Here is a 72,089-nt window from a genome sequence, read left to right on the forward strand (position 1 = left end):
CTGATCTCCAAAATATATAAAGAACTCAAGAAACTAGATGTTAAAATGCTACTTAACCCAATTAAAAAATAGGGTACTGAACTGAACAGAGAATTCTCAACAGAAGAAGTTCAAATGGCCAAAAGACAATTAAGGTCATGCTCAACCTCCTTAGTGATCAGAAAACTGCAAATCAAAACAATTTTGAGATACCATCTTACACCTGTCAGAATGGCTAAAATCAAAAACACCGATAGCCTTTGCTGGTGAGGATGTGTAGTAAAGGGTACACTCATCCATTGCTGGTGGGAATGCAAACTTGTGCAACCACTATGGAAAGCAGTGTGGTGTCTCAGGAAATTTGGGATCAACCTACCCAGCAATAACACTCTTATAAATGGACAAATGAAAACATCAAATATTTATGTTGATCACAAATAATCAACACTGAGCAGGAAACATGTTTCAACAGTAAAGAGTACTCCTGGTCTGACTCAAGGAATTACATGGGGGGATCACAACTATTCATTATTCCAAGTTCAGCGTTTCTAGTTCCATCTTTTAATCAATATAAGGATCAGGCACTTACATGGTACATATCCATGTACAAGTAAATACTCATATTAAAATAAAAATTCAAACCAAACAAAATAGGCAGGAAGAAGAAGGTGATGCACCTGCAATCCAATGGCTCAGAAAGCACAACCAGTATCAATGTCATGAATACATGCCATCCTGGGAAACATAATGATACCCTCTGTCAAATTTTAAAATTCAAGATATGGGTGAAGCTCAGTACAACAGCATATGCTTGATAGGAACAAAAATCATCATAGAACAATATCAAAACAAAAAATCCAGGCCCACTTTTAATCCCAGTACTTGGGAATCAGGTTCAGGGGATCTCTGAGTTTGAAGCCAGCCTGGTATATAGAGCAACTTTCAGGACATCTAGGGCTACACAGACAAATCTTGTATTCAGAAATAAACAAACAAAAATGAAAACTGTAGGCTACCAAACTGTCTTAGCATCAAATAGCAGGTAATTCTACTGAATCTAATGTGATTTAGTGATAGAGTTTATAATGGTAGGGAAGTCATGACAGCAAAAGAAGAAAGCTGACCAATTAGTTTCAACCACAACATAGCAGGCACAAAGAACAGGGAATGGGTTGAGGCTATAGAAACTCATATCACGTGTCCAATGAGGAATTTCATCCAGAAAGGCTCATCCTCCTACTGGATTCACAAGCAATCAAATGAAAGTTGCCAAGAAAAGAGACATGTTCAAATACATCTTCCTATATGGGAGGTTTTTATTCAATCAATTACATCCTGACCTGGGTCACTATAGGCTCATGGTCACCAATGAAGAAAAATGCATTTAGGGTTACAGTTGGGAATCACTTTGCTTACGCCTTCCATAAGTTGAATGCTTATGTGAATGGAGTCTTACCCTTAGAGCACCTTGCTAGGCTTCCATTCCATAGCAAGGTCCTTCTCTATAATGGTGATAAAATCCTTGAAAATCCCAGCCTGTTCCAGTAATTGACTGCCATAAGAAACTGCCTTTTCATTTTCATTTATTTCTGCCCCACTTGTTTTTTTTCCACTATGGTCTTGAATGAATCATCAGTAATAACCATCCACCACATTCAATATTCCATTTAAGAAATTAGCTCATATTTTTAAATTCTGCTTTACTAAATTTCCAGGTCACAGGCAGAAAAAGACATATTTTGGAGCCAAAATATCACACAAATGACCTCTACCTTAATCAATTTCAACTGAAATTCTATGATTTCAATCTCCACTTTCTATCATTTCTCTTAACATTTCCATCTTTCTGATCCTACAAGAAAAGCTAATTAATTCTGTGTACTACTTTCTATTTTTTTGCCACCTAAAGTTTTGATATCTTCTATACTCTTCCAAGGGACATCATTCCCAGGTTCTGCCTAGCAACAATATTACTTCTGGTTTTCCATTTCTTGTTCTAACTTGCATTTATGTTGCTCTGATTAAATCTTTTAATGAAAAGCAGCTCAGGCAATGAGTGGGGGTATTTTGGCTTCATCATTTTGGGAGCCTAGGATAGAAAAGCAAGCTAATAGTTGAAGGCAAAAATACATGGACAAAGATTGTTTCCTGGCTTTCTCTCTTGCCTAGTCAGATTGGTGCCTTTTGTATCCCAAGCCTGCTTTCTTAGAGATATTGCAACCCACAGTGGAGGAGCCATCACACATCAATCATCAATCAACACAATCTCTCTCAGATATAGTAGTTTATGGCTTTTATGAACAAAGCCACCATGAACACAGTTGAGCAAATGTCCTTGTGGTAGGATCTTTTGGGTATATGTTCAAGAGTGGTATACATTGGTCTTGAGGTAGATTGACTCCCAATTTCCTGAGGACTGCATATTAATTTCCACATTGGCTGTACAAGTTTGTACTTGCAACAGCAATGAATCCCCTTGCCAGCATTAGCTGTCACTTGTGTTATGGATCTTAACAGTTCTAAGACTTGTAAGATGAAATCTCAAAGTAGTTTTGATATTCATTTCCCTAATGGCTAAGGATGTTGAACATGTCTTCAGGTGTTTCTCAGTCACTTTAGATTCCTTTACTGAGAATTCTGTTTAGAGGTGTTCCCCATTATAATTGGATTATTTGGTTTGTTGTTGTCTAGTTTCTTGAGTTCTTTAATATCCTAGGTGAGGAAACACAGAATCACATAGATAAACATGGCATGTATTTACTTATGGGTGGATATTACCAGTTAAAGTATAATCACAGTAATCACAGTTAATCACAGTACACTCCATAGACACAGAAAGGCTAAGTAACAAGAACAGCTCTACGGGAGATGAATGCATCTCGTTGGTAAGAAGAAATAAAACAGATTTTATGGGTGCACTGGAGGCAGGTGGGGATGGGAACAGGAAGGATCAGGTGAGTGAAAAAAAGACAGGTGGGGAGAAGACAGGGAGAGATAACTGGAATAGGGGAACTTTTAACAGGGGATGTGGAAACAGTGTAGCGAAAACTTTCTGGAACCTATAAAGGTAACCCTAGTGAGGACTCCTAGTATGCAAGAGGAGGTTGAACTAGCCATCTTCTGTAACCACATAAGGCTACCAGTGGAACTGTGACACCAAGCCAACCACAAAACATTCAACCCACACTTGTACTACCTGCAAGATACGCTGGGGCACTGGTGACTCAGAACTTGCTTAGTGGCCAATAGATGACTGGTCTAACTTGAAGCTCATACTGTGAGAGGAAGTCCATAACTGACACTGCCTACATGGCCAGGAGCTGGAACTTGAATGGCTCAGAGAACAAGGGTAGAACCAAATACAGTTGACCAAGAAAAAATATCAATGAAATGATTCATAACTATTTTCTGCTATTATCATAGATTGCTGTTTAGCTTAATTGTTATTAAAGAGGCTTCTTCCAGGGGCTGATGCAAGCCCATGCAGAGATCCCTACAAACAAAAAGTAGGAAGGAGTATGGAGAGAACTACTACCAAATTCCGAAATATTGTTTATAAACATTTGTTTACATTTAAAGGAGCCATGAAATAGAGATAATACTTTGCATTTGCATAGATTTTGACCTATTGATAAAAATTTAAGGTCAATTTTGTTTATATATATATATATGTTCTTGTTTAAGGTATTATATTTGTGCAGCTCATTTAAAGATGCAATACAAATTAGACCCCCCCCCCAAGCCTGCCCTGTTGTCTGCAAGATCCTTGGCTCAGGAATAGTTTCCTGTTCCTGCACCAAGGCTACCCAACCAGAGGGGTGAGTGCCTGCCTATCAGGCAGGCCTGAAGGTCCCCTGCAAGGGAGCGAGGGCACTTTCACCTTGTGCTGCAGGGTCTCCTGTGTTCTATTCGACCCCGCCCTGCTTCCCACGTTAGCCCTTCTGTCCGTGGGTCTTTAGGCTACCAGGCTTCCCTGTTTCAGTGCTGAGGAGTTCCATCTGGATGGTGCTGAGGACTTCCATACAGACAGGAACAGTTCCTGCTTCTACACTGAGGAGATCCACCCAGAGATTCAGTCACAGCAAAGACTGAACCAAGACACCAGGCCTCTCCTGGCTCCATTTGAAGGAAGTGATGGGCAGGCACCAATGCAAGAATTCCTCCAACAACCTGAAAGGCAACATGACATCACCAGAATCCAGGGATCGCAAAACAAGAAGAACTGAACACCCTACTCCAGAAGAAATAGAAGAAATCGACTTTAAATGGAACTATATGAAAATAATAGAGGACCTTAAACAGGAGGTGAAAAACTGCCCTAAAGAAATAGAGATGACAAACAAAAAGGTAGAGGAAATGAATAAATCTCTCCAAGATACCCAAGAAAAACAAGAGAAACAAGAAAAAGCAATCAAACAGGTAAGGGAAACGGTTCAAGACTTGAAGAATGAAATGGAGGTAATGAAGAAAACCAAACCAAGGAAGGCAGGAGATGGAAAATCTGGGTAAACGAACAGGAACTACTGAGACAAGTATTACCAACAGAATACAAGAGATAGAAGAAAGAATCTCAGACACTGATGATACCACAGAGAAAATAAATGCACTGATCAAGGAAAACAGCAAATACAACAAATTCTCATCACAAAACATTCAGGAAATCTGGGTCACAATAAAATGACCAAATCAAAGAATAATAGGGGTAGAAGAAGGAGAAGTACAGATTAACGGTCCAGAAAATATATTTAATAAAATTATAGAAGAAAACTTTCCCAACCTAAAGAAAGTTATTCCTATGAAGGTTCAAGAACCATAGAGAAATAGACTGGATAAAAAAAAATCTCCATATAAGAATTAAAACTCAAAACATACAGAATAAAGAAAGAATATTAAGAGCTGCAAAGGAAAAAGGTCAAATTACTTAAAAAGGTAAACCTATTAGACTTACACCTGACTTCTCTATGGAAACCATGAAAGCCAGAAGGTCCTAGATAGATGTACTGCAGACACTAAGAGACCATGGATACAAGCCTAGACTATGTTCCTGTGACAAAAGTTCTTCCCAGACACACAGCTCATTGACATAAAAGCCTAGCCCAGGAACAGCTGCAGGCAGTTGAAGTAGTTTTGGGAAGACAGGCTCATCCTGTATTGGATGTAGTGGCATTTCATTTATGTTGTAATATATAAAGCTTGCCTGAAGTTCAAAGAGTAAAACAGCCCCATTGGTCAGTCTTACTGACCAGGCAGTGGTAACACACACCTTTAATCCCAGTAGCCATACTAGCTGCTATAGAAACCAGTCCTAGAAAGGAATATAATATAATATAATATAATATAATATAATATAATATAATATAATATAATATCCCCAATTTCTCCAAGATTTTATTACTCATGTTCCAGTTGGACAGTCACAGCTTGGAAAGCTTAGAGAAAGCACTGCCATCATAAGGGGATGAAGAGGAGGGAGGGGTTCAGGCTCCGGTGGCAGCTGCTGGGGAACAGGAGGTGAGGTGGCAACACTCTGAGAAGCCCTTTCCTCATCATGGACTTAGAGAAGATGATCAGTCTAAGCCTCTACTGATTTAAGGCTTATTCCAGGAAACCCCAAATCTGCCTCTACCTATGCAGCCCACAGGCAGTGATGCATACACACAACAGAAAGGCCAGATGATGCCAGAGTAGGCAAGGGAGGCCAGGCAAGCATAGTGTTTTAATAAATGTGTCTTCTAGAGGCTTTCAACATACTCAGACCTATGGGACACTATGAAAGCAGTGCTAAGAGGAAAGTTCATAGCACTAAATACCCACTTAAAGAAAAGGGAGAGCCGGGCGGTGGTGGCGCACGCCTTTAATCCCAGCACTCGGGAGGCAGAGGCAGGCAGATCTCTGTGAGTTCGAGGCCAGCCTGGTCTACAAGAGCTAGTTCCAGGACAGGAACCAAAAAGCTACGGAGAAACCCTGTCTCAAAAAAGAAAAAAAAAAGAAAAAAAAAGAAAATGGAGAAAGCAAACATTGGAGACTTAACAGCCCACCTGAAAGCTCTAGAAAAAATGAAACAGACTTACCTAGGAGGAGTAGAAGACTGGAAATAATCAAACTGAGGGCTGAAATCAACAAAATAGAAACACAGAAAACAATCCAAAGAATCAATGAAACAAAAAGCTGGTTCTTGGAGAAAAAATCAACAAGATTGATAAATCCCTATCCAAACTAGTTAAACGACAGAGAGAGAACATGCAAATTAAGATCAGAATGAAAAGAGGGACATAAACACAGACACAGAGGAAATTCAGAGAATCATTAGATCTTACTACAAAAGCCTGTATGCCACAAAATTGGAAAATGTAAAAGAAATGGACATTTTTTTAGATAAGTACCATATACCAAAGTTGAACCAGGACCAGGTGAACAATGTAAATAGACCGAGAGTTGTGCAGAATTAGAAGCTGTTATCAAAAACCTCCCTACCAAAAAAAGCCCAGGTTCAGAGGGTTTCAATGCAGAATTCTACCAGAACTTCCAAGAAGACCTAATACCTATACTCCTTAATGTATTTCACAACGTAGAAACAGAAGAGTCATTGCCAAATTCCTTTTATGAAGCTACAGTTACCCTGATACCAAAATGACACAAAGACTCAACCAAGAAAGAGAATTACAGGCTAATCTCACTCATGAACATCGATGCAAAAATTCTCAATAAAACGCTGGCAAGCCGAATCCAAGAACACATTAGAAAAATTATCCATTATGATCAAATAGGCTTCATACCAGGTATGCAGAACTGGTTTGACATATGAAAATCTATCACTGTAATCCGGCATATAAATAAACTGAAAGAAAAAGCCATATGATCATTTCATTAGATGGTGAAAAAGCATTTGACAAAATTCAACATCCGTTTATGATAAAGGTCTTGGAGAGATTAGGGATACAGTGGTCATACCAGTTAGTTCCTTGGGCAACTGAGGAGAGGGAACCTGAAATGGCCCTATCCTATAGCCATACTGATGAATATCTAGCATATAACCATAGAACCTTCATCTGGTGATGGTTGGAGATAGAGACAGAGACTCACATTGGAGCACTGGACTGAGGTCCCAAGGTCAAAATGAGGAGGAGAAGGAGGAAGAACATGAGCAAGGAGTCAGGACTGCAAGGGGTGCACCCACACACTGTGTCAGTGGGGCTGATCTGTTGGGAGCTCACCAAGGCCAGCTGGACTGGGACTGAATAAGCATGGAATAAAACTGGACTCTCTGAACATGGCGGACAATGAGAGCTGATGAGAAGCCAAGGAAAATGGCACTGGGTTTTGATCCTACTGCATGACCTGGCTTTGTGGGAGCCTAGCCTGTGTGAATGCTCACCTTCCTAGACCTGGATGGAGGGGGGGGACCTTGGACTTCCCACAGGGCAGGGAACCCTGACTGCTCTTTGGACTGGAGAGGGGGAGGGGTGTGGGGGTAGGGAGAGAGGAGGGGAAGAAGGGGGAGGAGGTGGGGAGAAGGCAGAATTTTTTTCAATAAAATAAATAAAAAGAAATACAAATTAATAGATTGTCTTTTATAACAGTTAAACTTTTAGTCATGTTAGGCTTTCTAGAAGTACAGAGATATATTTCAGATGGGATAAGTATTCTTTAAATCTTTCAAAGACATACATAATATGGCATTTAAAATGTTTTAAAAACTTAGGACTTTTCATGACAGTGAGCCACATCTGCCTCTGGCAGCACATATTATTTCAGAGAGGTTGATGGGCATTAAAGAATCTCATTATGGAATTTGCCTTCAATGTGACTAGCCATTTGGGCAAGAAACTTCTGCTGCAATTGCTTCATGGTATGTTTTATAAACTGGACACTCAGGACCCACAGAAAAATGACTGCTAAAGTTGCCTAAAGAAGGTGAGAAAGTCATTCAAAGTTCCTGCTCCATGCAAGAGTCTGCCAGACATTCTGCAGGATCCACAAAAAAAGGTGACTAACAAACTGCCAATATAGGCAGAACTGTCTTTGAAATTTCCTGCTTCATGGAAAAGTCTGCCAGACACTATGGGCCTATAGGCTGGAGATGGATGTCCCACTGTTACAGAAGAACTTTGGGTGACTGTCCAGGCAGCAAGATGTCTTTGTCAATTCTAGAGTTTTAGAAGTTGCTTACAACGTACTTCCTGTTTACTTAGGTAGTAGTATATCCTTCTGGATTCTTTGATGGAGTTGAAGAGACAGTTTTATAATTATAAAAAAAATAGATTAGACATAAAACCTTAGACTCAAAAAGATGGAATAGATGATATAGTATTTTTCTTAACTTGCCAAGTGTAAAGGGACTAAATATTGTAACTCTAATTCTTGCTGGATAATGGTTTCATTATATGTAATCTTGTTATGTCAAAATCGAAACCTTCCTTTTTATTTAGACAGAAAATAGGAGGTGATGTGCGATTCCTCCTGTATTCTATGAAGATGTTTTATTACCATTGGTTAATAAAGAAGCTACTTTGGGCTTATGGCTTCACAGAATAAAACAAGTGGAAATTCCAAGCAGAGATAAAGGAGAAAAGAAGACAGAGTCAGGGAGATGCCATGTAGCTGCCGAAGGAGAAAGATGCTGGATGGAACCTTACTGGTAGGCCACAGTCATGTGATGACACAAAGATTAATAGAAATAGGTTAATTTTAGATGTAAGAGTTACTTAATAAAAAGCCTAAGCTATTGGCTAAGCAGTCTTGTAATTAAAATAATTTTTTATAATTATTGCAAGCCTAGGCATCTGTATACACCAGGATATAATAAAATTTGCAAGCTATACAGTGTACACAAGATTAATGTTTAAATTGAATTGTCATGTTAAACTTTCATGATTCCTTGACTACTAAGGGATCATACAAAGAAACACAAATCAGCCTGAACGTTTCACTATCTGAGGGAATTCAACTGGAACTGAAAAACCTATGACACAGGTCTCTCAAGGAAGTTAGGTCAGGCCAACTCCATGGTTCCCTGCAGAGCTTACAACCCACAAAAATTTTATGACTTTGACCTCCACTCTCTGCCATTACTCTCAACATTTCCATCTTCTAGGTCCCAAAGGAACAGCTGATTAGGCTTTTTGTTCAGTTTTATGATATCTGTAGCATTCTTATAACAGTCAACATTCCAAAGTCTTTTGCAGCACTTGAGTCCCATTTTTGTTCCAACTTTCTTCTCTGTTGCTGCTATTACATTATCTAATCAAAAGCAACTCAGGTAATGAGTAAGTTTATTTGGTTGTTAACCCTATTTCACAATTCTTAATTATGGGAGCTTAAAGCGGATACTCAAGCTAAAAATAATAGCTAAAGGCAAAACATGTGGAACAATTATTTTCTGGCTTTCTCTCTTGTTTTGTCAGTGTCTTGTGCTTAGCTAGCTCTTCTATCTATCCCAGAGCTGCTTGCTCAGGGATATTGCCAACACAGTGGAAAAACCTTCCCATATCAATCAAAACCAACACAATCTCTCTCAGACAATTTAATCAGACATTCTGATCTAGGAATACCCTAATTGGTGTTTTCTCAGATCACTCTAAGCTATGTCATGCTGATAGCTGAGGCTAATTAAGAGAAAAAGACAATATTTTACAAAAATATTTTAAAGATCTAAAGGCAATGTACTAATAGCATCAGTCACTTGACCAGCAAAAACACAAACATGAAGATAGATATGCCAGAAAATGGAAAATGGCAAACATATAAGATAAAGAAGAAAAAACTAGTACTGTCTCTCCACAGAAACTTCCCAAACCAATAAAAACTCAAGGAACTAATAACATGAGAAATTTTTTGAATACAAAGTTAGTGAGACCATTATTTTCCAGAAATGAAGAATATTCTTAAATAACAATTAATAAAATCAATAACATAGATGACAAAGACACAAAGACATATTGTGCTCCTTTAAATAAAAACTACAAGATTTTAACCAAAATCAAACTCTAAGAAATCACTGACCAGCACTCATCCTATAGACTTCAGTTCTCTCTCCTTTAACAATAACAAAAAATGGCTTGGGTGAGGAGGGATGTTCCACCAAAATTGGAGAGATTCCCTTGAAACCTTCTCATGTCTTAACTTCGTAGAAAATAGTTTTGACTACTAAAAGGATCTCATTATCTTATAGTAAGGAATAGGATGTCTCCTAGGGTCACTTAGACACCATTTGTATCCCATGATTGATAATTGCCTGTAAGTCTGCAATCAGAGTGAGGAAATGAAAACATTTTTAAACAAAATGCAAGATAACAGATTTTTTAAAGAATCAGTGTACACCTAAAGCAACTTGTTTTACTTTAATTGCTTTATAAGTCAAAAGTACTTTTGAAAACAAGTTTATTGTTATTTTTTGCATATATTTTACATGAGTTAGAATATCTTCCATATGTATGCAGGTGACATACAAAAAAGAAGGGTTCAGATGCTTTGGATCTGAAATGGAAGAGTTATGAGCCTAACAACTTGAGTTAGGTATCTGAACATAGGTCTTCTCCAAAATGAGTATGTGATGAGCCATCTGCCAACATCCCCATAATGGCTTTTATCAAATAAACCAAAAGTCTCTCAGATTAACAAAATAGCAAAAAAACCAAAATAAATAAAGAAGTAAATAAATGACCCTTGGAAACATGATGCATCAAAATTAAGATGATGTGTGTGGTAAATTTGCATGATAAATACATTAAAATGACAATGCAAAACAATTTATAACAGGAAAACTGATTACAAAGTTATATTCATAGTGGAAACACCCAGAGTAATCAGTGGGATTATGAAAAAATAGTACACAAATTGACATAATATGAATTCTTGCTGGGTTGTGGTGATGCACACTTTAATCTCAGCACACGGGAGGCAGAGACACGTGGATCTTTGTGAGTTCAAAGTCAGATGGTCTACAGAGCAAGTTCCAGGACAGGCTCCAAAGCTACAGAGAAACCCTGTCTTGGGGGGAAAAAGCAACAACAATCAAGAATGTGTACAATATTTGAGAAAGAATAAAGGAGATGGAGAGAAAAAGAAGAGAGAATAGGCAGAAAAATATCATTACCTATTAATAAAAAGACCAAAGAAAACTTAGAAGACATGTGATCTTAAAAAATGTTACTCACCTACCTATGATTCTATGTGTAGAGAAATTAAATAAATAAAGACTTCACAATTTTCACAAAACTACCTCAAAATGACCCATAAACTCTTCTTTCTGACCCTACAGCTACTGGTATTTGTTCCAAACAGCGAGGCCCCATGCTCTAGAGACCTCTCCTTCGGTCTTGTTATGTTTTCAGGTAAACCCAGTCTCACTGATGCCCAATACCAAAGCAATATAGTATAATTTCTGCTTCCTGTCACATGGATTATGGCACAAGATATAGATTCTGCCCTATCTACCTGCCCAACACCATACACACCTAAGAAACCTCTGCAGCTCAGAAACTCTTTTTGTCACCTGGAACTAAATATTACTGAATGACATCATTGTGGCTAGTAGTATCAGACAAATTAGAAACATTTTAATCATGTATTGCTAAAAGACAGTCAACATCACCATAGTTCTGCCAGCTTTTAAATTATTTGAAACATTTATAAGACAAACTTGAAAGTAGAATGTAATATTCAGAACTTCTAGAAATAAAACTATAAGTTTTCAAATCTGTCTTCCCACTGCACACCAAAAGCATGACTCTGTGTGTACACTGGACAGTGATATTACAAGTATAATATTCTACCTTGCCGGGGCTGCAGAGTGTCCCTCTTCCCAGGAAATCCATATACAGGGAGGCACAGAGGACAACGACCACTGCCCAGGTCATTACATAGGGCAACAGAACCACAGCCTGGCTCATGGTCCATCCAAATCCCAGCAGAAATGACAGTTCAACAGACCTTCTCTGAACACCCTATACTCACCATGGCATAGCTTGTGGTATTCCTAGGGCTGGAGAGATGGCTCAGTGGTTAAGAGCACTGACTGCTTTTCCAGAGGTCCTGAGTTCAATTCCCAGCAACCACATGGTGGCTCACAACCATCTGTAATGAGATCTGGTGCCCTCTTCTGACATGTGGGCATACATGGAGGCAGATTTTTGTATGCAAAATAAAAATAAATAAATCTTTAAAAAACAAAATAGTATAGTTAAAAAAACTCACTTCAATAAAAGTAGAAAAGAATCCTGAAAAGAACCTGCAAGAAACCTGCCACTATTATACCTGATTGCTAAGACTTTCAAGAATCTCTCCTTGGCTAGGGCCATTCATCTTGGCCTCAGAATATTGTCAGCTCCCCTACTGGGTGATCAAAGATCAAATGACTCAGATAGCACAGTACTTCCTGTTCTGTCCTTCCAGCCCAGTGGTCAGGGCCCTAGATAGAAAGTGAGTAATTTAGTAGATAATCCTCCACTTTCAAAGAGCATATCCTGTTCCTCATCCAAAGCACAGGGTCTTTTGTGTGCACATCCTATTACACACTCAATGTGCACTGCAGCCAACCCATTGCCTCATACCTGGGAAATCTTGCAGCCAAACACAGGTCACATTTACAACTGCTATTAAAGACAAGTGGGCCATGAATTAGAAGACACTGAGGGATTGTGGTAAGTCTTGGGAACAGGCAAGAGAATGTGGATACAATACTGGAAAGAACCTGTAAACTATCTCCTGCTGGTGCTCCTAATTGCCAACCAGAGTCCCTCATTAGCTAGGACCACCCAGCTGGGCTTCCAGACATTGGCAGTTACCCTACTGGGAGAGCAGAAATCAAATGTCTTAGAAAGCAAAAATCCTCCAGGTTTGTCCTTCCACACTATGGTCAGACAAGATACTAATCTGGAAATTTTGTAGTTTAGTAAAATCTTCCATTTTCCCAGAGCACTTCCTGTTCCTCCTCCAAGGCACATGGTCCTATATGTACACTTTCCATTACACACTCAAGGTCCAGAGTAGCCAACCCCTTACTTCATAGCTGGGAGGTCTTGCAAACAAACACAGGTCACAAACAGTAATTGTTATTAAACAAAAAGAAGCCATGAGAATTAGAACACAACAAAGGGTCTATGGGAGGGCATAGAGGCAGGAAAGAGATAGTGGAAATAATGTATTTATAATCCTGAAAAATTCTGTTAAAAAGTTGAAACAGATTTTATGGTCATGTGCCCCAGAGACCAGGGATTTGTATCAGAGCACACGAAGTGCTACTCACATCATTTCTCTCACAGTATACATCTTAAACCTAGAAAATAAATCATGGTAGGCAGGGCCACACCATTTTATCCAGCTCTTCTATTTTACTTGAACTGCTGTAACTACAGTAATTTGGTTTAATGATAAGTTAATTTCTTTATATAGATTCTTGTATGCATGGTCTGTGGACCCATGAAATGGCCAGTCAGCACATTTATGGAACATTTAAAATTGATTACCTCACTACTCACTGCTAATGCCAACTATTGTCACAGTAGGAAAGCTTTTACCTTCCTTCTTTCCCATCCCTTTTTCTGATGTGACGATACTGGCTTTAGAATTGGTCCGTGAACTCAGTTATTACACAGGTCCTACTTCACTTGTAAATTCACAATAAAATCTAAAGAAGTTGGAGTATACTCATTCACTGATCTATTTCTCCTTCACACAGACCAGTCAATGTCCAGCATGGTAGGAGTTGCTGGACTGTTTTTGCAGCACTAGGTAGCAGAGGCAGGATTAGGAGTTCATAGCAATTCTCAGTTACATAGTATGATGCAAGCCCGAGCTACAGGAGACACTGATCTAAACCAGTTTTTCGCAATCTTCCTAGTGCTATGACTCTTTAATACAGTTACTCATGATGTAGTATTCTCCCCACCTATAAAACAATTTTCACTACTACTTCATAACTATATTTTTGCTGTTATGAATCATAATATAAATATCTGTACTTTTTGATGGTCTTAGGCCTGTCCTGTGATAGGTTCATTTGATCTACCAAAATGAGTCATAACCCACCAGGTTGAGAATCACTGCTCTAATCTGAAATAAATAAAAAGATGAATAAATAAACAGCTCTTAAAAATGAAATTCAAAACCTGGGAAACATTAGAAAATACAAGATTATAGCAGTTATGCCTTTGAAGAAAATGAAATCTAAAATATGACAACCATTAATTGATTTCTTAAAATAATAAAAAATAATTGAACACTTAGTTATACTGACTTTGTTTTTCTTTTTTTTTGTTTTTTGTTTTTTGGATTTTCGATAAGTTATAATGACTTTGAAACAGAGTAGGCACTTCCCTGGTAGGGAGAATGCCATTAGTAAGAGAAAGCATGACTTTGTCCCATGTAAAATGTTAGCTTCTGAGTGCTGTAAGCTGACACATGGAGTTACAGCCAATGGCCTGTGTCTCAAACATCTGAGCTGAATTCACGGTGTCAACCAGGATTAAATATACCTGCATGGGAGAGTTCACTAATTGGAAACTAAATATGTAGTTGTTCAAGCTATCCTCCTTAAACTGCACACCCACTGGTGTCTGTCTTCATTCACATGCAAGAAATTAATGTATGATGGGAAATCACACCAAAAGTCACACACTATGTCAATCAGGTCCTTCTTTGTAATGGATACCCCTGAAGCTCACTCCCTTAAACTTCATTCTGTGATCTAGTTATTGTCCAGTTTTTCCCCCTTCCAGTGTACACAGTATACTGTTCCTACACTTTGGGTCTGAAGGGAGAAGTCATGCTCCACACACAAATCCTTTTATTGTTATTGCAATGGACACCACCACGATAAGACTCAAAGTGGTAATTTTAGAACTCTGTGGTGCAGCATACTTTTAATCCAAAAATTTATGGCGGTTAACCAAGAGGATAGCAAGGGTCTGTGGGGCTACAGACAGGATTCAAGTCCACCTCAAACAGTATAGGGGACATTGACTATAAACTGCTTTTTTAAAAACTGAAAAATGCAGCTGTCCTAGAATTATTATACTTTCATGGCACACAGGTTGTGACCCTGTAATGGCCCCTTGGGCAGCATGTTAGAGGTCTTTGATGGGGAAGTGGGTCTTTTGGCTGGTTGTAAATCATGGTTGTCTCATTTATTATAGAAATGTACCTTACTCGCTTATTAATCCTGGTGAACAAACATTTGCATCTCATGATACTAATCTCTAACAGGCATGGCCAGCATACTACTTATCTTTGGGGAATTTGGGATGCAGTACTCCCTCACTTAAATTCTACTTTGTGTGACTTAATGTCTCCTAAGAACTGGCAAATCCTTAAACTATTAATTCTATACTCAATTATGCTCTCCTACTTCACAGTTTAGCAGCGGAGTGCCTCTACACAGGAGAAACCATTTATGAGCTCCACAAAATTAACTACAGATGGATCCTAAACATAAATGTTAAAAGTGCAGAACTTCTGTAGATACTGGAGAGACCAGTAGGCTCTGAGTTTGGAAAATTTGGTGATATCTCTCCACATGCGACAACATAAGCACTACAGGCACCACCATTTGCAGCTCCCAAAGCTCTGCTCTGTGCAGACACAACCCACCCAGGCAGTGAAGTTATTCAGAGTCTGCCACAGGGAGTTGCAAGGATCACTTAGGGCTACTTAGGATGAGGCAGGAACACACTAAACTCTGTGTTTGTCCACTGGCTCCCGCCCAGCCAGGCGAAGATGCATCACATCAGCCACGAGCCTCAGCAGTCCGCTCCACCTAGTTTGGGGACAGCAGCACCAAACCCACCAAGCCCAGCCACTCCTCCACACGTGGGAAGAGCAACCACGTGCACCAAGGCCAGCAACTCCTCCCCACCTGGGGACATTGGCCCCTTGCTCTCCTTGGCTTGCCTCTCCTCCCATTCGGGAGAGCAACCATTCACTCACCATGGTGCAGCTGCCTAGCTGACAAGCTTTAACCCCACAAGGGATCACAAGGCGCAGTGCATGAGAGAGACTGTGATTTCTTCAGGAAGTGCTAAACCGGAAGTCTGGCTCCCGGAAGAACCCTCCCATTTGACTGGTGGAGGCTCTCATTGGCTAGTAAGGTCTGAGTGACAGAAGCAGGTAAGCAGAAGGGACACAGCACAGCATTCCCAGCACTGGCGGCTAATCTACAGAAACAAATCCCAGATTGGTTGGAGATCTAAGTCAAGTTCAACAGCAAGTCTTTTGCTAATGTAAATCAATGGGTTTGGTTTTAAAAGGAAGTATACAAATTCAGAAAGAGGCTAATCAGAAAAAGTTGCACGAGAAGAACATTGGGTAAACCAAGAACATTATAAACAAAGTCCACAGTGGTGTTGGAACTGATAACCACAGCTTTCACCCTTCTGTGTAAAGGTTTGGGTTCTGAGGATCTGAAACAACCCTTTTCCAAAGGCCCTGTCCCCACATCTTTGCCAGCTCTCCCACCCAAGCGTATTCCTGAGATCAGAGACAGAGCTCTGTTGTTGCTCTATACATCATTGCCTTAAGGAAACCTCCCAAAGCCTAGGCGGGTTGCCAAAGTCAGAGAGGCCTAGTTTCAAGTATTTTCTAGAAGTTCTGCACTTAGCACTTGACATTTAGGTGTAAGGTCCATTTGGAGTTAATTTGTGGACGTTGTAAATGGGGTCTCATGTACTGTGTAGTACTCTACTACTCAGTCGCAATGTAGAATTGGTGATATAAAGGATTGACCAATGCTTAGAGAGTAAGCCACACAATATAGAATTTAGCTGAGGGAGGGCTGCCTTTGAAATACACCCAAAGACAAGTAGTATGTTAATCAGAACTATTAGAGATTTGGATGCAAAGATGTAAATGTTTATTTAACTTTTTTGTATACATGTCTGTAGTGAAAAAAGCAAATGAGATACTCACCCATAGAAAGGATAGAGAGTCTGCCTGTGTAACTCTCTAGAGTAAGCTGGAGCATCACAGTTTTAAGAGGGATTTCTTAGTTGTGTTGGACTGGATCAATTCCATGATATTTTGTTATGTGTTTGCTGTTTCTTGGTATCAACTACATACATTAAAACCCAAAAGCATGGTTATAGTGGTGAAATACCTGGTTAAATCCAGACCCTCCCAGCAGGAAGAAAATAGCCAAAAATCTAAGCAAGAAAAGAAGAATCAAGAATCTAGGATTAGCCAGTTCAGTGACTGTGTTTCAAGAACTAGCTGAAGATAAAGTTAGATTGTAATCTTGGAAGTGATCTTGAGAGGCAGGGAGTTGCCCCCTTGTGACCAACACTGGATTTTTGAAATTTTCTATGACACTTTTGGATTACTGGGCTATGGTTTCTTCCCTTAAAAACTCCTTCTCCCAGTCACTCAGGGTCAAACTCTTCCCCTGCATGGGTTATGAGTCTTGGCCCCAGTGTACTGGTTCCCATCTCATTGATTAAAGCCTCCTGTGATTGCAGCAAAGATGGTCCTTTGTGAGTTACTACGGGGGGTGTCGTGTTATCCCAAGACTTGAGTGAGAGTCTCCCAAGAACTGGGGGTCTTTCAGTAGTAATGCCAAGTATCATATGAATAATGTATTGTGTTTTATCTAAGGTTTAGTTGAACAGTTTATACCTAGGAAATACTAATTTATTACATTATCATATACAGTTTCTATTCAGATTTCTTTTGTTGTTACTCAGCACTATCTAAAGACAAACAATTGGTACCTTCCTGTGATCACTTGTGACTGCTTACCAAGGATGACCACCACCGGGTTTGCTGACTGTTAATATTCCATCATGAAAGAAAGTATCCCCTCCATCTGAGTACACAGCCTCTTTTCCAGTCACCTATATGCAAATCATGCCTAATGACATGTGACCTTCTGGTTTCAGAGATGAACTAGAGTACACAGCCTGGAAAAGACTTGGGAGGATGTACATTCTTTGTATGCACCTATGAGAAAGCCATTTTTAAAAGTGGGGATTTACCTTGAGTGCTATCGGGCTTACTTTCTACGTTCACTGAGAAATGTATTGTAATGGAAAGCATATGTGCGGTGGAAGAGTAGAGAGAAGGTAAGCTCCACATATGCAGCTATGGGAGAGCCATTGTACATACTAGATGGAGACGTGCCTGTTTGGCTGCCTTTTGGGTATCTTAGTTAAAGCTTCTATTGCTGTGAAGAGACACCATGACCACAGCAACACTTATAAAGGAAAACATTTGATTTAGGCAAGCTTACAGTTTCAGAGGATTTAGTCCATTATCAACATGGCAGAAAGCATGGTGGATGCAAGCAGAAATGGTGCTGGAGAAAGAGCTGAGAGATCTCCATCCAGATCAGCAGGCAGCAGAAAGTGACTATGAAATACTTCAACAAGGCCACACCTCCTAATAGTGCCACTCTCCATGAGACTTTCGGGGCCATTTTGATTCAAACAACCACAGAATCAAAACCCTTGTAAGTACCTTTTCAACCACACTCAATAAGAAAATAAAAGGAAGATTTTGGAGCCAAAATATCACACAAATGACCTCTAACTTAATTGGTTATGGAGTGTATCATTTCCAACTGAAATGCTATGATCTCAATCTCTACTTTCTGACATTCTTCTTAACATTTCCATATTCCTGGTCCTATAAGAACAGCCAATTTAGTTCTGTATACTAATTTCTATATTTTTTTCACCACCTAAAATCTAGATATCTTCTACACTGTTTCAAGAGACATCATTCCCAGGTTCTGCCTAGCAACAATATTACTTTTGGTTTTCCATTTTTTTTGTCCTAACTTACATTTATGTTGCTCTGATTAAATCCCCTAACCAAAATCAGCTCAGACAATGAGTGGGGTAATTTGACGTCATCATTTTTAGAGCTTAGGATAGGAAATCATGTTAATAGTTGAATGCAAAAATCCATGGACAAAGATTGTTTCCTGGCTTTCTCTCTTGCCCAGTCACTCCTTCATTCATGCTAAGATAGCTCTCTTTTGTAGCCCAAGCCCACTTTCTTAGGGATATTGCCACCCTCATTGGAGGAACTTTCCCACGTCAATCATCAACACAATCTCTCCCAGATACAGCAGTCTGTGTCTTTTATGAACCACGCCACTCTGAACACAGTTGAGCAAATGTCCTTGTGGTAGGATCTTTTGGATATATGTCCAAGAGTGGTATAGCTGGGTCTTGAGGTGAATTGACTCACAACTTCCTGAGGACTGCATGTTGATTTCCACAATGGCTGTACAAGTTTGCACTTGTACATGTCCTTGCCACATATCCTTACCAGCATTAACAGTCCCTTGTATTATGGAGCTTAAGAAATCAACAGGTGTAAGATAAAATCTCATAGTAGTTTTGATATTCATTTTCCTGATGGCTAAAGATGTTGAACATGTTCACGGTGGGTTTATCATCTTATAGTTCTACCAGCAATGGAAGAGGATTTCAGTCTCTTTACAGCCTCATCAATACTTGTCGTTTCATATATTTATGTGTATGAGTGTTTGCCTGCATTTGCTGCTGTCCTTAAAGGCCAGGGATTGATTGCTGGCCTAGGATGCTGTGTATTTTAGGAAATGTCTGTCCAGGGTGTGTGAGCCAGCCCAATTGTGAAGACCGGAGGACAACTTGCAGGGGTGAGTTCTCTCCTTCCATGTGCATGTGGGTTCCAGGGATGAAACTTGGGGTAGGTATGGCAGCAATCAGCTTTACTTGGTGATCAGGCTTGCTGGCCCTGCAGTATCTTCAGAACTTCCTTGTGAACCTTACTGGGTGTGGGGACTCCAAGGGTGTTCAGTGACCATCCAAATCTGCCTAGCCTCTCCACTCATTGCCCCCCACTGTAGGCGGCATAATAACCAGGCTAGCTTAATATGAAACAGCAAATTTTAATGAACTTACAACACCAGCCATCCAGTGATGAGCAGGAAATACAGACAAAGAGAGCTGTGGGGCTCATGCTCGCCAGATTTATAGGTAACATTAGCCCAAGGCGAACACGCCCCCTAATGGGCTGGGCTTATCCCTACACCCCACCACCAGGAGTGTGGACATTGGTGATGTCTGCTGCCTATGGACCGAAGTACCACTGGCTGCACGAAGGGGTGCCTTGGGCCTCTTCCCAGACTTCCTGGTTCATCAAGGCTGCCTCCTTGCTGGCCTGGGAAGAAAGCTCCATGGCCAGACTGAAGATCCTGTGGGCAGAAGAAAGAGAAGGGACAACTTCGCCTCTGGCCAAGAACTCTAAAGGAGATCTTAGAAAAACAAACTTGTTAGAGAAATAGGTTCTCTCCTTCCATACAGATCCTGGGGACTGAACTCAGGACACCAGACTTTCCTTGCTGGCTGATCTCAGGACCCTAATGGTGTCTTTGGAAGTCAACAAGGGTGGCTGCCAACTTGGGGGCAAGTGTGCATGTGTCCATATGGTGCTGCAAACAGAAGCAGGGCCTGTGTATACTGAGTTCCCTCCGTCCCCAGCTCTCCCTCTTTTGAAGGAGACAGCACCTAAGATTCCTAGGCTGACCCTAAACTGATGACCCTCCTGCCTCAGCCCCCAAGCATCTGAGACAGCTGACAGATCTGTGCCCCCAGGCCTAGCAGGAAAGAGCTGTGTGGCGAGCCTTGAATGCATCCTTCATCCTCCTGTTCACCTGGGACCTCAGTGCCCCACACCCTCAACAGTGGGCAAATTTGATGTGAGGAGACCTTGTTGGTGCCAAGCTAGATGTGAGATTCAGCCATTACCACATGGTCAAAGGCCAGGTGTCTGAAGACTTTAAGAGCCCCTAGATGACGGAGGGCATGTGTCCAAGAGTGAATACCAGGTACATCTGTACTGCTCAGATACTGACTGGGAAAACTTGTGGCCATACAGTGGTCACAAGCACAGGGAGACATCCTCAGTCTATGCTCCATATGAGTGATGGCTGACGCATTCTGTAGGCCAGCGCTGGGTATGGCGCTTCAGAATCCCTGAGAACTCCTATGGGCATCTCCTTAAATGCATTTTTTTGGAGGTGGCCAAAATGGCCAAGCCTGCCTGATGACCTCAGTCTGATCCCTAGGGCCCACAAAGTGGAAAGAGAGAACAGACCCCAAAGCCGTCCTCTGACCTTTACACTCCTGCCTTGGCATGCACATGCCCAAACATAAAAATACGTAAAAAAAACAAAAACAAAACCCCAACACGTGTGATGTTCACACCTGCCATTCTAGAACTCTGCAAGCTGAGGTGGAGGATTTCTGCACGTTCAAAGCCACACTCGGTGTTACAGATTGAGACCTTGTCTTAGAAAACACACAAAACAACAATGTCCCTCAAGAAACCACAAGACTGGCTAGGCAGTGATGGTGTGCAGCTTCACTCCCAGCTCTTGGCAGGCAGAGGCTGGCGAATCTCTGAGTTCGAGACCAGCCTGATCTACAGAGCGAGTTCCAGAGTGAGAAACTCTGTCTAGAAACAAAACAAAACATACAAAAAGAAAACCCCAAACATCCTGCTAAGACTGACTTCTGAATGACGTTTAACATGTGTTGAGCAACTGTCCGGCTCAGAAAAGGCTCTCTCTGTCCCCTGCTGACCTGGAGCTGCCCTATCTAGGGCATGAGACTGAGTGTGGGATGCTTTCCTTGCCCGTGGTGACCTCAGGTCTCTACGGTCCCCAGTCCTACTCTGCTGGACTCTGGCACAGTATGAATTGATGGCTTCACTGCACCCAAGGTCCCAGTGTCTCAGAACTCAGAAGTGGGCTAGGAGTGGAACAGTGCTGTAGTAGTGAGGCACTCAATAGCTGAGTCCTCAAAAGCCCAAACAGTCTTCACCTGAGAGAGCAGCTGGGTGGGGTTCCACCTCCAGCAACCCAACTAAAAAGAAAGGGATGATGGAGAGAGGAGGGGAGGGATGGAGGGGAAAGGGGGAGGCCTGACCCACACCTGTAGAGCTCTTGGTCCTTCTTGGTAATCAAGTCCCTGAGTTCCTCCAGCAGGCGTGACACCTGCGCGCTGGTGTCTGGCACCTGCCCGCTGGCGTCCGGGGAGGAGATGCCCAGCTCGCCCAGGAGCTGCAGGGTGGTCTTTAGGGCCGGCTCCAGATCATCTGTGGAGATACAGGCTGTTAGCAGAACTCCGGTGCCCAAAGCAGCAGCTGTTTAAGCTGTGCAGCGTTGGCTCTTCTCTCACACTCAGGGAACAGGGCCAAAGGGAGGGATCTTAGGAGATCTCACTCGTCCCTGGAGTGTGGGTGCCAAGTGCATGCTGGGAAGGCAAACCCAGTGGGGAGCGCACAGGTGCTTCTGTGACTGCTGCCCAGGAGACTCCTGTGGACCAGGGGAGCTGGGGCTTCAGGCTGCAAGCCGCTGCTCTGTTCTCTCACCCTCTGTCCTTCCACTACGAGCGACAAGCAGGATGCACCTGCCAGATGTGGCTTGGACCTGCACTTCCTGGCCTCCGGATCTAAAGAGCTGAGGTTCTGGTATCTGTAGCAGCTGTGTGTCCCAGGCACAGACCTGCACCACACACAACCCAGCAAGGTCATGAGGGTTAAAGGACCTGTTCCTGCTGTGTCGTGTCCTCACCTCACCGTCAGTGCTGGGGTTTTGCTGGGTACAGACTTGCGAGGGGCAGTTTGCTAGGAGGATCGCTACAGCTTCCAGGTCAACACTATGCTCTTTTATGGAGCCAGGGTCTCACTGTGTTGTAGCTCAGGCTGGCCTGGAACTCACAGCCTCCCAAGAGTCAGACAATAAATGTAGGTCACCATACCATTTTCATTTGTTACGTAGCCCAGGCAGAGTAAACCCTGTGCAGCTAAAAAGTCCTAAGGAGGATGTCTGCTCCAGAGAATCCCTCAAATGACCTCTCAACACCTCCACCCTGTTGGTAGGGCCCAGGGCTCAGGGCCGGTAGATAGGTCACCCTGCCCCCAGAGTCTTCCAGCTGTGAGGTCCAGCGTGGGGTTGGAATCGTGACTCAGCTGCCTGTGTCCTACTTGGTCCACACGGGTTCCAACACCACCCCAGGGTAGAGGCACCTAGAATATGGTGCATGTGAGACTTGAGGCTCCTTCCTGCTGAGGCAATGCCACACAGCAAGGTTGTTCTTACCTAGGAGTTCCTGCCCACTTCCCTGCATGTGGATGCCCTGCACGGGAAGCTCATGTCGTGTGGCGTCCAAGGCTGTGGCCAGTGTCTTGTATTGCTCCTTGAAGCGCTTTACTACAGCCTCGAGAGGGCCCAGCACCTCCATCTGCAGGCAGAAGGGGACACTGTGAGACACACCGCTCACTCGCACAAGAAGGGCCAGCTTCCAGGTAACAGGACCCCCTCTGACCTGCCCTGGACGGGGCCCTGTTGCTATGCTAAGCTCCACGGTGGGACAACATCAATGCTGGCAGGTGCCAAGTATTCTGCAGACTGTGTGGCAGAGACAGGTGTCCCATACAGAGTACTACATTCGTATCAGGAGCCTAAGCAGGGCGGGCAGAATGTAAGTGGTGGCATCCTGATCCTGGCTCCCTCATGAACCCCTAGCCTCAGGAGCATGCTCAAACCCACCTGGGCATCCAGGATGGTAGCCAGCTCCTGATGCTTCTGCTGGAGCAGCAGCTGGCGCCGCAGCTCCAGCACCCGCTGCTGTAGACGCTCCTTCTCATGGCATAAGGCCACCAAGTCCTTCTCAGCCTTCTCCTCCAGCACAGCCAGGTTGTTTTCCATCTGTGGGTCGCAAGACCAACTCAGGTGGGGTGGGGGAGGTGACAGAGGACACACGCTGTTTCGTGAGTCCCAGTTAAGCTCACCTTCACAGACAGCAGGGTCAGCAGTAGTGTCTGCGACTCCATCATGTCCATGGTCTCCTGTAGATCCTGCAAGGGTCCTGCTGTTCAATTCCCAGTAAGCCATGTTGACCTGGCTCTTCCGGGCATGGCAGAACCCCAACCTCTGTGCACTTTATAGGTTCAAATGGTGTCCGCGGGGCTGAGGATGGAGTCAGGTCACACCTTGCCCAGAAGTGTATGGGTGTCTCCCCACTCAGTATATGGGCACACTGAACTGAGCAAGGACCATGGACACCACAGCCCTAGCCTCCATCCTGGAGGACTGGCTGCCGGGAGTCAGACCTACCCACCGTCTGCTCCCCAGTGCTCACCTGTCTTTTCTGGGGAAGGTGTGTCGTTCCTTTTGGGCCAGTCAAGGGTACATGAGGCCCTGTGTCAAAAAAATGGGATGGTTTGGCTGGCTGAGCCCATAAAGATGCTTCCTTGCCTGGCAAGCCCGATGACGCACTCGATCCCTGAACTCGCAGGAAGCTGGAGGGAGAGAACTCCAGAGTTGTCCTCGGACATCAAATGTGCCAAGGCATCAGGAACAAGAACCAATGACGACAAAATGACAAAAACAAAAACCAACAAACAACGTTCCTCAGCTTTGGTACTGCAGACCTCTGGGCCAACTAGATGCTAGCCAGGGGCATCCTGTGCACCAAGGGCCAACCGGCAGCTGTGGTTCATCCATCAGAAGCCAAAATCCAAATAAAATGTCTGCATACACCCTAACCCTAGTCAGTCCCTTTTGGTGAGCACCTGTTTAGGCCAGGCAGGTCCTGACTCCTGACTGGCCCGTCTTCAGGAGGTGCTCACGCCGCACATGAGAACATCCTAGCCAGGCCCATGTGCTGCTCTCATCCCCACCTGGGAACAGAGAAATTTTTGTTCCTGTGTTTTGAGATAGGGTCTCATGCACACCCTGGTTCAATGGAGCCCACGTGGCCAAGGATGACTTTGAACTTCTGATCTTGCCACCACCTCCCAAGTGTCCAAATGTCAGGCACCCCATTGGTTATAATTTCTGTAGCATCCTAAACTGACAGCAAGTAGCAGCTCCTGGATCCGCAAGTAGTTCCGTGGACATATGGTTGGGCCTCAGACACTCTGCCTATGCTCCCATCACACACTTGAACCACATCCTTTCTGACAGAGACCCTTAATGCTAAGTTTTCCCTCACAACCTGACACAATCTAGGATCACCGGGGAATTGAGGGACTTTTGGATCAGGCTGGACTGTGGACAGTCTGTGATGGGTTGTCCTGATTGCCCTGAGGGAGGCCTGGCAGCTCCTTCCCTGCTGCCAGAGTCCCACCCTTTCAACCCTAGCCAGGACTCACCTTTGACCTTCTGCAATGTGCTGGGCTTTCTTCCCTCTGGTGACTTCCCTCCAGCAGATGCAGAAGCCTGTTATGTAAACAGACAGTCAGAGGTCAGGCCACTTGACCTTTGATGCATTTGCTTAAAGGTCAGACGGAGAAGCAGGAGTTTTGAGACTGCGAACACGGGAGAGTCAAACAGTGGACAGCTACGTTCCTCAGACATGGGAATTAACGGCACACGTGCTGGACTGCCATCTCGATGGGTGTGTGTTTGCGTGTGCTGTGGAGGGGCTGGCGACCAACTTCCTATGGCACTCTCAGGATGCGCTGACTTCTACACAGGTTACTCTGGACTTCAGGAGACACTGACTTCTCCCTGGCCTAAGTCTACAAAGCTCACAAACAGCAGCTGCACCACCAGCAGCAGTGGATGCCCAGCTGTCAGGTACAAGAAAGGCAAGGAGCACAGTGGGGATTGTGTCGTGGTTCATTCTAATGCACCACTGGGTCTGGGGACCCTCTGTAGGAAATAAGGAGGCAGCAGGATGGAACAGGAAAACTAAAACCTACTCCTTGTCAAAACTACCCAAGCCTATTCAGACTAGAGCAAAGAAGTTTTCCAAGCCTGAGGGTCACTCTGGGCAACCACCTGCAATGGCCCTAGGTGTCAGGCCAGCAGGCAGCAGACTCCACCCTGCATAGGTGCTGCCAGCCAGGCCCTCAAGGGCACAAAGAGAATCAGCTGTGAAGAACAAAGTGCAAGCTCTGCTTCTCACCTGCCTGACAGTGGGGCTCTTGACCACCCTGGCCACGATTGCACAGGAACTGCTGTGGCCTTGGCTCCGGAACTCGGGGTCATCGTGCTCTACAACTGCTTGTGCCAGTGCCCTCCCCTCAGAACAATCTGCATAAGGGACCACACACTCACGCAGACCTGGCTACCCCGGGTGGTACAACAGCCAAGGGCTGTGGGGTTTAGGGTCAGATACTGAAGAACCCACAGTGAAGGTAACTGGACTGAGTGTGACCAGAAGCTGAAGAGTTGACTCGCTGGTTAAGAGGAGAACTTGGATTCAACTCCCAGCAGTTGGGCCAGTGTGTAAAGGTGCTTGCCACCAAGATTGCCAAACCAAATTGATGCGCAGGACCCATGTGGTGGAAGGTGAGAATCAATTCCCACAGGTTGTCCTCTGGTAACCATATGTACAGTTGGCCCGAACCCTTCTCTAATGAATAAAAATGTAGTTAAGTTTTTAAAAAGTCACCATGAATCTCATTATTTGTACACTCAATTCCAATTAAAATGTTTCAAAAGCACACCCCTAAGAATTCCAGACTAGCCTTTGTTTACGAGCTACCCAGGCAGCACGGAGATCTGATCTGGGCTCCAGGAGAGCCATCATTGGGGTAAGTGAGTGCAGCAGCAGCCCGGAACAGGGAACTCAGATGTTCCTCATCCCTCCTACACTTCCTGGTCATCCTGCAGGGGCTATACTGCCCAATACCTCCTCTCTCTTTCTATCCCACCCAGCTTGCATCCAGAACCCTCCCCACCCTGTTTGCCTCCCTCCCCTCTTTGGCCACATAACATCTCCCAGCTCAGCCTGTTCGGGTGCTGGGACCGAATCTGAATCGGGAGGGCAACCGGGAGGGCAGCAGTTCCTTTGTTTCAATAGCCTGCCTGCAGCAAGCAAGGTAGGCCCTTTGTTTACGAGCTATCCAAGCAGCACAGAGATCTGATCTAGGCACCAGGAAAGCCATCACTGGGGAGTGACATCAATGGGAAGGTACATCAGTGGGCAAGGAGACCTGATCCTGTAAAAGAAGATCCATAGGGGAGCATTCGGAGGAAGAGATGGGCAGGCACCAATGCAAGAATTCACCCAACAATCAGAAAAACAACATGAAACCACCAGAACCCAGAGACCTCACAACAGGAGGACAGGAACACCTTAATCAAGAAGAAGTAGAAAAAATTGACTTTATGAAAGTGATAGAGGCCCTTAAACAGCATGTAAAAAAAGCCCTTATAGAAATGGATGAGAAGTATAACAGAAAGTTTGAAGAATTGAATAAATCAGTGAATGCTACCCTAGGAAACCAAGGAAAAACAATCAAACCAATAATGGAAACAGTTCAAGACTTGAAAACTAAAATGGAGGCAAAGAAGAAAACACAAACAGAGGGCCAGCTGCACATGGAAAATCTAGGTAAACAAATAGAGACTACAGAAACAAGCATAACCAGCAGAATACAAGAGATAGAAGAAAGAATCTCAGATTCTGAAGATAACATAGAGAAAATAAATGTCCTGATCAAAGAAAACAGCGAGTCCAACAAACTCTCATCACAAAACATTCATGAAATATGGGACACAATAAAAAGACCAAACCTAAGTATAATTGGAGTAGAAGAAGGATAAGAAGTGCAGCTCAACGGTCCAGAAAATATATTTAATAAAATTAAAGAAGAAAACTTTCCCAACCTAAAGAAAGATGTACCTATGAAGGTTCAAGAAGCATACAGAACACCGAAGAGGCTGGATCAAAAAAAAAAAAACATCCCCTCGCCATATAATAATCAAAACACAAAGCATACAGAATAAAGAAAGAATATTAAGAGCCGCAAAGGAAAAAGGCCAAGTTACTTATAAAGGTAAACCTATCAGACTTACAGCTGACTTCTCTATGGAAACCATGAAAGCTAGAAGGTCCTGGATAGATGTACTGCAAAAACTAAGAGACCATGGATGCAAGCCCAGACTACTATACCCAGCCAAGCTTTCGTTCACTATAAATGGAGAAAACAAAATTTTCCAGGATAAAAACAAATTTAAACAATACATAGCCACAAATCCAGCCTTACAGAATGTAATAGAAGACAAATCACTAACCGAGGAGTCCAACAATGACCACAATAACTCAGACATCTAGAGACCCTTCACCAGCGCAACTCAAAGAAGGGAAACACACAAACTCTACTACTAAAAAAGTGACCGGAGTTAACAACCACTGGTCATTAATATCACTTAATGTCAATGGGTTCAACTCACCTATAAAAAGGCACAGGCTAAGAGATTGGATACGAAAACAGGATCCAACATTCTGCTGTTTACAAGAAACACACCTCAACCACAAAGACAGGCACCTACTCAGAGTAAAGGGCTGGGAAAAGGCTTATCAAGCAAATGGACCTAAGAAACAAGCAGGTGTGGCCATACTAATTTCTAACAAAGTTGACTTCAAACTTAAATCAATCAGAAGAGATGGAGAGGGACATTTTATACTCATAACAGGAACAATTCATCAGGATGAAGTCTCAATCCTGAATATCTATGCCCCTAATATAAAAGCACCCACATACGTAAAAGAAACATTACTAAAACTCAAGGCAGCCATCAAACCGCACACACTAATAGTAGGAGACTTCAACACTCCTCTCTCACCAATGGACAGGTCAATCAGAAAAATTACAGAGAAATAACAGAGAAATTAGAGAATTAATAGAGGTAATGAATCAATTGGACTTAACAGACATCTATAGAATATTCCACCGAAATAGGAAAGAATATAACCTCTTCTCTGCAGCTCATGGAACCTTCTCAAAAATTGACCACATACTCGGTAACAAAGCAAACTTCCACAGTTACAAAAAAATATTAGTAACCACCTGTGTCTTATCAGATCACCATGGATTAAAGTTAGAATTAACAACAATGCTACCCCCAGAAAGCCTACAAACTCATGGAAACTGAACAGTCAACTACTGAGCCATACCTGGATTAAGGAAGAAAGAAAGAAAGAAATTAAAGTCTTCCTGGAATTCAATGAAAATAAACAAACAACATACTCAAACTTATGGGACACTATGAAATCAGTCCTAAGAGGAAAGTTCATCGCACTAAGTGCCCACTTAAAGAAAACAGAGAAAGCACATATTGGAGACTTAACAGCCCACCTGAAAGCTCTAGGAAAAAAAGAAGCAGACTCACCTAGGAGGAGTAGAAGACTGGAAATAATCAAACCGAGGGCTGAAATCAACAAAATAGAAACACAGAAAAAATCCAAAGAATCAATGAAACAAAAAGCTGGTTCCTGGAGAAAATCAACAAGATTGATAAACTCCTATCCAAACTAATCAAACGGCAGAGAGAGAATATGCAAATTAATAAGGTCAGAAATGAAAAGGAGGACATAACCACAGACACAGAGGAAATTCAGAGAATCATTAGATCTTACTACAAAAGCCTGTATGCCACAAAACTGGAAAATGTAAAAGAAATGGACACTTTTTTAGATAAATACCATATACCAAAGTTAAACCAGGACCAGGTGAACAATCTAAATAGACCTGTTAGTCATGAAGAATTAGAAGCTGTTATCAAAAACCTCCCTACCAAAAAAAGCCCAGGACCAGATGGTTTCAATGCAGAATTCTACCAGAACTTCCAAGAAAACCTAATACCTGTACTCCTTAATGTATTTCACAACATAGAAACCCAAGAGTCATTACCAAATTCCCTTTATGAAGCTACAGTTACTCTGATACCAAAACCACACAAAGACTCAACCAGGAAAGAGAATTACAGGCCAATCTCACTCATGAACATCGACTCAAAAATCCTTAACAAAATATTGGCAAACCGAATCCAAGAACACATTAGAAAAAATATCCATTATGATCAAGTAGGCTTCATCCCAGAGATGCAGGGCTGGTTTAACATACGAAAATCTATTAATGTAATCCATCATATAAATAAACTGAAAGAAAAAAAAACCATATGATCATTTCATTAGATGCTGAAAAAGCATTTGACAAAATAAAACATCCCTTTATGATAAAAGTATTGGAGAGATTAGGGATACAAGGGTCATACCTATATATAATAAAAGCTATATACAGCAAGCCGACAGCTAACATCAAATTAAATGGAGAGAAACTCAAAGCTATTCCATTAAACTCAGGAACATGACAAAGCTGTCCACTCTCGCCATACCTCTTCAATATAGTGCTTGAAGTTCTAGCAATAGCAATAAGACAACATAAGGGGATCAAGGGGATTCGAATTGGAAAGGAAGAAGTTAAACTTTCGTTATTTGCAGATGATATGATAGTGTACATAAGCGACCCCCAAAACTCCACCAAAGAACTTTTACAACTGATAAACACCTTTAGTAATGTGGCAAGATACAAGGGCAACTCCAAAAAATCAGTTGCCCTCTTATACACAAAGGATATGGAAGCAGAGAGGGAAATCAGAGAAGCTTCACCTTTCACAATAGCCACAAACAGCATAAAATATCTTGGGGTAACTCTAACCAAGGAAGTGAAGGATCTATTTGACAAGAACTTTAAGGCATTGAAGAAAGAAATTGAAGAAGATACCAGAAAATGGAAGGACCTCCCTTGCTCTTGGATTGGGAGGATCAACACAGTAAAAATGGCAATTCTACCAACGGCAATTTATAAATTCAATGCAAGGTCCCTTCAAAATTCTTCACAGATCTTGAGAGGACAATAATCAACTTTATATGGAAAAACAAAACACCCAGGATAGCCAAAACAATCCTATACAATAAAGGATCTTCCAGAGGCATTACCATCCCTGACTTCAAACTCTATTACAGAGCTACAGTAACAAAAACAGTGTGGTACTGGCATAAAAACAGAGAAGTCGACCAATGGAATCGTATAGAAGACCCGAATTTTAATCCACAAACCTATGATCACCTCATTTTCGATAAAAGAGCTAAAAGTATACAATGGAAGAAAGAAAGCATCTTCAACAAATGGTGCTGGCACAACTGGATGTCAACCTGTAGAAGAATGAAAATAGACCCATATCTATCACCATGCACAAAACTCACGTCCAAATGGATTGAAGACCTCAATATCTGTCTGAACACACTGAACCTGATAGAAGAGAAAGTGGGAAGTACCCTCCAACAGATGGGCACAGAAGATCGCTTCCTATGTGTAACCCCAGCAGCACAGACATTAAGGGCAACATTGAATAAATGGGACCTACTAAAACTGAGAAGCTTCTGTAAAGCAAAGGACACTGTCACTAAGACAAAAAGGCAACCTACTGATCGGGAGAAGATCTTCACCCACCCTGCAACAGACAAAGGTCTGATCTCCAAAAGATATAGAGAACTCAGACTTTAAAATGCTAATTAACCCAATTAAAAAATGGGGCACTGAACTGAACAGAGAATTCTCAACAGAAGAAGTTCAAATGGTCTAAAGACACTTGAGGTCATGCTCAAACTCCCTAGCAATCAGGGAAATGCAAATCAAAACAACTTTGAGATATCATCTTACACCTGTCAGAATGGCTAAAATCAAAAACACCAATGATAGCCTTTGCTGGAGAGGCTGTGGAGGAATGGGTACTCTCCTCCATTGATGGTGGGAATGCAATCTTGGGCAACCACTTTGGAAATCAGTGTGGCAGTTTCTCAGGAAATTCGCAATCAACCTACCCCTGGACCCAGCAATACCACTCTTGGGATTATACCCAAGAGATGCCCTATAATATGACAAAAGCATTTGTTCAACTATGTTCATAGCAGCATTATTTGTAATACTCAGAACCTGGAAACAACCTAGATGCCCTTCAATGGAAGAATGGATGAAGAAAGTGTGGAATATACACACATTAGAGTACTACGCAGCGGTAAAAAACAATGACTTCTCGAATTTTGCATGCAAATGGATGGAAATAGAAAACACAATCCTGAGTGAGGTAGCCTAGACCCAAAAAGATGAACATGGGATGTACTCACTCATAATTGGTTACTAGCAATAAATAGGGGTCACGGAATCTACAATTGGTGAACCTAAAGAATCTAAATAAGAAGGTGAACCCAAGGAAAATCATATAGTTATCATCTTGGCTATGGGAAGTAGACAAAATTGCCGGGGAGAAAATTGGGATCTTGGGGGTGGGGTGTGATTGGGGTAAGGGATGATGGGCAGAGAAAAGTGAGAAGGGGAGGATGGGGGGAACTTGGGGAAACAGGATTATTAGGATAAAGGAAGGTTAGATAGGGGAGCACGGAAGCACAATTAATAGTTAAGGGAGCCACCTTAGGGTTTGCAAGAGACTTGAACCTACAGTGGCTCCCTGGGGCCCAAGGCAATGTCCCCAGTTAGTTCCATGGGCAGCTGAGGACAGGGAACCTGAAATGACCCTATCCTATAGCAATACTGATGAATATCTTGCATATCACCATAGAACCTTCATCTGGTGATGGATGGAGATAGAGATAGAGACCCACACTGGAGCAGTGGACTGAGCTCCCAAGGTCCCAATGAGGAGCGGAAAAAGGGAGAAGATGAGCAAGGAAGTCAGGACCACGAGGGGTGCACCCACCCACTGAGACAGTGGGGCTGATCTATTGGGAGCTCACCAAGGCCAGCTGGACTGTGACTGAAAAAGCATGGGAAAAAACCGGACTCTGAATATGGTGAACAATGAGGGCTGATGAGAAGCCAAGGACAATGGCACGGGGTTTTGATCCTACTTCATGTTCTGGCTTTGTGGAAGCCTAGCCAGTTTGGATGTTCACCTTCCTAGACATGGACGGAGGGGTGAGGACCTTGGACTTTCCACAGGGCAGGGAACCCTGACTGCTCTTTGGACTGGAGAGGGAGGGGGTGAGGAGTGGGGGGACGGGGAGAAGGGTGGGAGGAGAGGGAGGGAAATAGGAGTCTGCGAGGAGGCGGAAAATTTTTTGTCCTTTTCTCAATAAAAAAAAAAAATTCCACACTAAAAGGGGCACGTGCCGAAGCCAGATGCCACCCTCACACATCATACATGAAAGCCTGTCAGAACCCAAGAAGAATCACAGGGTTCAGGTCTTGAGACCCCCATGCCAGCACGTCCCTGACACTGACTTGGGAGCCCATGCAGTCAATCCCCAGCAGGTGCTGGGCTCTGGCACATGAAGGCCTGGGCTCCATCAACAGGTCTGTGTACACACCTGATTGCTGTTGGATAATCTTTTTGTATGCTGTAAAGATGTGTCTCTGCCCAAGGCACCTTCTGATTGGTTAAAAAGAACCTGAAAGACCAATAGCTAGGCAGGAGAGAACAGGTGGGGCTTCCAGGAGAGAAGGGAACTCAGGAAGAATCAGAGGCTCTCATAATTAAGCCAGGGAGACACTGAGGGAGTCAGCAGTACAGAGAGGTAAGGAGCCACATGGCAGAATGTAGACTAATATAGACGTGGTAATTTTTTTTAAGACAGATTTTTCTGTGAAACAGTCCTACTGCCCTGGAAATTTTGACCAGGTTGGTCTTGAACTCACAGAGGTCTGTCTGCCTCCTAAATGTTGGGATAAAAGGTGTGTGCCACCACCACCACCCGCCAGAGCTAGTTGGGAACAGGTCTAGACTAAGGTCAAGCTTTCATAATTAATAAGAAGTCTCTGTGCCATCATTTGGGAACTGGCAGTCTAAAGAAGGTCCAACAACAGATGACCAACAATTGCGGTTGGACGTGGTTGCCCTGTCTTTAATTCCAGCCTTCAGGAGGTACAGGGGTGGATCTCTCTATCTCTCTAAGTCCCGGCCATGTAGGAATATGTAGAGAGACACTGTCCATAAAAGAAAAAAAGGCAGAAAAATCCATAATGGTCTTTTATTTGGGGGGGGGGGGTGAGATAGGTTTTCTTTTGTATTTTAATAAATAAAGACTGCCTGAAGATCTGAGAGTAAAACAGTCCCACTGGTCAGCCTTACAGACCAGGTTATGGTGTCACACACCTTTAATCCCAGCCCTACAGAGGAAAAAGATGGGGGAGACAGTTCTCAGACATAGTCTCATTCTGAGAAATCTGGAGGCAGGATCGCCATTTCAGACTGAGGGAGAGGCAAGAGCCAGTGGCTGGCTGTTTTGCTTTTTAGACCTTCAGACTGAAACCCAATTTCTGACCCTGAGCGTTTATTAATCATGCTTCAGGGTTTCTCTGTGCAACAACCCTATCTCTCCTGGAACTAGCTCTTGTAGACCATGCTAGCCTTAAACATACAGAGATCCGCCTATGCCTGCCACCACCGCCGGGCTGGAATATTGATTGGTCTTTTGAAAGCAAATTCAGAACTTGTGCTCAATGACACGAGAGCTGCTGCCTGTGGCTGTTGACAACAGGCCACGAAAGCCAACCACTGAAAACCCTGACTCACTAGCGAGAAAATGTCCACGGTAGAACATGTAACAAACAAACCAGCAACAAAATGAGAATTTAACGGCCAACAAGCAGGGCTGTGTGGTGTGTAGTCTGGCAGTCACTTTGCAAGTCTGAAGACCTGAGTTTGAATCCCCAGCATCTACACAGAAACAAATCCACTGTTGGGCCCTAAAGCCCCACCAAGGAGAAGGTCGCCCCAAGAGACATTCACAACTCGGTTGATGCAATAGCAAGAGGAATTTTTATTCTGCCGCGGCAGAGGTCCCCCAGCCTCGAGAGGAGAAGGACGACTGCTTTGTCTATTACAAGCTCTTTTAAAGGAAAAAAAACACAAAATCAAGGAGGGGGGAGTACAAAATCAAAGGGAAAGCCCAAAAATCATTTGTCTACTATTTTGACTAGTTCATTTAATGGTCAGCTAACTCTACTTAATCAATGTTGTAACAGTTACAAGGAGGAGCCTTGATCAATGTCATAGTTACAAGGAGGAACCTTGATCAATGTTATGATGGTTACAAGGTCGTCTCACCCCAGTTCCAGGGTCCAGGTCTATACAATGGAGATGGAAAGTACTCAAAGCTCTCGTGCACGTGTTGTTGGTTACCAGGGCCCTGGTTCCGAGGAAGGGGGTGCAGTAGTGCTAAGGGGCCTCTAAGTCTTTCACCACAAGAACCTCTCACCCTAGCAAGGGATGAGGAACACAAAAGGATCCCAAGAGCTGGCAGTTCAGTGAAATCCTGTCACAAAAGAAAGATTTCACTCTGGCATCCATCCATGTGTACATGCATGGTTGTACAACCTGCAACACACACACGTACACACACACACACAAAAATAACAAGGACCAATGCAGAGCAATGCCCACCACCAACTGCCTTGGAGACACCTACTGAAGTCACAGAAGTGTGCCTGGGAGAAACGTGAAATGGTGTTCAGGAGGAATGGGAGCACACAGCACAGCCCAAGCACCCCTTATCCACAACTGAAATCTGAAACTCAAGATCATCTGCCCCACACTCAGGGAAAGGGCTGCTCAGCTGGAAGTGGGCTCCACTCAGGACCAGCCCTTCTGAGATCCATTCAGCCTCAGGAGAAAGCGCAGGCTAATGTTACCATGACAACAGACACTCAAGACTCCAGCCAGACCAAGGTCACCTGATGGGGTAGCAGAACCAAAATGCCTTCTATAAACACATGGGGGCACTGTGGCCAAGCCTTCAAGGTGGCAACAGCCACAGGGTGAATGGAAGCAGGGATAAGTAGCTTGGGAAAGCTGTCTGCAGGGTGATGTGAGAATCCCTTCCCTTAAACCAGACTTCCAGTCAGAGCTTCAGGAATCCTGGGAACCCTCACCACACTTCCTGGGGCACAGGCCAGGCAGATGGGAAATTAACCTTCTGATTGTCATAAACCAAGCCTGTACTCAGCAGTCCTGCCTGGCCGTGACAGACAACCTGGAACTGGATCCTGTGCTCCAGGGATGTGTCACCACAGGGATGAGCCTGCAGCTGACCCCAACATGTTTCCCCCATTCTTGCAATGCAGTGCAGCTTTTGGGGCCTCAGGAAGCCCTGCCAGCCTTGCTTATTGACAGCTGAAAAAGTATCACACAGGAAGATGCAGAAGTGAACGTCACCCCTGCCAGCTGCGCCTGTGGCCCACACCGAGGGCTGCTGCCACTGCCCATCACTCAGGAGCCTCCTGGGTGTGAAGGGATAGTGCTGGAGGACAGATCTGACAGAACAGAGGCCCTCAAAACAGGAGGGGCAGAGGAGGTACATACGACTGATGGACACTGGTGTCACTCTCACCAGAGACTCAGGACTGTGCCCAGAACCTGGAGGCGGCAAAGGCCCCAATGGTGTCTTCCAGGATCGGGCTGCAGCTGCCACGTGCCCTCCACCCATTCCTAGTGGCTCCAAGAGTAAAAGACTCCATTACCTTCTTAGTTTTCTTCTCATATTGCAGGTATCTGGACTCAACCACTCTTCCTCCTGCAGACGACACAGTGTGTAGTAGGAGCTGCGGGCTGCATTCCTGCCACCCAGCTCCCAGCCACCTGGCTAGCTTATGCCCCAAAATAACAACACACAAATTGTATTCATTTAAACACTGCCTGGCCCCTTAGCTCTAGCTTCTTACTGGCTAATTCTTACATCTTGATTACCCATTTCTATTAATGTGTGTAATCCCAAGGTACGCTTACCAGGAAGATTCTAGCCTACATCCATCCTGGGTCAGAGCTTCATCGCGTCTGCCCTGGAGAGGAGCAGCGGCATGGCCTCTAACCTCACTTCCTCTTCCTCCCAGCATTCTGTTCTGTTTACTCCCCCCACCTATGTTGTAACCTATCAGGGCCAAGCAGTTTCTTTATTAATTAACCAACAGTGTTTGTTAGAGAAGAGGAATGCTGCAGCATGAAGACATAGAGCATGAGCAGGACCCCACAGTGGAGAGCCGGGGCCAATGACAGGAAAAGCACCAGCCTTACAGCCCGATGCAGACTGGCTCCTTCAGTCTCCCCAGTATGCACATGGCAGCTACTGCAACTAGTACCTTCACAGGACACTCAGTGTCCATAAGACACTGATGGAACGTCTCTTGTATGTGGGTCCTTGGAGTAGGAGCAAGTGCCAAGTAAGTTCAAAGATAGAAACATTCTAGACCGTGAAAGCCAGGGGCCAGTGGGATGGCTCACTGGGTGGAGGGCTTGAAACCAAGCCTGATGACTTTGGTTCAACTCTCAAGAGCCTTCCTCTGACCTCTATATGTGCACCTTGGTATCCCCCTCACCTTCAGTAAATAAGTGCAATTTTTTTAAAAAAAAAAAGGAGCAGGAGAGATGGCTCAGTGGTTAAGCGCTTGTTGCTCTTGCAGAGGACTGGAGTTAGGGTCCCAGCACCCACAGGGATGCTTGCAACTGTAATATCAGTTCTGGGAGATTCAACACTCTCTCTGGTGTCCAAGAGCATCTACATTCATGTGCACAGCCCCCTCCCACCTACAAAAACACAAAACAACAAATCCCACAGCATTTTGGGTCTATCCCTCTCTGGTGGAGTCCATCTCTGTTTGTGCTTCAGCACAGTAAAGCTGGGCTGCCCACCGTGGTCTTAGTATTCCCACCTTCCTATCTTTAAATCAGAGGGATAGAGATCCACTCCTGTAACCCTAGATGATGTTAACTGTTGTGAGGGAATGGCCGTGCTGGCATGGATTTGGGGGTTCTCGCTGAGATCCTGCAGAGGCTCTGAGAGCATAGGTAATGGACGTAAAAGGCCAAGTCAGACTCTGCCTGGGGCTTGTGCCAGGAAAAAGCTTGGAAAATGCAGCCCAGATGTAGGAATCTGACCCTGGTTCAGTTTAAACGTGTTGAGCCTGCAGCCAGGACAAACAGGCCCACTGGTCTATGTGCCCAGGCCAGCTCTCAGACCCTGCTTGCCAACCATGGAAGACTCCAGATTTCTCATTACAGCTGGTCTGTGGTCGTTTGTACCTTGACCACTCATGTTTCTCAATTAAATGAAGCTAGCAGATTAAAAAGTAACAATAAAGTTAAAGACAGGAGAAGAGCCCACAGCAGCCCAGGGGCAGGGAAGCTGGGGCACACGTGAGCCATGTCAGACTCTGTACCTTTGGGTTGGGGAGGCCTATGTCCATGCTCTGTCCTCACCACCACTCCAGCCTTTATCACGGGTGGACCCTCATGAGACTCACGCACAGATCCAGGCCCCCTTGGCGGTGGCTGGGGCATCTGGCCTGGCCAGTGTTAACAAAACCAGGCAGCATGCAAACATGTCATAGCTTACACACAAAACTGCCAGGCTGGGGCCACTCAGTGGCACGGTGCTCAATTGGCACAGTGAGGGCACCAATTCTACTTCTGCCATCGCAGTAAACAAACAAACAAAATATCGGCTGAGGATATAGGTCAGTGGTTAGGCGCTTCCCTAGCAAATGTGGGGCCCTGGGCTCCATCCCTAAGACCAAACCCCAAGCCCCAAACCCAACCAGGTCCAGTGATCACTGTCAACCCTGAGGGTCCGAGTTTAGTCCTCTGGACTCCTATGGTGCAATGAGAGAAACAACCACCCAAATTATGCCTAACCCCCATGTGTGTGCCACATGTGCTACCTGCCCCACACGAAGTGTAACAAAAAAAAAGGAGCCTATGAGGCTGAGGAGTACTTGCTCTTCCAGCACCCACACCGGGCAGCTCCACAGGTTTCTGAAGGAACTTGGATCTGTGGCCTGTGCACATCTAGAGCTACACTTTCGAGGGACTTCAACTCTCCAAAGGACAACTACAGTCACAGGACACCTCAGAGACAAAGACAACCCCGAGTCCCCAAAGGCATGCCACTGAGCAGTGGAAGTTTCAGACTTGTCTCTGTCTCCCCTGCCCCCAAGAAACCCCTTTCATGAACTAGATGGCACCCTGGAGGTTGAGGCAGGAGGATCAGGAGCTGACCGGCAACCTGGCATCCATGAGACTTTCTCAGAGAACAGTAAGGTTCAGCATGTAAGGCACTTGCTTGCTACCCAGCTTGATTGATGACAAATTGACTCCCACAAGTTCCCTTCTGACTTCTATACTCATGATACAATATGCACACCCCTCCAAAGAGATCAATACACGTGTAATAAAAAAATTGAACAAAAATCGTTGATGAAGACAAAACAAAACACTTTCCTTAAAGCACTCACCTTGTACTCTTCTTCCTTTTGTCTTGGGGGCACCAGTGGCTGCGGGCTTCCTACAAGAGAGAAGAGAGATGTGCTATTCATCCATCTACAAGATCTGCAGAGGCCAGAGCCACCTTCCGTCAGCTGCAGCGGGGCATGTGAAGATCGTCCCTAGACAAGCAGGAGGGGGAACCCCCACAAGACCAACTTCCTCCTGAAGGCAGTAGAACACTGGCCCACAGGGATCAGAGCTTCCCGACCAGGAAGATCCCTGTCTCATCAGGCTGGTGTGACAACAGCCAGAGAGGTGGGAGGGCTTCGGAAGGGCTGGGGCTGAGGATTTGCAAGCACAGGGGCTGGAGAAGACAGGAGGGAAGAGTCCAATGGTAAGGATGAGATGGCAGGTTGGGGAGAGGACGGTGACACAGCCTTTCTCTGCAAAGTGTCAGTTTCCTAGGCTCCCCGGTCACTGTCATGACCAGCAACTACTCAACTTTGCTATTCTAGTACCAAAGTTGACAGACACAATGCGTGGGCCATGTGGCAACAAAACTTTGCTGACATAGCACATTTTGGGTCACACATCGCTCATATGTCACCAAATAGTTGTATTCTCTAAATATTTTCATTTTTATTTATTCTGTGTATGTCTGTGAGTGCAGCTGTGTAAGTGCCACCAACTGTGCGTACCGTGGTGCCTCCAGAGAGGTTAGGGGACAATCTCAGCATAGGTCACGTTCCACCTTCTCATCCACGGCTGCGTATACCAGGCTAGCCAGTCCTCACCCCTGCAGACTCTCCTGTTTGGCCTCCCATCTCCCTGTAGGGTGTGCTAGGAGTGCAGGCACTACTGCATCCAGTTTCTACGTGGCTTCTGGGGACCCAAACTCAGGTTGTCAGGCTTGTTCAGTGATAATTAACACACACACACCCACACCAACAGGGTCTCACACTACAGCCAAGGCTGGCCCAGAACTCATCATCTTCCTACCAGGGCTGGACAGACAGTTTGCAGGATAAAGTTTGCTGCTCTTGCAGAGGACTTGAGCTCAGTCCCCAGCAGTCCAGCTCTGGGGGTCTTAAGCCTCTGCTGCTGGCTTCTTCCTGAAGCCTACAGATGGTAGGGGCTTGGCTTTGGGAAGCAGGGCAGGTGCACCTGCTGTGGTCCCTCAGGATTCCCCGGGGTCTGCCCATCAATCACGGAGGCCTCAGCAACATGGCCTTGACCTGACCTGTGCCCATCACTACCCGTGTAAAGAGCTGGAAGTCTGAGGTATAGTGCTGGTCAGGAGGCTCCACCCACCGGCCTCTTCTCTGTAGCACTTCAGCCTTTTAAATCTGATGCAGTATGTGGTGCTCACGTCCTCTGACACACGGGAGGGCAAAGGATGACTTTTGTAGTTGGGTCCTGGGAATCCTGAGGCTATGAGGCCTGGTGGCAGCACCTTTACCTGCGAGTAAGGAAGCTGGCCTGGGGCCGCGTGTGGTGGTACAAGTCTATAAGCTGCAGAGGCAGAGGCAGGTGGACCTCATTGGGTCAAGTGTCTAAGTGAGGGGCCTACTTAACTTATCATCTCTCAGCATCCCAAGTGCCTGTCACAGAGCCAGCCTGGCAGGCATATCCTGCCCCTACCCTGAAGTTCCCCAGCTTCTCTTTTCTATATAACTCAGCCATTTTGTCCACTTGGTCTGTATGTTTCCAGTGCTCTCTTTGCTCCCTCTCTCTCTTCTCATGGCCTGGTTCAGGCTGCTGGGCAGGTTCAGTATGGACTCTTCCTGATGCCTCTGGCTGTACTTTCCCTCATATCTACAATAAACCTTCTGCTCAACCATATACGTTGGAGCAGTCATGTCCTCATTTTTCTTTTCTTTTCTTTCTTTACTTCTTTTCTTTCTTTTCTTTCTTTACTTCTTTCTTTTTGAGACAGGATTTCTCTGTGTAAAAGCCTTGGTGAGAGCTACCTGCCTCTGCCTCCCAAGTGCTGGGATTAAAGGCCTGCAGCACCACTGCTGGGCCACATCCTCATTTTTCATTCAGATCTCTGTGATCTGTGAGCTGGAAGCTCACAGGGTCTCCACAGGGAGTTCTGTGACAGTGTGCTAGTATTCTTTGACTTATTAAAATATTCCTTTTAATCGTCTTACATTCACTAGCATTGGTAAGGTGTAACTAACTGGATAAAATACATGCCTAAATTTAGCTTATATGTCCAGTTTAAATACACCAGGTAATGGTGCCCAATTCTCAAGTGCCTTTACAGATCTGAGAGTATGGCAATTTAACAAAAGTGCTTCTAACACAGACATGCCAGCTCCCATGGCACCTATAGCTCCTCCAAGAAGATACATGGTTACAAAGATCTTCCGCCTTGAGGCTTGCCTTTGGGTTTTGCAAAGACACCCACACACCAAAAAGCGGCCTTTTACCTCTTCAGCTTCCTGGATGCCACCCGGGGACTCAATCTTCTCATCCTGCCATGACAGGTGGACTAAATCTTCCCCCCACAGGAAAATCTTGGGGCCTCTTGTACCCAGCAGCTAACGGCAATCACTGCCTCCAGGCTGATGTTCTCCGAGGACTAAGGAGAGACTTGGGATTGCCTGTGTAGCTAAAAAAGGTGTCTCATTTTTGCCCATTTATCCCCTTAGATCTGTCTAATGGCATTTGGTGACTTAGGATACTGTTCACTTATTACTTCATCCATGGCATTTGACAACTTAAGGTACTGGTAGCTCATTACTTCATTTGAAGTTTCCTGCTAAAATACAAACAGGTGTGCCTCTTTCAAGGCTTCATAGTTCAGATTAACAGGTGTATCTTAAAAATCCAGAGTTCCCAATTCCCTTTAATTGTCTTCTAAAATGTGCAAACCTTCTAACCTAAAGCAACAGCCTTTTGCTATGACACCAAGATGTAAATCTGTTCCAGTTCTCTTACAGATACCTACAGGTTTCTGGAAAAAGTTCTACTGCTGTATCAAAAATCAGGTCTGGTAATAATAATAATAATAAAAACCCCAAACAAACAACTAACAGTCTTCCAGAGCCTGTTTTTTTTTAATTTTTAGATTTATTTGTTATGTATACAACATTCCTTCCGTGCTGGGCGGTGGTGGCACACGCCTTTAATCCCAGCACTCGGGAGGCAGAGGCAGGCAAATCTCTGTGAGTTCGAGACCAGCCTGGTCTACAATAGCTAGTTCCAGGACAGGCTCCAAAACCACAGAGAAACCCTGACTCAAAAAACCAAAAAAAAAAAAAAAAAAAAAAAACCCAAAAAACAACATTCCTTCCATGTATGCCAGCAGGCCAGAAGAGGGCACCAGATCGCATTATACATGGCTGTGAGCCACCATGTGGTTGCTGGGAATTGAACTCAGGACCTCTGGAGGAGCAGTCAGTGCTCTTAACCTCTGAGCCATTTCTCCAGCCCTCCAGAGCCTGTTTGAACCCCACCCATTTTCACGCATATTTTACAGGTCACTCTGGCCATCTGGGCCAAGACCAACTTACAAAGCACTCTCCAGAAAATTCCAACACCTGCACCAGCTCCTGCGACTTCACCACTGGTACCAACTCTCCTGGATCAAGGACACCTAACAACTAAAATCTGGTTTTATCTGCTAGTGTGTCCCAATTGTACACCCGAGCCTCACCTGTACAACTAGGGCACTTCTCTGTCCCATTCTTTCTGGCAGTTAATGACTTCCCATGGCTAGCCCTATTCATAGGGCCAATGATAACAAATGCCTCCTGCCTTCTCATCTCTCTCAACCAACAGCTGCCTGAGGTCTCCCGGATGACAGTAAATGGGAAGCCGCTCCAGCCACGCCTCTCATGAGCCCACCAACTCCCCCCTTGCCAATGTCACTCCATGCTCACAGGAAGTGGCCAGACCTGAGTCGGGTCCCTATATCCAAGAGTCTGGGATGTTTGGGTGAAAGCGTCACCCCAGCCCCTGGCATCCATTTCAAGCCCCCTCCCCTGGGAAAGCTCACCAAGCCTCCCCAGGGAGGGTCAGGACCACTCCCACAGGGTTTTTAGGCTGTCCCCCAAAATATGAACATGTGGTCTCCCCTTCTCTCTCTTCCCCTCACCATGCTTTCCTGGTGCCACCCAGGAGCGCTCCATCAAACATGGGCATCTTTTATTCGGTCTAATTTGGTCTGATTGGAATTATTTGTGTTGGCAGAGAGGCTCGTCTAAGAAATATTCCTAACAAAAACAAAAGCTGGCCAGGTGGTGGTGGCGGCGCACGCATTCAATCCTAGCACTAGGGAGGCAGAGGCAGGTGGATCGCAGTGAGTTCGATGCCGGCCTGGTCTACAAGAGCTAGTTCCAGGACAGGCTCCAAAACTACAGAGAAACCCTGTCTTGAATACAAAACAAAAACAAAAAACCAAACAAAAACAAAAAATGGTTTATTTGAGACAGGTCCTCAGGTAGGTAACTCAGGCTGTCCTTGAACTCGGGATTCTTCCACCACCACCTCCTGCCTGTGCTGACAGGCAGGCTTCTAGTGAAGCTCAGGTGGGGTGGGAGAGTTTCTTTACCATCACTGAGTACTTGTGGTTGCCACGAGCATCAACCCGCCCAGGTGTAGATTTTTATCAATTTCCAGACTATAACTCTCAAGCGATTATTTTGTAACTCCCCGACTCTTCCCCCCTTTTTTTTAAAAAAAATGTATTTATTTATTTATTCATTCATTCATTTATTATGTATACAATATTCTGTCTGTATGCCTGAAGGCCAGAAGAGGGCGCCAGACCTCTTTACAGATGATTGTGAGCCACTATGTGGTTGCTGGGAATTGAACTCAGGACCTTTGGAAGAGCAGGCAATGCTCTTAATCACTGAGCCATCTCTCCACCCCCCCCCCCCGACTCTTCCCTTATCAGTGCTTCAAAACTCCTTTCAGGAAAAAAGTAAACCTGAAATTCTAAGAAAAATAAAACCTATCCAGGCTCCAATACTTCCCAAGCTCACTAACAAGGATGAATCCCCGCAGTGCTGTGGTGCAGCAGACTGGTCCAGCTGCTGCTGGGGGAGCACACTAATCATCCCCGCGGGAAGAGTGGCAGGAACTGGAGAGTTCGAAGCAAGCCTGGCTTACAAGAGACCCTGTCTTGGAACCAAAACAGAACAAGTCACACACAGAACTCAGGAGGTTGAGTGCTCCCCTAGATGCAAAAGCTAGGAACCATGAGGCTAAGTTACCTGCTGCCAACACCAAAGTACCACACACAACTCCATTCTGAGCCCCACAGGAGATGCTCAGAGCCTGGGCCTCCAGGCTGGGAGGGATTCGGGGAGTGGCTCTAAGGAGCCCCGTTCTCCCGCTTGGGCACCCGTCAGCCCAGGCTCTGGCCAGCCCTCGGGTGCCCCTAAACCCCGCCCTACTGTGCCCCCAACTCACCCCGCGTCCCGCTCCGAGGAGTCCGCCATTTTCCCGCCTTCCACTCAAAGAGCCTCTTCTCGGGGCTCCGCTCTCTAGGAGGCAGGCAGGACAGTGGGGCACTGGGGCCTGTCAGCAAGTGAAGCCAAGGAGCCCGCTTTTTTGGGAGCGCGCTCTGAGGGGGCAGGGCTCTGTAGCGCCCCGCCTCTCACAGCTCAAGGGAGCCAGAAAACAGGACCACACCAAGAGCAGGGGCGTGGCTCTAGTGGGCGTGTCCCAGAGCACCCCTCCTCCCTGGAGCAGGGCTGCCAAGGTTCAGGTGAGTTCTTTCAGTGGTTCTCCTGATGGGAGGATAGAGCCGGGGTTGGTGCTGGTGTCCCAGGGCGCGAGGGTGTGACGCGGCCTGGGGGTCGCGGGGTGACTGATGGGGGCGAGAATGGCGGGCTTACGGGGCTCGAGGGCGCCTTTGAGCGGTGGCTGTGGAGAGGACGTGGCTGAGGTGGGCACTGAGGAGGGGGTCTCAGGAAATCCAGGAGGCCAGGAAGGCGGAGCTGAGGGCCCCGAGCTGGGGAAAGAGGCATCTAAAGCGCGGTCCTAGCTCTCGGGTGTCGCCGAGGTGTGCCAGGCGCTCAGAGAATGGGACAAGTTCTGCGGCTGCCCTCTAATGGGAGTGGAGCCTGCAAAAGATGGGCCTGGAAAGCCATGCAAGAACAGCTCCTCAGAGAGCCTGAGGTGGGGGGGAGGAGGAGGAAAGGGCTCCAGCGGCCCGGGAGATGACAGGGTGCAGCCTCTGGAGGCTCGCCCCCGCCTTCCCCTTCTTGATTCATCATCTTCTTCCTGACTTCACACCCCGACAGCTGGGTGATCTGCAGGGGAGAGTCCCAGCGTCCTCTGGGTCTGTCTGTCTCTTCCTTGGAACGTGCATCACTTTCGGCTCCAGAAAGGACTAGCCAGGTTCTAGGGGAGCTAGGGAGAAGTGCTAATGCTCCAAATGGCCAGGAGCCGGGTAGGGTGGAAGCCACCCTCTCACGAGAGTTGCATCCATGGACTTAAATGGGTAAAGCCCGACATACAGGAAATGTGTCCCCCGGCAGGGGTTGTGAGATCAGCACCAGGGAAGCACAGCTGCCAGCAAGCCCTCCGTTCTTTTTCCGGGGTCTCCTAGCCCTAGGGCTTCTGAGGGGAGGCCTATCTGCCTCTTTGGCTTGGATGCAGCCCCTCATGTTACAGCTCCTTTATTCCCTGAGTATTGTCTGGTCTTAGACTCCAGTCCAGGAATGACTGGAGGTGGCATTGACAACTGAAAAGTTGTCAAGGGCCCATCTGCTCCTACAAGGGCCTGGAACTGCCTAGTTTTGGATGGCATGGCTTTCTTCTTTCCCCTCCCCTATTGCTAGGATTCCCTATCTGCTGTGTGCTTGCAGAAGAAAACCAGGTTTAGAGTTCCATTTGGTACACAAATCTGAATATAAAGAAAGTCTCAGAGACATGACTGCCCTATTCACTTCTGGAATGGTCTGTAAGAAAGCTCTCATCTTAGCCTGCCCTAGGGCACACTGCTCAGTCATGCCTCTTGCAGTGTCAAAGACTGCTTGGGTCTGGAGACCTCAGGGAGGACCTGAATCTTCCTATGCCAAGGCCGTGTGGTTTCCACTGTGCACTCAGAGCATGTGACTGCGTGGGGGTCTCCTGGAAGAAGTGCCCTGTGTCTGGTGTCCTCCTCTGCAAAGTAACTGGATTGGTCTGTGTCAGCTTTTTCCATGAGCTGACCCCACTCACTAACTTTCGTGTTTCTGGTACATACCCTTTGGTTTTATGCAGCCCCGACTTTCTTCTGTCTCCTGCATTGCAATCCTGGGCATGGAACATAGAGCCTTACACGATCATGCTGGGTAAGTGTTCCACCATGGAGCCATACCCCTAGCCAGGTATCCAGTGTGCTTCTTGCACAAAGCACAAAGCTGTGGCTTTGACCTCCTGGTTGGGTAAAACCCTCTCTCAAGTCCAGCTGATGACCGTGTGGGTCAGTTGGGGACTCAGGACTCCTGGCTTGACACCCTTCCTGACAAGACCATGAAATAGTGGCATCTCTTCCCTCATCTCTGGAGTGGCATGTGCTGGATGGGTCCAAAGTCTGCCAGAGCAAGAGCCGGTTGTGCCAAGTGCTTGGCTGCCTCCTGAGAGCAGAGCTGAGATCTCCTTGTGCCTCAGGGACAACTACTGTCCCTTTTCATAGAAAAAAATGATATTCCCATTGGGCAGGTGCACAGAGTGACAGGTGGCATGTGTTATCAAAGGGGCAGAACTGGAGATCGAGGTTTAGGATGAGGGGAGTTCATTATATATCCTCCGAAGAGGTGGCTGATCCCAGCCACACCTGGAAGTCATGTTAGTGATGAACCGCAATGACTGGAGCAGAGACCCAGTTGCAATGGGGTCTCTGCTGTTTGGCACACTTGCTGGCCCCTGCTTTTGTTTGTCCCAGCTATCTATTCCATTCAGCCACCAGGAGAGGGTCTTTGTTCTCTCAAAGTAGTGCTAGCTTTGGAGCTGGAACCCTAGACTCTGTAGAACCAGGGAGCATGGCTGACAGGCTAGGTTCATGCTCCAGCTCTCAGCACATTCAAGGCCCAGTCATCTCCAGCACCACAAGAGAACAAAAAGCCAACAAGTCCTTGATCCTCAACCCTCTACAACAGCCCTTAATTCAGATGTGGCTGTCAGACTGTTGTGATATTTGGTGTGGGTTCATTCTTTGGCCGCAGGGCCAGCTTGTCTACCCTGTGATGCTGTAGCATCCTTGGCTCACATTATCATGAGGGTGGTGACCAGAGATGATGGCAGGTTGTGTCATGTGGAGTGAGCCACATGGAATGCACCCAAGGTGAGAATAGATGCTGTGTGTGAAATTATGGCTACAGCCCCTCCTGGCCTCAGTGCTTCTCCCAGGCATTTTCAGGAGTTGGGGGAGAGGTGGCGAGACCTTGGATACTAATTCTGCTAGCTTCTGGGTGGGAGGAGAAATACCCTGGAGGAACCAAGGCAGGTGGGCCCCATGAGGCAGCCTGACAGGCACAGCAGGGCCATTGTCTCTCTTGCCATTGTATCACCACTGACCTGAGTTTGTGGAGACTCTGTCCTCATCTGGGAACAAACTCTCACTTTTCTTGCAAGATTAGCTATACCAGACTCCAGCATGAAAGGTTGTCTGATCGCCATGCCTCTGATAAACGGCATTATCTCCTCCACGGCCCAGGCCGCCAAGGTACTCATCCTTTCCCACACTGTTGAAGTTCTTTTGGGGTTTGTGTCTTTGTTCCTTGCTGTCCCCTCTCTTTCTGCCTGTTCCTTTTGACTCCTCTCACCAATGACCATGACATAACTGCTTTCTTCAGTGGGAGAAGGTCGCCTAATCTGGAGCTCCTCCAGCTAATGACCCTCTCTTAGATGTGCACCCCTCCCCATGTCCCACCTGCCAGGAATTTGTGTCTTTGAGGTCCCCAACCCAGCTGTGCCAGGCAGCCCCTGCCCGGCCCATCATTCAGCCAGACCCAGGCGTGGCCTCCTCACAGAGCAAGACAGGCCATTCTCTTCTGCCCTCATGGTTCCCTGAGGGACAGAACAAAGGGTCTTGTCTCTGCACTGCTATCCACTTTGGCTGGGAAAATCCTCCACTATTAGGCACGTTGGAAAAATGCAGCCGATGAGCTCGGGATCTGCTCATTTCCTAGTCAGGGATCCCTGAGAAGTGATTCAGGGGTTCAGCCTGGAGGATTGTGCTGTGATGAGTAAGCTGGCAGAGTTGACTCATGTAGATCCTGGCTCTGCAGGGTGTCATAAGCACATGTGTGGACCTGTGAGGTGGAGTCAAGCTAGAGCCAATTCTGGCAGTCTTGCATCTGCCACAGACTAGATGGACAACCCACAGGCCGTCATGAGGTTCTGAAGGCCAGGAGTCCAAGACCACATACAGACATGGCCACCTCCTTTGGGGTTCATGGTAATCTACCCCAGGCTCATGGGTGACCCCATCTTCCCCCTTTGTCTCCTGTCATCTTTCTTTGAGCTTGTCTCTGTGTCTTGACTAGGAGGACACTAACCGCACAGATGAAAGTCCATGTTGGGGATCTCGCTTCATTTTAATCGTCATTGTAAAGAACCTTGTTTCCTGATGGAGTTGTCTTTAAAGTCAGAGGTGGGGATCTTGGAGTAGCCTTATGTGTAGTCCCAGCAGATATGCTGAGACAGGGAGGAAGATCCTGAGTTGAGACCAACCTGGGCTGTAGAGCTACAGTTTCAATGACCAAAAAGTAAAAGTTAGCATCCTGGGCTTTAAGAATTGAGCTCATGAGCAAAGGGTGAGGGCGTCTTGGCCCTTAATGCTAGATCAGTGACAAACTTGGTTTTCAGCCAGTAGAGGGCTTTGAGGAGACAGATCATCCCCCGACACTCCCCCCCCCCCCCGCACTGCGTTCATCCAGTTCCTTCTCTGTTGAATAAACACTTGCGCATGCCTTTAATCCCAGCACTAGGGAGGCAGAGGCAGGCGGATCTCTGGGAGTTCGAGGCCAGCCTGGTCTATGAGAGCTAGTTCCGAGACAGGCACCAAAAGCTACAGAGAAACCCTGTCTCAAAAAACCAAAAAAAAAAAAAAAACACTTTAAGGAATGAGTAAGTTGGTTGACCACGTCAACTCTGGAAAGCTCCTGGGAAGGGAGTTCTCTGGATTCTACCCTCTTATGTTCACAGTAAATCCAGAGAGGCTGGGATTCTGTCTGGAAGGAGCTGGTGATCTTTGGGGACTTTTGCGGAGAGGGATTGCCCAAATTGGCCTTGAATTCCCAGTCCTTCTACCTAAGCCTCTCAAGTGCAGGATTATAGGTTTTGAACCACCACACCTAGCCTTTTAGATATTCAAGACAGGGTTTCTCTGCAGCTTTAGAACCTGTCCTGGAACTAGCTCTTGTAGACCAGACAGGCCTCCAACTCACAGAGATCTGCCTGCCTCTGCCTCCCGAGTGCTGATATTAAAGGTGTGCACCACCACCATCTGGCTTACACCTGGCTGGCTTTCTTTTGTGGTTTGCAAGGGGCTGTGAGTGTTGGGTAAGGGACCAGGTGAAATTTACAAACAGCATGAAGTGGGATGCCCTATTCATATCATTTCTTGTCACGGAGAACAACATCCCAAAGCTACTCCATCATGGATCAGCTACTGCCTGAGACAATTGGTTTAAAGAAGCTTCTGGAAGGGTTTCAGAATCTTTCAGTGAGAATGGAGGGTTGATTGGGAGCCAGGCTTGGAGTGGGCCCTTGGGGACAGTGAGGGGAACAGGAACTGTTTTGTCTGTGTAGTCAGGAGTTCACACCATGGCAGGAGCTGTGAAGGTGTCCAGGGGCAGAAAACTTGTTTCTAGAGCCACGGGGAAGCCTGGAGATATGGCTCAGTGATTAAAATTGCTTGCTGCTTTTCCAGAGGACCAGAAATATGTTCCCAGCAAGCCACTGTGGGCAGCTCACAGTCACCTGTAACTCCAGCCCTAGGTGACTCTGATGCCGTCTTCTGCCCTCTGCAAATGCTGCAAACACAGTATAAGTCAGCACAGACATACATAATTTAAAATAAATAAGCTGTTATGGAGACCAGGAAGCCAGACCTTGGAGGTAATAATGCTGCTTCCAGAGCAGCAAGGCCACAGCTGTGCATCAATATCAGCACCCAGACCTGGGTTCTTCCTACCGCCCTTCCCAGAGTCAGAGCCACCTTCATTTGTTCTTGAATGAGTGAAGCCAGTAAGGGACTCCCGTCTCTGTCCTTAGGTCCCTGGAACTTCCTCAGGCACTCATTTCCTGGTGAGGATGCTGGGGTCCCTGGACTTGGCTTGGGATGGTGACAGGATCTCCTTGTCCACAGAGATGGAATTTATCGGGGTAGGTAAGCATGACTGTGGAAAGGAATTGTGAGCACCTGGTCCACAGGGGACTTGGTCTGACTTTCCTCATGGGCTTAGCAGGGAAAGACAGGTTGGAGGTGGAGTGTGGACTTGGCCACCGAGGCAGGTGTTTATTTCTTGAGGTCACTGTGTTTACATCCCTTTGCTGGATCTGTCATGAGTCTTGTGGGCATGGGAGGGGCCAAGCTACCTTCTCCTGTACCCCTGAGACTCCAGGGCACTCCTGAACTGTGTGGCAGTTACTCCGTGATGTTTGGGGATGGTAGTTGTTCTCTATAGCAGGCAGTATTCCGGCCTTGGTCTGTGAGGATTCAGTGACACCATACTGCCTGATGACATTGTTCCCTGGAGATACTCAGCCCAGTGGCAGTCACTGATGTACATGAGAGACACGCTTTCCACACTACCTGTCCATGCTGGCCCTAGGGCCTGGGCTTTGCTTGGTGACATGAGTGCCACCGAGCTCCCACTTGGATAGGTTTCCAGTGGGTTAGGTGGTGAGTGTCACCAAAGGTATACACAAGGGCAGGGCTTGTGGTGCTGGGTCTCCTGGTTAGATCCCTTCTCACAGGTCACAGAGGTCCTGAAGGCGGAGTCCCTGTGGACTTTGGAGGAAACTGGACAGGAGTTTGTTATTGTTAATATTTGGGATTTTGTTCTCACTGTTGGAATTAAACCTGGGTCCCCGCATGCTGGGCAAGGGCTCTGCCACAGCAGAAGTTCATTTCCACATCCAAACTCATAAATTCTCCCAAACCTGGAACTTTCTGAGCCACTCACATGATGCCATGGATAGAATATTCCTCATGCGGCAACATAAGATGGATTGCCGTCAACAGAGACCCAGTGCAAATGTTGCAGGGCTGACAGATGAATGGCAGGGTCGATGCAGAAGCTTTTTGGCTTATAGTTGGGTGGAATCTTCAGCTTGACATTTTTTTTTTGAGAGCTAGCCTGCTGGCCTGGAACGTGCAGTCTTCAATCTCCATTGTAGCAATCTTCTGCTTCAGTTTCCCAAGTACTGGGATCACAGGCATGTATGCAGAGCTGCCTTTTTTTTTGTATTTGTACATGTTGTAAAATCCAGAAATATCAAAAATCTAAAATGCTATGATCACAGGCATTTCCCACAGAGGATTCTTGACCTTTGGAAACATAGGAGACAGTATTTTTTGAGTGACTACTTCAATCCCAGCCTGAGGCCCAGCCTCACATAGCCAGTGAGATGGAGAGTCCCATGGTATGACATCACTGGGGAGTTCCCACACAGAGAGCTGTTAGGCTGGGGAAACCCACTCAAGAGCCTGACACTAGGTCCCTACCACCCTGGGGGCCTTAGATGACCCCAAATACAGAACCTTAATTGGCCTTACCTCCTACACTGTAAGTCAACTGCCCTTCAAAACAAATTGGGAGCCCAGTCACTCTGAGGCAGGAGGGTTAGGAGCCTAAGGCCAGTGTGGACTCCATGGGAGGACCCTGTTTCAGTAATCAAATGTGTGGGATAAAACCGGACTCTCTGAACATGGTGAACAATGAGGGCTGATGAGAAGCCAAGGACAATGGCACGGGGGTTTGATCCTACTTAATGTGCTGGCTTTGTGGGAGCATAGCCAGTTTGGATGTTCACCTTCCTATATTTGGACGGAGGGGTGAGGACCTTGGACTTTCCACAGGGCAGGGAACCCTGACTGCTCTTTGGACTGGAGAGGGAGAGGGAGAGGAGTAGGGGGAGGGGGAGAAGGGTGGGAGGAGGGGGAGAAGGGTGGGAGGAGGGGGAGGGAAATGCGAGGCTGGGAAGAGGCGGAAACTTGTTTTTTTTTTCCTTTTCTCAATAAAAAATAAAATAAAAAAGAGTCTAAGTCTTGCATTGGAAATGGTTTGGCTAAATCATAAGAGGAAGATAACTATGACTATCTAATCTTCAACCCCCTTGAAGGCCTGAGAAGGGAGATAATCTTACTTGAGTAGGCAGGAAGTGAAATCAAGCAGCTTCCAAAATGTGCAGTATATGAGAGAAGCAACTGGCTACCTGGGCAATCACTCAAAGTCTCATTTGCAATGTTGAAGCAACCAACTTTGACCAAGGCCTTAGTGTAACTGACAGACCATTTTCAGAGGCAGGAAAATTTTTAGAACCATCTTACCCTATTTTGGCAAGGTTTGGCAGTCTTTTTTCTTGTGTCCTGCTATACACCATGTGCTTTGTCAGTGGTCGATGAATGGGCAATTCCTTGACCAAAGGCCAATTGTGCCAAGAAGAAAACAAGCTCCAAGTGGCATATCTTTGCTGTTTAACATTCTCTTGGGAGTAGATCAGTGCTCTCAGGAGCAATTGTATTGTGTCTCACATCAATGGAACCCTAAGTTATTTAAATGCCATGTTCTACAGATCCTTGAAGTGGTTGAAAATTACCTATTTATGCACACATATTTCTATGTATCTAAAAAACCTAATTAATCTGACTATATGTATAACAAACTTGAATAACTATTGACCTATTATACTTAATACCTGTATAACTTAAAGACTAAGACTTTATATCAGAATATTAAACATTTAAACAACTTTGCAGTAAAAAGGAACAATGACCTCAAAATGTAAGCAATATATAAGTATCTTGATCAGAGGTAGGAATATATATTGTAAAATGATAAATATATACTAAAATTGTATCAGTATACAAAATGTCTTAAAAAGGTAGAAACATGTATGCATACAATCTGATGAAATAACTTTGCATGGGTGTACAAATATTGTAAACAGAAATAACAAATATAATTTGAACTTTGATGTGGGAGTGTCATATATCAATCTGTTGATTTCACTGGTTAAGCAATAAAGAAACGGCTTGGCCCTCATAGGTTAAAACATAGGTGGGAGGAGTAAACAGAACAGAATGCTGGGAGGAAGAGGAAGTGAGCTAAGACTTGACAGCTCTCCTCTCAGGGGCAGACGCCTCAGAGAGACGCCATGCTCCCCACTCCCAGGCAGACACACGCAATGAAGCTCCAACCCAGGATGGACGTAGGCTAGAAGCTCCCTGGTAAGCCACCTCGTGGGCTACAGCAGATTATTAGAAATGGGCTAGTCCAGGTGCGAGAGTTAGCCTAGAAGAGGCTAGATAGAAATGGGCCAAGCAGTGTTTAAATGAATACAGTTTGTGTGTTGTTATTTCGGGCATAAGCTAGCAGGCGGCCGGGGTGCTGGGGACGCAGCCCCACCACTCTTATTACAACAGAACTTGTATTAATATACAACAAACTATACAAATGTAAATTGTCCATAAGTAATAGCTCAAAAATTTTTACTTTATTACTCACTATGATTATTATTAGTATGAATAAGATCACACAAAATTACCTGTTACCCCATTCAATTTTTCTCTTTGTTTTCTCTTTAGATTATTGTCTAGTATAATTGCAAATGATTTCTGAGTAGTCAATAGGGTTTTCAAAGTTTTTCTTTGAAGTTCTGACCAGAATGTTGTGAGAACGTGCACCATTTTAGCAGCTAATACCCAAAAAACTGAACTTTATTTTAGTGCTGTCAGCATCATGATTTTATCTTAACCAGGTGGAGTCATTGCTGTGCGGCCACATCTTCCTGGAAACTTTAAAGATTATTGGAGGAAAGGGATCTGTAGAAAAATCTAATGTTTATTGTGAAAAACTAAACATCATTTATAAAGACATATATTCAATAAAAATACAATATAGACAAAATAGGCATGGAGAAAGAAAAATTTTCTATTTTGTAACCTAAGTAATTGACAGAATCTCCTCTTTGAATCTTTCTAGGAACAATTTGTAATCCCCATTTAGGCATTTTTTTTTTTACTTTTTGAAACATTCTTTTTAAGGTATCTGCATTTGAATCAGATAACAAAATGTCATCCATGTAATGGTAAATTACAGTCTTATAAAATTGCTTACATATTATTTTCAATGACTGACAAAGTTTTGGCACAGGGTGGGGCTTTTGAGCATTCTCTGTGGGAGGATGGTTCATTGGTATTTCCTAGTAGGCTGAGAATTTTTATAAGTAGGCACTGTGAAGGCAAATTTTCCTCAGTCCTGTTTTGTAGAAACAATCCTTTAAATTAATAGCTATGACAGGCCATCCTTTTGATAACAGACAAGGCAGAGGAATTTCAGATTATAAAGAGCCCATAGGTTCAATAACCTTGTTAACAGCTTCAAGATCTGTTGCCATTTTCATTTTTCAAATTTCTTTTTAACAACAAACACAGGAGAATTTTAAGGACTGGTAGAATTTTTAATATGTTGAGCATCTAGTTTCTCCTGTACCAACTGTTTTAAAACTTTCTGTTAGAGACCATTGTTTAAACCATATTGCTTTCTCAGTTAACCATTTTAAAGGCAAGACCATTAGAATCTCTGAAGATTTGCTGGTTGTTTTGTGTTTTTGTACAGCCTGAATGTCTGATGACCTTTGTCTTAAGTTTTTTTTTTTTTTTTTTTTTAGTTTTTCGAGACAGGGTTTCTCTGTAGCTTTGGAGCCTGTCCTGGCACTAGCTCTTGTAGACCAGGCTGGCCTCGAACTCACAAAGATCCGCCTGCCTCTGCCTCCCGAGTGCTGGGATTAAAGGCGTTCGCCACCACCGCCCGGCCTGTCTTAAGTTTTTGGTACTGCAGGAATGTTAACCTCAATATTTCATTGCTGCAACAGTTCACAACCGCATAAATTTATTGCAGTATTAGCTACATAAGGCCTCAGCCTTCCTTTTATTCTTTTGGCCCAATGCTTTTACCCCATTTCATGCATTGTTTTACTTGAGATAGGGTTTTAATTCCTAGGAACTGAATATCTGCTTCTTGATGAGGCCAATTCGGATGCCAAGATTCTGGAGTAATAATATTTACATCTGCACCCATGTTTATCAAGCCCTCAATAACAATGCCATTTACATTTTTAGCTTTGGTCTTTGATCATTTATAGAAGTCTGCCAGAATATGTTTTTTTTATTTCCTACTAGAGTTTTTGATTTATCCTCCATATCTATTTTATCATTCAGACCAGTATTGTTTTTTTTTACATTAGGCACTGGATTTTTTAAATTTTTTTGTGGGACATGTTTGCCACAGTAACTGAGAAAGATTGGGCCATTGGACCTGTGAAAGGCCCACAAGGGAGTTCTCCAATGGTATCGGATTGTCCTGTCTCTCCTTTGTCAACCTACATTATTGGACCAATGTTAGTCTTTGCCATGCCTCCTACAGACACCCAAAGGCTGAGTCCTCCTATTCTTGCCATTTCTATAGTAGATATTATTTCTAGGAATTTCTTGTCTAAAATCCTTTCTCAGATGTTCTATTTTACCACAATTAAAACATTTAGCATTTTGCTGTTTCCTTATACCATTGGAAATCACTTCTCCTACCCAATTTATTATTATAGTCAAATGTCTCAACATTCATTGTATCCAGATCCATTCATCCATTAGTACTGATCTGACCTTTAGAGGCCCAAGGATCGTTTTCCATTCTAAGTTGTCATTTTTAAAAGCTAAATATTTAATAAGTATACATCTATCTTCTGGGTCTGTTACTCCTATTTGTCCAGCCTTAGTTAATCTTTGAAAAAAAAGTCACTAAAAGGTTCTCTCTGACCCTGTTTAACCCTAATATATATTTTTTCTATTTTGGTTTCTGAATCCTGTACCAAAAATTTAAGGCTGCTGTGCTGCATAAGTATAAGGTGTGTTTTTTGTAAAGAGCCTGGTCCTTAGGATCAGAGTAAGGACCCTTGCCAAGAATTTGATCTCAGGACCTCTCAAGTTCTTTTGCTTTTTACTTTTGTTCAAAAATTTTTGTCTTTTTTTTCCAATAACCTTTTTAGAGAAGCTGCAGTCCATCTTGTAGGACCCCTGAGATTAACTGAAGCCAAGCTTGTAGGTTAGCCTTATTGCTTGAAGCCCACGTTTTGATCATTTTCCTAACAAAGGGTGAATGTAGGCTGTAAGAAATGATTGCTTGGGGCTGGAGAGATGGCTCAGTGGTTAAGAGCATTGCCTGCTCTTCCAAAGGTCCTGAATTCAATTTCCAGCAACCACATGGTGGCTCACAACCATCTGTAAAGAGGTCTGGTGCCCTCTTCCAGCCTGCAGGCATACACACAGACAGAATATTGTATACACAATAAATAAATAAAATAAATATTTAGAAAAGAAAGAAATAATTGCTTACTTAATTTCTTTTAGATCACTCATATGAATGGGTTCCCATTTATATTTTTTGACTACCTTAGGGTACTTGGTGACAGATGGTCAGTTAGAACTCTGGGTAAGCCATCCAGGAGTTTGGTACATACTAATCGGGCTAAATTTTGTCTTTGTAACTTTTGTCCCTGCTCAAATTTTTGATAATTTTTTTAATCTTTAAATTTTTTTTTACTCCTGCCTTTTGTAAAGTCTGGATCTCCTGTCCAGTATTTTTTTCTAATGCCCTCCTTGAAGATTTCAAAGTATGAAGTCTGTCCTTGTACAGAATTTTTTTACAGTTTTTTATTGATTTTTATTGAGCTCAATATTTTTCTTTGCTCCCCTTCCTGTTTCTCCCCTCCCACTTTCCACCCTCCCCTGAAGTCCCCATGCTTCCAATTTACTCAGGAGATCTTGTCTTTTCTACTTCCTGTATAGATTAGATCTATGTAAGTTTCTCTTACTGTCCTCATTGTTTGTTGTCTAAGTTCTCTGGAGGATAAAAAAAAAAAAGATGGAATCTTTTTTAGATTCCTCTGTTGAGAGTTCTCTGTTTAGGTCTGTAATCCATTTTTTAAATTGGATTATGTGTTCTTTTGATGACCAATTTCTTGAGTTCTTTGTCTATTTTAGAGATCAGACCTCTGTCTGATGTGGGGTTAAGTGAAGATTTTTTCCCATTCTGTAGGTTGTCGTTTTTTCTTGTTGACCATATCCTTTGCTTTACAGAAGCTCTTCAGGTTCAGGAGGTTCCATTTATTGTTTCTCTCAGTATCTATGCTGCTGGGGCTATATTTAGGAAGTGGTCTTCTGTGCCAATGTATTCAAGTGTACTTCCCACTTTCTCTTCTATACGGCTCAGTGTGGCTGGCTTTATCTTGAGGTCTTTGATCCATCTGGACTTGAGCTTTGTGCATGATAATAGATATAGATTTGTTTTCATTCTTCTACATGTTGTTATCTAGTTATACCAGTACCATTTGTTAAATATGCTATATTTTCTTCCATTTATAACTTTAGCTTCTTTGTCAAAAATCAGGTGTTCAAAGGAGTGTGCATTAATATCTGGGTCTTCTATTGGGTTCTGTTGGTCCTTCTGTCTGTTCTTATGCCAATTCCAGGCTGTTTTCAGTACTGTGCTTTATAGTAGAGTTTGAAGTCAGGGACTGTGATGCTTCCAGAAGTTATTTTATTTTACAGGATTATTTTGCCTATCCCGGGTTTTTTGCTTTTCCATATGAACTTGAGTACTGTTCTTTCGAGGTCTGTAAAGAGTTTTGCTGGGATTTTGCTGGGCATTGCATTGAATCTGTAGATTGCTTTTGGTAAGATTCTACTTACCCAAGAGCATGGGAGATCTTTCCACTTTCTGGTGACTTCTTCAATTTCTTTCTTCAAAAATTTAAAGTTCCTGTCATCCAAGTCTTCCACTTTTTTGTTTAGAGTTACTCCAAGATATTTTATGCTATTTGTGGCTATTGTGAAGGCTGTTGTTTCTCTAATTTCTTCTCTAGCCCTTTTATCATCTGTGTCCAAGAGGTCTACTGATTATTTTGAGTTAATCCTGTATCTTGCTACATTACTGAAAGTCGTAGAAGTTCTTTGGTAGAATTTTTGGGATTGCTTATGTAAACTATCATATCATAAGCAAACAGTGAGAGTTTGAATTCTTTTTCTATTCTGATTTCTATCCCCTTGATCTCCTTTTGATGTCTTATTGCTCTAGCTAGGACCTCAAAAATTATATTGAATAGATATGGAGAGAGTGGACAGCCTTGTCTTGTTCCTGATTTCAGTGGAATTGCTGGGAGTTTCTCTCCAATTAGTTTGATATTGGCTGTTGTCATGCTGTCTATTGCCTATATTATGTTTAGGTATGTTCCTTGCATCCCTGTTCTCTCCAAGACCTTTATCATGAAGGGATGTTGTATTTTGTCAAAAGCTTTTTCGGCATTTAATGAGATGATCATGTGGTTTTTCTTTTTCAGTTTTTTTATATGGTGGGTTAGATTGACAGATCTCTGTATGTTGAACCATTCCTGCATCTCTGGGATGAAGCCAACTTGATCATGGTGGATGATGGTTCTGATGGGTTCTTGGATTTGATTTGCCAGTATTTTATTGAGTATTTTTACATCAATGTTCATGAGTGAGATTAGCCTGTAATTCTCCTTCTTAGTAATGTCTTTCTATGGTTTGGGTATCAGGGTAATTGTAGCCTCATAAAAAGAGTTTGGCGATGTTCCTTCTGTTTCTATTGTGTGGAATAATTTGAGGAGTATTGGAATTAGCTCTTCTTTGAAAGTCTTGTAGAATTCTGAGCTGAAACTATTTGGTCCTGGGCCTTTTTTGGTTGGGAGACTTTTAATAGCTGTTTCTATTTCTTCAGCAGTTATAGGTCTGTTTAATTTGCTTATCTCTTCTTGATTTAATTCTCATAAGTGATATTTATCCAGAAAATTGTCCATTTCCTTTAAGTTTTCCAATTTTATGGAGTACAGGTTTTCAAAATATGACCTGATGATTTTCTGTGTTTCCTCCATGTCTGTTGTTATGTCCTCCTTTTCATTTCTGATTTTGTTAATTTGGATATTCTTTTGCTGCCTTTGGTTAGTTTGGATAGAGGTTTTCTGTTTTGTTGATTTTCTTGAAGAACCAACTCTTTGTCTCACCGATTTTTTGTATTGTTTTCTTTGTTTCTATTTTGTTGATTTCAGCTCTCAATTTGATTATTTCCTGTCTAGTTATGTTAGCTGAGTTTACCTCTTTCAGTTCTAAAATTTTCAAATGTTCTGTTAATTCACTAGTGTGCTTTTTCCAGCTTCGTGTAAGTGTTTAGTGCTATGAACACTTAACACTGCTTTCATTGTGTCCCATAAATTTGGGTATGTTGTGTGGTCATTTTCATTGAATTTTAGGAAGTTTTAAATTTCTCCCTTGTTCCATCAATGATTCAGGTGAGCATTGTTTAATTTCCATGTGTTTGTGGGTTTTCTGGAATTAGTATTGCTCTTGACTTCTAGTTTTAAAACATGGTGATCTGATAAGGTACTTTGGGTTATTCCAATTTTCTTTTATTTGTTGAGGTTTGTTTTGTTACCAAGTATGTGGTCAATTTTTGAGAAGGTTCCATGAGATGCTGAGAAGAAGGTGTATTCTTTTCTGTTTCGATAGAGTATTCTATATATGTCTTTTAAGTCCATTTGAATCACAACATCTGTTAGTTCTCTTATTTCTCTGTTCATTTTTTGTCTGACTGACCTGTTTTGTGGTGAGAGTGGAGTGTTACAGTCTCCCACTATTAGTGTGTGGGATTTTAATATATTATTTAAACTTTAGAAGTTTTTCTTTTACATATGAGGGTGTCCTTGTATTTGTGGCATAGATGTTCAGTATTGAGATTTCTTCTTATTAGTCTCCTGTGACTAATATGAAAAATGACCTTCTTTATCTTTTTTGACTGATTTTAGCTTGAAGTCTATTTTGTTAGATATTAATGACCAGTGATTGCTGTCTCCTGTTAGTTTACTTTTCATTCTTGGTAATGTTAATTTGTGTGTTTTTCTCTTTGGGATTTGCTGCTATGAGACCATCAATTGTCTATGTTTTTGTTGGTGTAGCCAACTTCCTTGGGTGGGACTTTTCCTTCTAGTATTTTGTGTAGGGCTGGGTTAGTAGCTAGGTATTAGTGAAATCTAGTTTTGTCATGAAATATCTTGTTTTGCCTTACTATAGTGATTTTAAGTTTTGCTGGATATAGTAGTCTGGGCTGGCATCCATGGTCTCTTAATGACAGCATAACACTTGACCATAACCTTATGGCTTTCATTGTCTCCAGTGAGAAGTCAGGTGTAATTCTGATAGGTCTACCTTTATATGTTACTTGGCCTTTTTCCTTTGCAGCTCTTAATATTCTTTCTTTACTTTAGATGTTTAGTGTTTTGATTATTTGGCCAGAGGACTTTTTTTTAAAATTGAGTCTATTTGGTGTACTGTAAACTTTTTGTTTCTTCATAGGCATATCTTTTTTTTAGGTTGGGACCATTTTGTTCTATGATTTTGTTAAATATATATATATTATGTGCTTTTGAGTTGAACTTCTTCTTCTATACCTATTCTTAGAATTTCTTTTCATTGTGTCCAATATTTCCTGGTTATTTTGGGTTAAGCTTTTGTTAGATTTAATGTTTTCTTTGACTGATAACTCTATTTCCTGTACTGTATCTTCAGCACTTGAGATTCTTTCTTCCATCTCTTGTATTCTGCTGTTCATGCTTGCTTTTGTGGTTCCTGATCGTTTCTCATGATTTCTGTTTCTATAATTCCCACAGCTTGTATTTTCTTTATTGTCTCTATTTCAGTTTTTAAGTCTTGAATAGTTTCTTTCATATGTTTGATTTCCTTTTCTTGTTTTTCCCTGAGGGATTTGCTGATGTCTTCCAAATTTTGTTTGTCCTTTCCTCCATTTCTTTGAGGGAACTTCTCATTTCCTCTTTAAGAGTTTTAAACATTCTTTTGAAATTATTTTTAGGTCATTTTCTTCTGCTTTATCTTTATTTGGTTGTTCAAGTCTTGTTGTTGTAGGGTCTTTAGGTTTACTGCTATTGTGTTGCTATTTCTGCTGTAGCATGTGACCTTACCTTTTCTACTCATCTTTTCCTCTAATAGATGTGGTTGGGGCTGTCTGAGATTCTGTTGATTAATCTTTTAGGTGCTAAAGAATCCAAAGCTCAGATGGTTGTTCCTTGTGGTACAGTCAGTGCCACAGTTCTAGTTTACCCATTGGTTACTCTGTGTTCCTGGAGATAGCTCAGTGCTCCTGTGTTTTTCTCTGCTCCCTTGGAGTTTGTTGTCTCAGGCCTACTAGGTTGCTGGCTTTTACCTGTTTCTGTAAATCCTGGTCTGGATCCCCTCCTGTAGATGTCCCTTGCCTGGAGTTGGTCCTGCAAAGGTTTCTGGTCTACTGACTCAGCGTTCCCAGGCTTGGGTGCACCCAGAACAGCAGAGGACCTAGCTCAAGCTTACTCCCTCAGAGGTCCCAGACTCATGGTTGGACCCGCAGAGGTTCCAGGTCTCTGCCTATTGCCTTTGATGTTCCAGAACAATGCCCAGGCCCACAGAGGTCCTGGCTAAGGCCTACTCCCTCTGACGTCCCAGACTCATGCCTGGCCCCAAGAGATCTCTGGTTCCTGCCTACTCCCTTGGAGGTCCCAGATGCACGCCTAGACTGGCAGAGGTCCTGGCTCAGGCCTAGTTCCTGGGAGGTCCTAGGAACTCATGCTGAGACCCACAGGGATCCTGGCTTAGGTCTACTCCCTTGAAGGTCCCAGGTTCACGTTGGGACTCTCAGCAGTCTCTGGCTCTGGCTCGCTTGCTCAGCGGTTACTCCCCAGTACCTGTTTCAGTGGAGATCACTTACTCTGGATCTTGGACATAATTTTTATGGCATACATATTACCTTCATGGACAGACACTCTATCCATCAATCTATCCTAACTGTTTAACAGATTTTGCTTAATACATTCAACAGCTTGAATTCTCTCAGACAGTGTCTCTTCACCCTCCATCATTGACTGGGTTTGGGCCATCAAATTGGTTGTATCCTTCTCCAGAGTGCCGATTTTTCCTTTCAGCTGGTCATTATCAGTCTTAAAGTGCCTCATTCATGGCTCATTAGTTATCAAACCATTTTTAAAGGTGAAAATATGAAATACAAAGCTAATCCCTGGAATGAAATATAGGGATGTAGGATGGAAATCACATAAGCCTTGCATAATACCATACATGGTATAAGTTAAAAAGCTGTTGTCTTGTATTGATAAATTACTTGTTATGTTGACATTATAAATCTCACCTGTCATAAGGTATATCGAATTGAAGTATGTGCAATAACTGTTACCGGCCAGCAGGTGTCGCAGTTGTATTTGCCTGGTAGGAAAATCCTAGCCAAGGACTTTTCAAATTGGTTTTAACCCATTAGTTACTGAAAGATATGCTTAATTTAGGATCAGTTATTAAAGTGATCAAAGTGATTTTGAGAGTTGGTGACGAGGATAAAGAGAAAATCCAGAGCCTTCCATCAGTACAAATCACAAACCCTGTACTCCACAAAGATCCCTCTGTGGCCGCAGCATGGGTACTGGAGGGACAGGAAGGCAGCAATGCCAACAGAGACATCCAGGGAACCCCACACCCCACCTGTGCCTTTGCAATGTGCCCGGGAAGCGAGACCCAGAGCAGCTCTGGGATGCCACTGAGGCCAGAGATTGCTATAGAGCCATGCACAAGGAGGATCAGTGCCCAAATACCTACGTGTGATCCAGTGGTGGCTGGGTGGAGTTGCGTGGGTCCTAAAAAGTGGATGTAATGGTCCCCAAGCCAATTGTTGAAGGACATGGGTCAAAGAATCCCAGGCTAACTCCAAGATATACCAATTATATTTTTCTTTATTATAAGGGGCAAACTCACAAAACAGGAACGAGAAGTCCAGCATCAGCTGTGTAACATGGGAACCACAGAGAGAACCCTGGGCAGGCCAGTGGTTTTCTCCAGGTACCCAAAAGGTCACTCCCTATCCTGGTCCACCCTCTTAAAGATCATTGGCTAACAGAGATTCCCCATCAAAACAACATTATTCTTACCCTTGGCATGCAATCTATTCTTATAGGTAACTGGTTTTTTGTTTAAACCTTTTTGTGGTTGGTGTATCTATTTTTGCCTAATTTAATGGACTGATTTTGTATTTTCTATGTTTTTGGTAGTCTTTATATTTTATTTTTAATCTTTGAGTTTAAAAATGTGCATGATTTTAGGAACACTATGTGAAATTGATGCTCTAGATCATTTAGACACAGAGAACAGAGAGAAAATTCTTTGTACTCTTACTTTGGCCACTAAAATTTGAGCATTGTTATAGACCTAACTCAGGGCCTCCAGTCTGCTACTGAGCTACATCTCTAGTCGTTGTTATTTAAGTTGGGTCTTAGTATATAGCCTGGGATGGCCTTGAACACTCATTTCTTCTGTCTGTACCTTCCTAGTTCTGGACCACCACACTAATCAGGAATCTGTCTAATCTAGACCTTTCTTGATGTTTTTCCCTTCTTCCTCCCACCCCCAAGATAGAGCTCCAGGCTAGCCAAAGCTATATATAGGTAAACCCTGTTTTGGGGTGGGGGAGAAAGAGGGAGAGGGAGAGAGATGAGGGTAAAGAAAGTGTCATATAAGTTAATATACAGAAAAGAGTTCTGTAACACAGTTGTTTCTAATTTAGTCTATTTTTCATTTTGCTGGACTTTTGTACCTTTATTATTATTACAAAAATAATATAGCATCTATTCTAAGATTAATACAGTCAGGTTCAAGGGCATATGCCTGTTATCCCAGTTTCAGAGATAGGTGAGAGATAGAAGGATTGCAATTTTAAGGGCAGCTTAGGCAACATAGAAAAGACCCTAGGGTTGTAGGAGGAGATGGATATAGATGCACATAGATAGTAATCAGAGAACAAAACTGCCCTCATTGTCAATGTGGCAATTTCTCAGAAAATTAGGAAACATCCTTCCTCAAGACCCAGTAATACCACTTTTGAGTATCTATTCAAAGGATGCTCAATCATGCCACAAGGACATGTGCTCAACTATGTTCATAGCAGCATTGTTTGTCATAACCAGAACCTGGAAACAACTGAAATGCCCCTTGACCAAAGAATCGGTAAGGAAAATGTGGTACATTGACACAATGGAGTACTATAAAACAGAGAAAAATAATGATATCTTGAATTTTGCAGGCAAATGAATGGAGCTAGAAAACATCATTTTGAGTGAGGTAACCCAGATACAGAAAGACAATTATCACATATACACACTCATAGGTGGTTTGTAAACATAAAGTAAAGAAAACCAGCTCACAAATCAATCTCAGAGAACCTAGACAACAATGAGGACCCTGAGTGACATACATAGATCTAATCTACATGGGAAGTAGAAAAAGACAAGATCTCCTGAGTAAATTGGGAGCATGGGGACCTTGGGAGAGGGTTGAAGGGGAGTGGAGAGGTATGAAGGGGAGCAGGGAAAAATGTAGAACTCAATGAAAATAATAATAAAAAAACATAATCTCAGTCTTTTCTTGGATTTTATTAACCAAATAGTTTTTGATATTTAATATTCCAACAAATTTAATCATTGAAAATGTGCTTTGATATGTTGTCTTCCCCTTTAGGAAGTATTTAAAGAAAGAATTGGCTATATGCACGTTTGAGGTATTAAAATCTTTGGGTCCCATCACTAGAACTGCTTAAAGAACTTAAGAATATAGTAAGTTTTTAACCATTGTGATGTGAAGTTCCTTTGTTTCAACTTTAAGAATAGTAACTAACCTTTTACTTCTGTGTCACTTTTCAGGCTGTAGAAGGTGATCATACTTCAGTTAGTATTTTGGGCATTAGTAATGTCCATCCTCTCTTGGTTCTTATCCAATGAATTCCAGAGCTAGAATCACATGACCTACAAATATTCATCTCTGATTGGCTGAAAAAAATTGTTGTATTAATAAACAGAGCCGAACTATGTGTGTGAATGCAAACATGGGAATGAGAATCATTGAAACCCTTGAATCCCATTCTTCCCTACATCGAACTTGTGCTGAATCCATTAACTACTACGATTGCTGAGAGTAGATGAATCTGAGTTTATTCACCCATATGCCATTCCTGTGACTCATGCAATTCTGACAATGGCACGGAAACTCAATCTTGAGAGTGCACTGCAGTATTTTAATTTGGAATTTCTGTGCCTGCCATTGAGAAATGGCCTGGGTCTGCATTTTCCTTCTCTGCTTGGTTTTGCTTAGATCAGGATCAATTACCCCTTGACACTGCTAACAAAGGAGGAAAAAGAAAACAATTATATAGGTAATGGTACAAATTGTGGAATATAAATGAAGATTGTCACATTCTTAAGTAGGATAAAGTATCTATAACAGTTTATATGAAATTTTTATTTTGTGCCTGTATATAGTTTAGAAGTGCTTTATTACTTTTAAAATAGTTCTGTATCTTATATATTTTCCTGGCTAAATGCTGAGTAACTTTAGGAAACAAAAATGAAAGTAGTATAAAAGTGGAGAAGAAATAGTAAACCGTTCCACTGCAGGAGTTGTGTTCTCATGTAAAACATTCAGGCCTCAGGTAGCTAATAATTTTTAATATGCCTTATTATTAAAACTTTTATGTGTGCTTTCTGGATATTTGGAAGACTTTAAAAGATTTGAAATTTGTGGTTTTGTTCTAGCTCAGAGGTTCTCAACCTGTGAGTCCTTTGGGGGCCATCGAAGGACCCTTTCACAAGGGTTACCTAAAACCATTAGAAAACGCAGATAATTATATTTGCTTTGTAACAGTAGCAAAATTACAGTTATGAAGTATCACTGAAATAATTTTATAGCTAGGGGTCACTACAACAGGAACTGTATATTAAAGGCACACAGCATCAGGAAGGTAGAAAACCACTGTTCTAGCTTGATAATGAAATCCCACTTCCAGTGTTACCTTTTATAATTTTTTTTAACTTTTATGCCAAAATGGATTTAAAAAATGACTGAAACCAAGTCTGTTGTATAGCGATAAAATTAAGATTGCAGCATTGTTGATAAAGATATTTGTAATCACATTATATGTTCACGATGGTGAACTTCAATGATGAAGAGACTTGTCTACTTTATTTCAGAGGTTCTGATAACATATATTTTTGTTAGTTTTTTTTTTTACAGGAAATGGAATGGGTTTTGAAGCTTTTATCACTCACTTAGGTATGTTGGTTGTGGCAGTGTGCACAAAAAGAGAATAAGCAACAGTTATGTTCCTGACCACAGTTTCTGTGATTCTCTCTGGGCAAGACTTCAGGATGCCACCTCAAACTCTTCATTCTATCTTTCCTTTAAGATGTATAACAGTTCTCACCTTTAATCTCAGCACTCAGGAGGCAGAGGTAGGTGACTCTGTGAGTTTCAAGGACAGCCTGGTCTATAAAAGCTATTTTCAAGGCAGATTCCAAAGCTACAAAGAAACCCTGTCTCAAAAAAGAAGTATAACAGTTTGATGCATTTATAGGAGACGGTTTTGTCTGCCAATATTCATTTCTAATGAATTAATGTTAAATCAATGTATTTTTGTTGCTTACTTCAAAAACATAAAATGGTTCTCCTTGAAGAAAATAATTTTAAGAATATTTAGAACCTTAGAAAATGCAGAAGAAACAATTTTTGTAAGTCTCTGATAAAGACTTAATTGTTTTACAGTACATGAAAATTGTTACTTGTTTTGAGAACATCATTGAGTCAGCATTTTAGCTTTCCTTAATATTTTCTTCACACAAATTATGAAGTAATAATCTGTAAGCATATGTCATTGCAAAGACATGATGTAATTTTAGTCATTTTAATGTGTGCTTTACTTCATTAGCACAACATAACCATTGTTCACATGCCTGGGCAAAGGCCCTTTTGTCAGAGCACCATCTATATCTATGACAATGGACAACAAAAGGTTTCTGCTCCTCTCAGATTCCCTGCCATGAATGAGGTCAGTATATGTAGCTTCTTTGTTTTTTAGGACCCTAATTGATTGCAAAATCCTAAGAATATTTAGAAAATACATTGTAAATATTTTCCTAAAATGCTATGATATACTTTTCTATCTCTGTGAAATATGAACTAGTGATGAAGTAGCTTCAAGCTTTATTCTCCACACAGGTTAGAAAAGCTTTTGGAGATTGGCTAATTTAAGAAAGTCATCTAGATGAAGTAGAATATTTGTCAGAATGATTTTCCTAGTAAGTTTCTTATTTCTCATCATGACTATTGAAGGTAGCTTTTAATTAACATTATACTGTTACATAATACTCAATAAATTTTGTAGGGGAAAAGTAATTATCTCTATTTTAGATAATAGTAAAGCTCTTTTAACTTTTAAAAATAATGCCCATTGCCGCACAGTAGTAAATCCAACACTCAGGAGGCAGAGGCAGGTGGATCTTTGTGAGTTCAAGGCCAGCCTGGTCTACAAGAGCTAGTTCCAGGACATGCTCCAAAACAAAAGCAAAAAAAAATTCAACTTGAAAAAACAAAACCAAAAACCAGACAAACAAAAATACCCATCAAAAAGACTTACTGATTCATAAAAGTAATGTCTGGTTTATCTCAGTTAAAAATAAATTTGATGTTGATGCCTTAGGTATATACTTCTCTATTTATGTTGTGATCCTGTTGAAAAATTGACTTTCACTTCTATTTTCAAAGTATTTGCTTACTTTTATATAAATGATTTCCTCTTATTTTTACTTAATTTTTAAATTTAGTTATTTATCTTTCCATCGGTTGGTATCAAACCCAAGCTTCATACATGCTAGACAAGTACTCTACCATGGAGCTACATGTTCAGCTCCATAGTATCTCAGTTCATCGTTTAGTTTTGTGTTTTTTAGGATAGGGTCTTATTATCAGCTCATGATCCCTTTGCTTTGGCCTTCACCAATGCCAGGACTTAAGTATGTGCTACCAGCTTTACACTGTTTAAATGTGAAGAGAGAGATATATTTCAAATTGTATGATTTTAAATAATTTTTGTCATTTGTTGTTTAATTTTTAGAAATTTACTTCCTGTTGCAAATTCGTTCAGCTGAGCAAAGAACCACTACTCCTCCGCCATCATTAATAAGAAAATGTATGACTTTGTCTCATGTAAAATGTTAGCTGCTGGGTGCTGTGAGCTGACACATGGAGTTACAGCCAATGGCTGTGTCTCAATCATCTGAGCTGATTAACTGTGTCAAGCAGGACTGAACATATCTGCATGGGAGAGTTCACTAATGGAAACTAAATGCTTAGTAGTTCAAGCTCTCCTCCCTAAACTGTACACCCACCGTCTTCATTCACACGGAAGGAATTAATATATGATGGAAAATCACACACTGTGACCCATCAGATCCTTCTTTGTAATGGACACCCCTGCCACCCATGACCTTAAACTTCAGTCTGTGATCTAGCTATTGTCCAGTATGTCCCCTGCAGTGCACACTGTACACTGTTCCTACTCTTCTGGTCTGAAGCTCATGACCTTAAACTTCAGTCTGTGATCTAGGTATTGTCCAGTGTGTCCCCTGCAGTGCACACTGTACACTGTTCCTACTCTTCTGGTCTGAAGCTCATGACCTTAAACTTCAGTCTGTGATCTAGGTATTGTCCAGTGTGTCCCCTGCAGTGCACACAGTACACTGTTCCTACTCTTCTGGTCTGAAGCTCATGACCTTCGACTTCAGTCTGTGATCTAGGTATTGTCCAGTGTGTCCCCTGCAGTGCACACAGTACACTGTTCCTACTCTTCTGGTCTGAAGGGAGGAGCCATGCTCTATATGACTCAAACTGATAATTTTAGAACTCACAATAAAATCCAGAGAAGCTGGAGGACACTCATTTACTCATCTATTATCCTTCTCACTGAGCAGTTAAGGCCCAGTCTTGAAGCAATTGCAGAACTTGCTTTCTGGGCAGCAGGAGCAGGATTAGGTGTTCAAAGCAATTCTCAAATATGTAGTGTGAGATAAGCCTAAGCTACAGGAGACAGAAATAAATAATCAACAGAATTTGAGAAAAAAATGGAAAGAAATTCTTAATGACCTGGAAATAATAGGGAATAGAAACAAATAGATTAGAGCAGAAATTAGAGCATTTAAAGTAAATAAAATTTAAAAAGTGAAAATAGCAATTATCTTTTAAAAAACATAAATATAATTTTTTAAAAACACAGTTATACTGACTTTGGACAAGAGAAAAACACTCCCTGGTAAAGAGACTGACATTAAAAAGGCATGACTTCACCATGCCCCATGTGCAGTGTCAGCTGCTGAGACCTGTGACCTGAAACACACAGCTGCAGCTAATGGATAGAATCGTGACAGGCAGGATTGGACATATAAGCATAGGAGAGTTCCCTTGTTAGAAAGTCAATATTTATTGACTCAAGCTAACCTTCCCGAATTACACAGCCCAAATCTAGCCTGCCTTCATTCTCATGACAGATTAACATATGCTGGGAAATTACAAAATCACTGATCCTGTCACAATCAGGTCCTATTTCATAATGGTGACTCCAGCAGATGTTTGCCTACCTACAGTGTATGCAATAAACTATTCCTCCTATTCTGGTCTGAAAGTGGAAGCCATGGTCCGCATACAAATCCTTTTCCTGTTACTGTAATGGACAGTTGACTACATGTCTTAAATTTTCAATTTTAGAGCTCAGTGGTCATTGTGTTTTCATCCAAGAATTTAGTTTAATTACAAGGACAACAAGGTCATTGCTCTGGGGAGCAATGGTGTGGGATCAAGGCTACCTAATCCAACAAAGAAATGTTTTTCTCAGAAACATTTTTCTACAATGCTTGAGGTACTGCTATTCTAGAATTAATATGTCTTCCCAGTGATAAATCATTCACACACTTAAAGTTTAATAGACATAAATTCCGTTAGTAACAGTATGCATTCATGGTGGTTAATGCTAAAAGAGGAGACCACCTGGTCCAGATTTTGCATTCCACATATGCTGTCATCCTTAAGTCTTTTTTTTAGGTTCAGGCCTGAGGTTATACATTGAACAGTGTAAATAGGGACAAGTCTAGCCACTTAGGCAGATGGAGATTTACAGAACAAAACTATCTTTGAGATTATGCATTATGATAAAAATAAAATATATCACAATGTATGACTTAAAAGAGAAATAGATCTTAATATATGATCTAAATGATATATTTAAGATGTACTGATGCTACAATCCTCACATATACAAAGGACATAGAATACAAATTAAAACAATGTTATGGGAAAGTCACCTATCCACACTGTGATTGTTCTTAAGTCAACAGCTGTTCTGAGCCATTCTAACCTCAAAATAATCCTTCTTTTGCCTCCAAGCTAGCTGTCTCAGAGAAAGGCCACAGATGCTTTTTTGATGAACAGCCCTGATTGGTGTTTATTTCAAGTCTGTGACATTACTGTACAGAATCTCGTTTTTTAAGTTTTATTTTATGTATATGGGTGTTTACCCACAGGTGTCCCTGTGCAGTACCCGCAGAAGCCAGATAAGTGAATCAGATCCCTTGGAACTGGAGTTGCAGGAGATGGTTAGCAACCATGATTTTTGGCAATGTAACCTGTGCCAACTGCAACAACACCCAGTGTTCTTAATTGCTAAGCTATCTTGCAAGCTGCATTTTTATTTAAAATTTATTCCCAAAATTTTCTTTTCTAATTCCTTCCTTAAGTCTGTATGAATAAGGATGTGCAACTATATTAATAAAACCTGCTGGGTCCATTTCTGTTGGTTTTGTGTTATTGTTTCAGAACTGAACATGTTGTTTCAGATACATAAATAGGGATCTCATCCCCGCCTGAGGCTAATTCACCCAATTGTAGGAGAATTGCAATCTTTATTGAGCAACATAATTCTGACCCTTAAGTGACTTAGGCTGACTTGGACAGAAAACATTATCAAGAATAAAAAACTTAGATTGGCAAATACCTCATCTAACATTTGCTGGTGCCACAGCCCTGAAGTTGTAGGGCTGCAGGAAAGACTATGGACACTGTCCTGAGCAAACCACAGGCTCCCTGGGTTCAATGGGCCTTCCACCATACCCTACTGACCATTCTCATTTTAGATGACTTTGAAATCCTGAAATTCCTGCCTCCACTTTCTAAGTACCATGGTTATACATCTGTAACCATGCTTGACTTAGTTGGCTTTAACTCCATTTAATCATTCGTTAGAAAGTTGGGGTGAGTAAGATGAGCAGTTACACTTAATTATATTAAAACTCCACCAATCTCCATGAGCCTGGGTTTCAACCATCTGTAGAATAAAGACAGTACTGTGCTCTAGTCTCTTGATGAATTATAATACAAAGATAAAGAAAAACAATTTTGCTCATAGTTGGAAGACAGTGGACCTTAAGACAGGAAGGCTGCATTTGATGGGAGTCAACTGTTACTTAGATCAACCAGTCACACCTTATTGCTATTAATGGCATGTTCATGGGACTGAATAGAAGGCTCAGCACTTAAAACACTGGCTGCTCACCCACAGGGCCTGACTTTTGATTTCCAGCACCCAAAAGACAGCTTACAATTGTCAGTAACTCTAGTCACAGGGGATCAGACAACATCTTCTAGTCACTACTGGTTCCTGGCATGCCATTGGTATACTCACTGGCAAAACTTATACACTTAAATTAAATTTTATTCTTTTCTAAGGTAATAGACACATGAAGAAAACCCTTTTAACAATATGTAATCATATATATAGATGTCTTTCCACCATTTGCATATCTGGTTCCCTAGGAGGCCAGATGAATGCACCAGATCTCTAAGACTGGGAAATACAAGTCATTCTGAAGAATCAGATATAGGTGCCAGGAATTAAACTTCAGTATCCAAGAGGAGCAGCACTACTGAGCCAACTCTCCAGGTCATAAT

The 72,089-nt window shown here is 43.2% G+C and overlaps 1 protein-coding gene across 1 annotated transcript; it reads right to left on the reverse strand.

Annotated features, from left to right (window-relative positions):
* Window positions 1-19,928: 19,928 nt before the first annotated feature.
* Window positions 19,929-44,537, reverse strand: LOC142833672 (HAUS augmin-like complex subunit 8). The gene is made up of 10 exons (XM_075945320.1): window positions 44,405-44,537; window positions 39,007-39,056; window positions 36,241-36,293; window positions 25,120-25,186; window positions 24,105-24,163; window positions 23,755-23,820; window positions 23,513-23,671; window positions 23,063-23,204; window positions 21,894-22,056; window positions 19,929-20,152 (listed from the first exon to the last, which is right to left on the reverse strand). Exons 1-10 carry the CDS (start codon window positions 44,431-44,433, stop codon window positions 20,029-20,031), a joined length of 912 nt encoding a protein of 303 aa, XP_075801435.1. The 5' UTR covers window positions 44,434-44,537; the 3' UTR covers window positions 19,929-20,028.
* Window positions 44,538-72,089: the final 27,552 nt, after the last annotated feature.

This window comes from Microtus pennsylvanicus, chromosome 13 (genome assembly GCF_037038515.1).
Source record: "Microtus pennsylvanicus isolate mMicPen1 chromosome 13, mMicPen1.hap1, whole genome shotgun sequence".
In the NCBI taxonomy this organism is placed as follows: domain Eukaryota; kingdom Metazoa; phylum Chordata; class Mammalia; order Rodentia; family Cricetidae; genus Microtus; species Microtus pennsylvanicus.

Bases quoted from the DNA above. Each gene is read 5' to 3' on its own strand.
- LOC142833672 (XM_075945320.1), bottom strand. From the start codon at position 44,433: ATGGCGGACTCCTCGGAGCGGGACGCGGG. The intron at 39,057-44,404 runs GTGAGTTGGGGG...TCTCTCTTGTAG, and splicing joins TCCTCGGAGCGGGACGCGGG to GAAGCCCGCAGCCACTGGTG. The intron at 22,057-23,062 runs GTAAGAACAACC...GTATCTCCACAG, and splicing joins AAGTGGGCAGGAACTCCTAG to ATGATCTGGAGCCGGCCCTA.